At 44.6% G+C, this 70,503-nt stretch overlaps 4 protein-coding genes across 4 annotated transcripts in view; 3 read left to right on the forward strand and 1 right to left on the reverse strand.

Moving 5' to 3' along the window:
• Nucleotides 1-20,940: 20,940 nt before the first annotated feature.
• Nucleotides 20,941-25,794, forward strand: tmpob (thymopoietin b). The gene is made up of 6 exons (XM_084334587.1): nucleotides 20,941-21,540; nucleotides 21,656-21,773; nucleotides 21,872-22,042; nucleotides 22,865-22,974; nucleotides 23,252-23,355; nucleotides 23,891-25,794. The coding sequence occupies exons 1-6, from the start codon at nucleotides 21,304-21,306 to the stop codon at nucleotides 24,318-24,320; spliced, it is 1,170 nt and encodes a 389-aa protein (XP_084190713.1). The 5' UTR covers nucleotides 20,941-21,303; the 3' UTR covers nucleotides 24,321-25,794.
• A 6,714-nt stretch (nucleotides 25,795-32,508) lies between these two features.
• On the forward strand, nucleotides 32,509-47,538 carry slc25a3b (solute carrier family 25 member 3b). Its single transcript, XM_084335626.1, has 8 exons — nucleotides 32,509-32,613; nucleotides 32,954-33,133; nucleotides 41,696-41,823; nucleotides 41,943-42,122; nucleotides 43,098-43,279; nucleotides 44,710-44,882; nucleotides 45,692-45,802; nucleotides 46,941-47,538. Exons 2-8 carry the CDS (start codon nucleotides 32,989-32,991, stop codon nucleotides 47,099-47,101), a joined length of 1,080 nt encoding a protein of 359 aa, XP_084191752.1. The 5' UTR covers nucleotides 32,509-32,613; nucleotides 32,954-32,988; the 3' UTR covers nucleotides 47,102-47,538.
• A 1,508-nt stretch (nucleotides 47,539-49,046) lies between these two features.
• On the forward strand, nucleotides 49,047-58,194 carry LOC311244637 (L-lactate dehydrogenase B-A chain). Its single transcript, XM_084334258.1, has 8 exons — nucleotides 49,047-49,120; nucleotides 50,864-50,994; nucleotides 51,350-51,467; nucleotides 51,920-52,093; nucleotides 52,307-52,480; nucleotides 54,453-54,570; nucleotides 55,091-55,214; nucleotides 57,740-58,194. Exons 2-8 carry the CDS (start codon nucleotides 50,866-50,868, stop codon nucleotides 57,905-57,907), a joined length of 1,005 nt encoding a protein of 334 aa, XP_084190384.1. The 5' UTR covers nucleotides 49,047-49,120; nucleotides 50,864-50,865; the 3' UTR covers nucleotides 57,908-58,194.
• A 10,488-nt stretch (nucleotides 58,195-68,682) lies between these two features.
• golt1bb (golgi transport 1Bb) overlaps nucleotides 68,683-70,503 on the reverse strand; it is an 8,456-nt gene continuing 6,635 nt past the window's right edge. Inside the window, exon 5 of the mRNA XM_084335633.1 lies at nucleotides 68,683-69,333. Within this exon, the coding sequence (XP_084191759.1) occupies nucleotides 69,295-69,333 (39 nt within the window). The 3' untranslated portion in view covers nucleotides 68,683-69,294. The remainder of the gene's footprint in view (nucleotides 69,334-70,503) is intronic.

The raw sequence follows: 70,503 nt of genomic DNA on the forward strand, positions 1-70,503 counted from the left end.
AAGACTTAATCATCTTTTGATTACTATTGGTTTGAATTTTTTTTATCATTATGGATGTTTAACATACAATATATACAGGAAAATATTTGTTCAAGAAAGGACCAGGTTTTGATGATGTCAGAAGAATGCATTTTTTTGATCTCATAACTCTGTACCACGATAACAGCCCCACCCCCATAAAGTATAAACTCCTAATGTTTAACGCCATTGCCTATACTCTAGGAGTCTAGGGGCTCTGTTAGCCATATTGTATGAACTCTGAACTCTGTTGCCTATACTCAATTTATGCCCATCTACTGCCCTCACTGTCTACAACTGCCTACACTGTAATCATCAATCAACTACCTACCTCAAACTATAGTCTACCCATATAACTGTATGATAGCCATGTACAATAATACTGTATATACCATATATATATTTATTGTATATATGTTTATCCACACCTGTCTGAATATACCTGCATATAATGTTCTGTTTACATACCTGTGTGTTTGTGTGTATATATATATATAATCTGTATGTATCCCTTACCTAATTACCAGCCAATGGTTTGGACACACCTTCTGCATTGAACTGAATGAGAAGGTGTGTCCACACTTTTGACTGGTACTGGTATTTTCAAGTTTAATCATTGAATCAAGAATCAAGAGGTTTATTTAAGATATGCATGGTAAAAAAAAAAATACATGCTATGTTCCTGAGAAACTGATCCTATATACACTACTATACAATATACAATTTTAACTCTTAATGTATCTAAACTATACTATACAGTACCTCCTTCCTTTAAAGTGACTTTCTATTTTTGAAAGTGACATTTTGTTTAAAGTGATTTTTTTAGCGGTTGTGTGTGTGTGTGTGTGTGTGTGTGTGTGTGTGTGTGTGTGTGTGTGTGTGTGTGCGTGCGTCTTGAGTGTGCTCATGTGTACTTGTGAGTGGAGAGTTCAGTGTTCAGTGTTCTGATGGCCTGGGGGAAGAAGCTGAGCCGGAGTCTCTCTGTTCTTGCAGCGTGTGACCGTAGGCGCTTGCCTGACCGCAGCAGCTTGAACAGGCTGTTGTTGGGGTGGTGGGGGTCTTTCATAATTCTGCTAATTGTTATTGCACTTTACTGTTACCTTTGCACTCTGGTTAGATGCCAACTTATTTTTGTTGTGCTGTATGATGACAATAAATAAATGTGAACCTAATCTAATAACTCAAAACCAATAACCCATACATTAGAATTATGTTGGGGGGGTGTAAATGGCCTACTTTTGCACAATAACTACCTCTCCTTTTACAGAATAACTACCTAAAATTAATCAATCAATTTCAAGGGAATTCTACTTTTTTGTTTTATGTTGAGGCTCCAGAACGGCGGATTGCTTGTGTGTGTGGGGGGGGGGGGCTGTGAGCTCAGAACACAGGCATCCAGGAGCGGGAGGAAACAGTGGAGGGGGCATGGCAGTGTCACAGGAGGCTTTTGAGAAGTATTTGGCTCTTCCCGTACCGGTCCGGTACCAGTGTTCAGCCATGCGAACAGAAAAACGGAGCGGAGGCAGGTCTGCTGAGGGCTTCGGCCAAGTTAAGCACGGAAATATTTCTTTCCTGTTAACTCAAGAGTCTGGCAGTCACCTGTGTGAGGTTACCCTCTCCGTTCATCCAGAGCCATTGGCCATTCGGTTTCAGCCCTGTGAGGCACTTACAGCAAGCTTGCTTTGTGATCGGGTTTAATCAGATAAGCCATGTATGAAATGCAGGCTGTTATCACAAATTATGTGATGTCCAACATCCTCTTCAAAATTATTTTAAAACGTCTGCGCCGTCTGTAAAATAAGGAGACTTTCACTTTGCCGGGTGGTTTTGTTAGCCAAATGGAATTCCCTTAATTGTTGAAGTATAGAGTTGCAGGGGGTTTCTGAAGGCCCTAAGGCTGGGGAGCCAGGGCTGTGCTAAGGGACAGTGGATAGATTTCTATTTGGTAAGGGCTTTTGATTGTGTTTGGCGCACAGTAGCTCGCTGGCACATCCTCTGCTTCGCTATGCACACATGGTCCCATGATTTCTTGAAATACAGACTGGTTAAAGGATCTACAGCGTAGAAGCTCCTTCACTCGCAGTATGCCCATACTAAAGGCACCTTCTGACTGTCCGACCGAAACATCGCGTCTTGATCCTTTATACTAATTAGATATGGCTGAATTACACGTTGAGTAGATGGGAGAGTCAACATGAAGTTTTCCTCCCAAATTATCCAACACTGCTTCCCGGGAAGGATCTCAGCTGAGGTTTTTACAAACCTTTTAATTTTTTTTCATTCACAACGTGAAAGTTCACATACAGTAACATTTGTTAAAGTTCAGCAAGGACATGGGCTGTTTTCTGTCTTCAACGGCCAAACAAAACGGCAAAAGCTCAAATCATAATAATGCAAATATATGGAGGAGTACTTAGCTCTTACGGCACCAGCAGATGAACGGCGTGCCAAATGGGCATCGGCAGGAGCCAGGGAGGGAGTCTCACTTTTCCTTTTGAGAGAAATGTCCACAACTAAGTGTGTGTCCTTAAAGTACAGTTTGGATTGTCAACAGAGGAAAATATACTGTGTGCGCACTACTAGATGGCTGTTCCTAGGCCAGGACACACAAATTTCAGCTCCTGTGAAACATGCTGCGCCCGCATCCTAGTACCTTCCCCCTGACACAGAAAGCTACTGAGGGCCTGACCCTAATCCAGTTTTGCAGTATGAATGAATGAATGAAAACTTTATTTAACAGATTGCAGAATGGGTACAATACAGTACGGCTCAATACACACAATTGTTAAGGGGATGCAGACCAGAGAAAGCCGTTTGTCTTGTTTACATCAGGGTCCCCCATTTTCAATTCATAGTGACATTTATGACATACACAACATACATGACATCATGACATTTATGGCATAGGGACATATATGACATACAGGTATATAGTACTGTTACATTTGTGACATATACGATATGCAAATATACAGTACTGTTATCCGTAGATATGATGTGGAGGAGACTGTACATTAGGAGGGGGTGGGTGGGTGGGAGAGAAATATACATATGGTGGGGAGAGAATATATACATACGTGGGGAGAGAATATATACATATGGTGGGGAGGAGACTGTCTATTAGGAGGGGGTGGGGGGGTTTGGCCATTTACGGTGGCCAGTTTCGAATTGCAGCCTCCCGTAGGTGCTCTTTAAGAGCGGTTTTGAATGTGGGTAGGGATTCACATTCCTTTACAGCTTTAGGGCGTTCCACATTGATGTGGCATAATTGCTAAACGTGTTTAGTCCCTTGTTTGAGCCGAATCTGGGTTTAACATGATTTGTTGAGCTCCCTCTGGTGTTGTGGTCGTGGTATTCACTGACCTTTGGGAAGTATTTTGACATGTACCTTAGTCGTATAGTGTATCTTGTAGACCAGGCCCATTGCAAGTTGCTGTACTCTGTCGTCTACTCTAAGCCATCCTAGGTAGTCAAAGTGGGCAGGGGTGAGGTGGGTTCTAGGAGTAAGGTCAAGTAGTAGTCTGACCAGTTTGTTTTGTGATGTTTGTAATCTTGTTTTTAGCGCCTTTGAGGTGCTTTAGTACCATGAGCTGCAAGCATAGTCGTAGTACCCTTGAATGAGTGCTCCTGCCAGAGTCTTCAGGGTATTCTTGTTTACCAGAAAGGAGATCCGGTACAAGAATCTAGTTCGTTGGTTGACTTTTTTTATTACATTGGATGCCATTTTGTCACACGAAAGATTTGCCTCTAGGATGGAACCTAGGTATGTAATTTAATCTTTCCTTGTGACAATATTGTCACCCACTGTAACTGAGAAGCCGTCGGTCTTGCTGAGTTTGTTATTTGATCCGAAAAGAATGGACTCTGTTTTACCCAGGTGTAATGATAGTTTGTTATCAGCGAACCAGGTGCAGTCTGCCGAGTTCTGAGCTGAGCGTTTTTTCAACCTGTAACTTGTTCTTGTCAGAGACCAGCAGGGCTGAGTCGTCCGCGAACAAGAACAAGTTGCAGTCACAAGCTGACGACATGTAATTTGCATAAATTAGGAACAGTAGCGGTCCTAGTATGCTTCCTTGTGGAACATCACAGCTCACTGTGAGGGGGGGGGGGTAGAGTACCGTTTACCTCCACCATCTGTTCTCTCCCCTCAAGGTAGGATTGCATCCAGCTCACTGATAAACTATCAAAACCAATTGCTTTTAGCTTGTCAATCAGAATGGAGTTATTGACAGTGTCGAAGGCCTTTTGTAGGTCCAGCATGACCATGCCGCAGTATTTGCCCGCATCCACCTCTTGTTTGATGTGGTCGTTCAAATAGAAAAGGCATGTGTCAGTGGAGTGGGATGTTCTTTTTTTTTTATCTACTTTTTCTCCCATTTTTCTATTTTTCTCCCATCCCAATTTTCGTATCATCCAATTCTACCCTCCCCTGTCTCGAACGCTGTTAGGCCATGCCTCCCACAAGCCGGCTGCAATGTGGACTAAGCCTTACATCACGTGTCCCCTCCGGTACTCGAGGAAGCAGCAGTCGCATCTTTTCACCTGCACAGCGCGATCTCTCAGTGTCGGGGGTCTGCGTTTGGAGGGGACGCCGCCCCCGTCGCTTCCTGATTCAGACCTGTAGGAGTCGCTGTCCACAACGTCCGATCCCCACCCATCAGCTTCCCACCCCCTAATACTGCCAATTGTATTAGTATGAACGACCAGCCAAGCTGATAGCAATGCGGAGAGCTGGGCTCGAACCCAGCGTCTCCTGCATTGGTGGTGAGCGCCTTGCCCACTGCACCACATAGCCGCCCTCCGCTAGGTACTTTTCTAACGGATTACATCGTCAAAAAGATTAGCGATTGTTGTCATACATAGATTACAGGAAGATTGCAAGTGTCCCATCCCTTGTTTCACATTTGTATGGTGATGGTGGCAACACACCAACCGTGCAATGGGTTCATTTACATTTACATTTTGTCATTTAGCTGACGCCTTTATCCAAAGTGACTTACAAGTTCTGTACGACAAGTCAGCAGGAAGGGTACAACTCTTTCAGCTGAGTAACAATGTTTGATTGATTGATTGAAAACTTTATTAATAGATTGCAGAATGGGTACAATACAGTACGGCTCAATACACACAATTGTGCAGACCAGAGAAAGACTTTCGTCTTGTTTACATCAGGGTCCCCCATTTCATCAAACAGTGTTGAAACTTGTGTGCTGCAGTGTTGAATGCATAGCAGTAGAGACATATTAGTATTGTAGGTAGTAGGGCTGACCCCTATTAGTCGATTAGTCGACTAATCGGTCTAAAGGAGCCGTAGTCGACTAGCCAACCTCTTAGTCGAATACAAAAAATAATTAATTATATATATATATTCTTTTTATCATTCTTTCCAAAAGAAAATAGGCCTAGAAGCGTGGCTAACGCTAATGGCACGCATACCATAAGCTAACTGCCTACGAAAACAGTAATCTAATGAACACACTAGACTAGACAAATATCAAGATGTATCCATCAGTGGACCAATTGCATGCTTTTGCAGAGGACAAGAAGCCTTCAGTCGACTCCTTCAGACATTAAGCACCCCCCACAGCCCAAATGGAATGATAAAAAAAATAGTCGACTAACGACAAATTTTGGCCAATCATAGTCGACCATCCAAATCCTTAGTCGGGACAGCCCTAGGTAGTACTGTAGGAAAGGAAGATTATTTAGTGGGAGAGTGCATGCTAATAGAAGACAGTAAGAATCCAGCATTCAATATCACATGTTGGAACCCATCCATAATAATAATAATAATAATATCTTAAATGTATATAGCGCCTTTGAGGAGACCCAAGGCGCTTAACAGGAGGGGGCAGCTAAGGGAGGGAAACAGGGAACAACGTAACAACAAAATAATAATCAAAAGGAAAGAAAAAAAGGGAAATCAGGCAGAGTAATTTACAAAGTGCAGGGATGTAGCACTACAGATGTTTGGAGGGAGTGAGTTTCAGAGGGTGGGTGCAGCCACAGAGAAGGCTCTGGGACCAAGAAATAAGACAGCATTTCATTAGCGGTAAGGTAAACATTCTATGTTTCTCTGAAACTAAACTGGATTCATCAATAACAGACCCGGAAATAGAATTGGAGGGCTATTCAATAGTCCGTAATGACAGGAATAGGCATGGAGGTGGTGTCTGTATGTACATTCATAAAGACACCAAATTCATTAACCGTACAGACCTAGATCATGAGGCTATTGAAACTGTTTTTGTAGAAATCTATTGAAAGGGCTAAATCTGTTCTAGTCGGCACAATTTACAGACCGCCAGACCAAAATGGCTTCTATGATGTGTTGGATGCGTGCTTAGCTGGAGCTGAGGATGCAGAAAAGATTCTTATTGGGGATTGGAACACGGATATGCAACAAAAAGATGCACCCGTCTTCAAATCCTTCAATAGGTTTTGTGATCTGCACGGCCTCAGCCAGCTAATCACCCAACCCACACGTGTATGCGAGTCAACTCAGACTACCATTGACCTCATCCTGACCTCTGACGAGTCCAAGATCTCCAATAAAGGGGTTATAGCATGCGGGTTAAGTGATCATTATATGATATTCTGTACCCGCAAAAAGCTAAAACAAAAGGCTGGCTGTCACAAAACAGTCACATCTAGAGACCTCAAAACCTACTCTAGCGAGGCCTTTAACCTTGAACTGGAGAGTCTGGACTGGTCAGATGAGCTCAATGGTACACTGGTTGAAGAAACATGGATTGGTTTCAAAACCAAATTTTCAACAATACTAAACAACATGGCCCCCCTAAGAACCACCAGGGTAAAAAATCGCGCTGAGCCATGGATGCACACTGAAATACTGACCGCTATGAAAACCAGAGACAAAAAATGCTCTGAGTTTCGTAAAAGTCAGTCAAAGTTCAAGTTTCTTTAATAGTTGTCATACAGAAGTACAGAATACTTTTATACAAAATGCTTCTTACTGTTACGCTCCAGAGACTGTGCTAGACAAGATAAGTATGAAATAAAATAGTATAGCATGTAAAATAGAAGTAAAAATAGGTCACAGTGTTCAGTATAGACATATGTACAATGTTCGATGCAGAATAGAAGTAACTGAGTGTAGCACCCTGAAAATATGGCTATTATTCAGAAGTGCTGACTTGCCTTTTTATCTCCCCTGGTGCACCAAGACATTCTAATTAGTTTCCATTAGTATTCCCTCGAACAATGACGCAGGCTCCTCCTTGTTCTACCCGCTGGAATATGGATTATGAACAGTATCACTGGACCATATTCACTCACCCAGTTTCCCTGTGTGGCTAGTTGGCGACCAGCAGGGGGCGGTGGCAGGCAGAGAGCGTACCAGAGAGCCGGGGAAGCAAGTAAATGGAGGCGGAAGAGGGAAGACGAGCCTCTTCGAGTTTGGACTTTGTTGTGAACAGACGTGTCTCGGAGAGTCCCCGTGGTAGAGCACACGGGCGGACGAACTGAACTTGAGTATGTGACGGGTTATTTTAGAGAAGTAATCGTAGTGGAGCATTGCATGTTTTCCCCACTGAATAACCCTAGTGATATACAACGAGTTATCCTAGAAGAAAGGCGGTATAGCCAAGTGTGGCTTAAGTTAAAGATATTCCCTCTAGTGAGGTGCCCCGCCAGCGTGGCGTGAAGAGGACCGGTGTTTAGAGACACCCTGCGTTATTATATATCACGGCTAGCAGGAGGGCTGTTTGGGACCCAGAGTGTAGCTTCAGTGTCAGTGAGGGCAAGTTTATGGATGCGCGTCGACCCAGCACCGGCTGTCTACAACCAGTCTTCACCGGCGTCAACGTCGGCTCTGCACCGGCTGTCCTCAGTCAACACGGGAGTTCGTCCCTACCAGCAGAGGTCGCCATCACCCAGCACGCGCTCTCAGCCCATTACTGCCCCTCTGCTCCAGCCCCGCTTGCTAGCGCCCGTGCCGAGAGCGCTCAACGCCATCTTGCTATCCGGACGGTGGTGGCGCGGCGAGGCCGCCATCTTGGTTGAGTACATTAGGGCTTCGGTGCCCAGGATCTTATTGCACAGTACACAGTGTGATGCGGCCTGCGGGCGAAGCTAACGTTGCTAACTACAGTTCATAGGGGTACCCCATCAACAATATATGCCGGCATTAGTATAGGACTTTTGTTTGGTATTGTGGGCCCACATTTTTTATTTCCTTTGAGTGTGATAACGTGTGATTCTTGTATAATAATTTCCCATTCAATTAATCCTTTCCCTTTGGGGGGGGTTCTAGACCTGTGACTCCATAAGTATGCATTAGAGAGGTAATGTACATGGAACTGACCCAGACGTGGGTGATGAGTCCAACACATTTGAACCACATTATTCCTGATAGGAACCCAGAGGTGGGTGTACAATATGGGTGGTTATAAGGTGTTGAGTTACAGTCGGAGTAATAGTAGGGATTTATTCTAATTGACTATCCTGACTAAATCGTTGTACCTGCACCGTATTAATTAATATAAAACATTGACTGGGGTTCTGTGTGCGTGTCTCTTCTTGTGCCCAGTCTTAACCATTTTGGTGTGGGTAATGTTACTACAATTAACCCCTTCCTATTCAACCTTTCCTTTCCTACTGTAAGGTTTCTAGTGTCAACGAGGGAGGGTACTGTTTGCGGGGGGAACCAAGTTATTTATTTACAATTCAGTCACTAGGTGTGGGAGGGTTAGAGGAGTAATTGGGGAAAGTGAGAGCGTGTTGGGGAGTACTGCTGACCGCCCAGGAAGGGAGAGTAAGACCAGAGTACCGGACCAGGTTGGTAAATCCCGGGCCCCATCCACTCCCGCTGCCAGCCTCCAGTGGACGCTCCAGACCCAAAGACGGAGGTGCAGCTAGCCAGAGATCTACTGTGTCTCGCTACCCAGTGACTGTGCACACCCTTCCCACGAAGCAGGGATAATCCACCCTGCTACATGAGTTACCATACAATATACAATATACTATGCAATGTACTAATATACAATACTATATAGTGCAAAGCAGAAATGGGATGAGGTACAATTTAGGTACAATTTACAGTAAGGTGTACGAGTTGTAGTGCAAATCCTTTACCAATAAATATAAAGTGTGTTTAGGTGATCTAAAGTGTGGAGAGTGGGTGCTGCAGTGTGTTGTTTGTTTAAAGTGAGTGTGTGCATGTGGATGTGTGTGCTGTGTGCATTTGATGGTTGTTGCATAGTGTTTATTGTTCGTTGAGCAGCCTGATGGCCTGGGGATAGAAGCTTCTTCTAAGTCTTTCTGTGCTCGACTTGAGACTCCGGTATCGCTTGCCTGACCGCAGCAGTTCAAAGAGGCAGTTGTTTGGGTGGCTGGAGTCCTTGATGATTCTCTTAGCCTTACCCCTGCACCGCTTGTTGTAAATGTTCTGGAGGGTGGGAAGCCCCCCTCCAATTGTGCGTTCGGCTGAACGTGTCACTCTCTGTAGTCTGCTTCGGTCTTGTGCAGTGCTATTCCCAAACCAGGAGGTGATGTTGCCAGTCAGGATGCTCTCTATTGTACATGAGTAGAAGTTCTTAAGGATCTTCTGACTGACTTGGAACTTCCTTAGGCGCCTGAGGAAGTAGAGGCGTTGTCATGCCTTCTTCACAACACTGTCAATGTGTGTGGTCCATGTCAAGTCCTCGGATATTTGGGCTCTGAGGTACTTAAAACTGTTCACTCTCTCAACCGGTGCCCCGTCGATGCTGAGGGGGCTGTAGTCCCTGACCCCCGAGCTCCTAAAGTCCACAATCATCTCCTTTGTTTTGCTGACGTTCAGGGAGAGGCTGTTCTCCTGGCACCATCCCGCCAGGACCTTGACCTCTTCCAGGTAGACCCTCTCGTCGTTTGCAGAGATCAGGCCCACCACTACTGTGTCGTCAGCAAATTTGATGATTGTGTTGTTACTCTGCTGAGCCACACAGTCATGTGTGTACAGGGAGTAGAGGAGGGGACTCAGAACACAGCCCTGGGGGGCCCCTATGTTGAGGGTGATGGATGAGGAGGTGCAGTTGCCTGCTCTCACCACCTGGGGTCAATAGCATGGAGTCAGCCTGTTCAAACTGAAGTTCAATTTTATCCCTGTAGCGCCGTTTTGCCTCTATTACTGTCCTCCTTACGTTGTATCGCGCCACCTTGTGGTCATTCATGTTGCCTGCCACCAGGCCGGCGTTGTATGCTGTGGTGCGCGCTTTCAGAGCTTCACGGACGGATTTGTCTACCCAGGGCTTTTGATTTGGGTAAACTTTAATTATGGTAGTGGGGATTGTTTCTTCCACCAAAGTACGAACAAAGTCCAGCACTGTCTCCGTGTAGTCATTTATGTTATCTGTGTTGTCACGGAATACACTCCAGTCTGTGCACTCAAGCGCAGCTTGGAGCGTCTCCTCTGACTCCACATCCCATTTCTGCACCTCTCGCGAGACTACCGGAGTGCTCTTGATTCTTTGTTTATCTTTTGGTGAAAGAAAGATGGCCGCATGATCAGATTTTCCGAAGCCACTAGCAGAATGAGCCTTGTACCCACCCTTGAATTGCGAGTAACAGTGGTCTAAAATGTTACCGCCTCTGGTGTTACAAGTCACATGCTGATAGAAGTCCGGCAATACCTTTCTCAGATTGGCGCTATTGAAATCACCCACAACCACAATAGCAGCGTCAAGGTTCGCTGACTGGAGTTTGTTTACCTTGTCGTGGAGCCTGGAGAGCGCGTCACCAGTGTTTGCTTGCGGTGGAATATACACTCCGATCAGGATGATCGACGTTAGCTCCCTCGGGAGGAAGAAAGGTCGCCAAAAGCTTACCAAAAGCACGAGCAGTGAACTCCAAGCCCACGTGACTGAACTCAAACTGGAAAGAAACAGACTAAGAAATGACCTAAACTCCATGATCAAAACAGCAAAAAAAATATTCATCAATGACAAAACCGAGGAAAACAAAAACAAACCATGTGAACTTTGGAAATTACTCAATAACCAACTAGGCTGCAGTAAAAAACTTAAAACCAGATTCTCAAACATAAACATAAAGAGGGACAACACGCTCATCACAGACAAGCTGGATGTAGCCAATTACTTAAACAGTTTCTTCACAAACATAGCCACAACACTGGTAAACAAACTACCCTCCCACTCAGGGCAGTATGGGGTAGAACACATAGTAGCATACTACAAGAACCTAGGAGTCCACAAAGACGACTTCAAACTGGAAATGGTAACAACAGATGAGGTACTCAAAAAACTGAGTGCAGTCCAACCTAACAAGGCCACTGGCCATGACAACATCCCCTCCAAATTCCTCAGAGACTCAGCAGCGCCATCACCCCAGTCATCACACACATAATAAACCTCTCCATAAAACAGGGACACGTCCCCAAGGACTTCAAAATTGCGAGAGTAACACCCCTGCACAAAAAAGGCAGTAAATTAGACCCTGGCCACTACCGCCCTGTTTCTATCCTTACCTCCATCTCGAAAGTCATGGAAAAAATTGTATACGAACAGGTCGAAAAATACCTAGCGGAAAAAAATCTAATCTACAAATTCCAATCTGGCTTCAGAACATCCCACTCCACTGACACATCCAAGAGTTGCGCAACGCGGAGGGAGTAGCAGGCCATGCCGCGTGTTCATGGGGGGCGGCTGTTGTTTGGAGAGGAAGACAGAAGTGCGGTTTGTTCATGTGGGAGGGTGGATTTTGAGAAGTGCGCCGAGTGGCGGCGTCTGCGTCCGTCGGAACTATGCAGCGAAGACATGTGTGGGGGTAGTAGTCGGTGGTGGGAGGCGGAGGATGTGGCACTGGCTGTGAGAGATCAGAAACAGCGGAAACCTATCGATTGGAGGCCCCGGCCTGTGAGGGGCTATCCAGGGTATTGGGAGGATCGTGATGGAAGTAAATGGTGTGAGAAGGGCAAGGATAGCAGTAGGGATGAGAATGGCCATGACGACGGGAAGGGGACGGGTGGGGCCAGTATGGAGTGTAGTGGGGAAGAGAGTGGGGGAGAAGAGTGGAAAGAGGTGGGGAAGAAGAGTAGGGAAAGTGAGGGGAAGGGGAGTAAGAGGAAGAAAGAGAGGGGAGATAGCTTGAGTGGGTCAGAGGATGAGGGTAGAGGAAAGGGTTTTGTAGGGTTGAATGTAGTGGTGCGATTTGAGGGAGAAGGCGGAGTTAGGGATATAGAGCCGAAACAGCTGTCGAAGCTCATTAAAGCGCAGTTAGGTGAGGTAAGGTACGGGAAGGTGTTGGGGGATGGGAACTTGTTTATAGGGTGTGTAAGTGTAGTGCAGGTAGAAAGGGCAAGGGAAATGAAGAGCATTGGAAAAGTGAAGGTCTGTGGAGTAGGGATAGTAGGGGAGAAAAGGGATGGTGGGTGCAAGGGGGTGATTGGTGGAATTCCAATTAAGGTTAGTATGGATCAGCTGTTAGGAGATTTGAGGAGTGACGAACGTAATGGGAAAGTTAAGAGTGTAGAGAGGATGAAGAGAGGGGCAGAGAAGGAGGAGACAGGGACGATAGTCATTCAGTTTGAGGGTGAGGTTAGTCCGAGAGTGGTATTTTTAGGGTATTTGGCATATAGGGTTAGGGAGTTTGTGCCGAATCCGTTGAGGTGTTACAGGTGCCAGGAGTTTGGACATGTAGCTAAGTGGTGTAGGAAGGGACAGAGATGTGGTAGATGTAGTGGGGAGCATAAGTATGGGGAGTGTGAACAGGGAGTGGAGCAGAGGTGTTGTAGTTGTGGTGGGAAGCATAGTGTAGCGTATTGGGGTTGTGAGGCGATGAAACTAGAGGTAATGGTCCAGCAGGTGCGAAGGGAAGGTAGAATTTCATATGCGGAGGCAGCTAGGAAGGTAGGACAGGGACAGCAAGACAAGGGACAGGGGTTTAGGGAAGGGCAGTTGGCAGTAAGGATAGTGCAGGAAGATCTGGGAAAGCAAGATAGGGGGCAGGGTTTTAGGATAGGGCATCGGTCGGTGGAGGAAGTTCAGGCGGAGAAAGAGAGGGTGTTTAGGGAGAAGTTGGATATGGTGGCCTTTGTGGCAGGAGTAGTGAATACGACAGCGACGGTTAGCAGTAGGACAGAGAGGACTAGGTTGATAGTTCTAGCAGCAGTGGGACACTTGGGTATGAAGGGGTTGACAGTGGGGGATGTTATGAGGGAGTTACTGAGGGTGGCTGATCAAGTAGCGTTAGAGAAGGGGGGTGTGAGTGAGCGAGTAGGTCAGAGTCAGGCCACGGGGGGCAAAGCATGTATCACAGAGGGGGAATCAGTCAGGAGGAAGCAGTGTTAGCTGCACGCCATTGGACAATGTGGGGGAGGAAGGATTCCAGTAGATGGCGGTAGAGTAGAAGGAGAAGAGAATTTGTGAGGAGTTCGAACAGTTAGGCAGCAATACGCCGAAAGGTGTCCAGTCTGCCGGAAATCACACGAAGAAGAAGAAGAAGAAGAAGAAGAAGAAGAAGAGGTGGACGCGGGCAAATACTGCGGCATGGTCATGCTGGACCTACAAAAGGCCTTCGACACTGTCAATCACACCATTCTGATTGACAAGCTAAAAGCAATTGGTTTTGATAGTCTATCAGTGAGCTGGATGCAATCCTACCTGGAGGGGAGAGAGCAGATGGTGGAGGTAAACGGTACCCTATCCCCCCCCCCTCACAGTGAGCTGTGGTGTTCCACAAGGAAGCATACTAGGTCCGCTACTGTTCCTAATTTATGCAAATGACATGTCGTCAGCTTGTGACTGCAACTTGTTCCTGTTTGCGGACGACTCAGCCCTGCTGGTCTCTGACAAGAACAAGTTACAGGTTGAAAAAACCCTCAGCTCAGAACTAGGCAAAATCTGCATATGACTCGCTGATAACAAACTATCATTACACATGGTCAAAACAGAGTCCATTCTCTTCGGTTCAAATAACAAACTCAGCAAGACCGACGGCTTCTCAGTTACAGTGGGTGACAATATTGTCACAAGGAAAGAAGATATTACCTACCTGGGTTCCATCCTAGAGGCAAATCTTTCCTGTGACAAAATGGCATCCAATGTAATAAAAAAAGTCAACCAACGAACACGATTCTTGTACCGGATCTCCTCACTGGTAAACAAGAATACCCTGAAGACTCTGGCAGGAGCACTCATTCAAGGGTACTACGACTATGTTTGCACCTCATGGTACCAAAGCACCTCAAAGGCGCTAAAAACAAAATTACAAACATCTCAAAACAAACTGGTCAGACTACTGCTTGACCTTACTCCTAGAACCCACCTCACCCCTGCCCACTTTGACAACCTAGGATGGCTTAGAGTAGACGACAGAGTACAGCAACTTGCAATGGGCCTGGTCTACAAGATACACTACACGACCAAGGTACCCATGTACATGTCAAAATACTTCCCAAAGGTCAGTGAATACCACGATCACAACACCAGAGGGAGCTCCACAAATCATGTTAAACCCAGATTCGGCTCAAACAAGGGACTAAACACGTTTAGCAATTATGCCACATCAATGTGGAACGCCCTACCCACAGCCGTAAAATAATGTGAATCCCTACCCACCTTCAAAACCGCTCTCAAAGTGGAAAAGAGGCAAAAGAGCACCTACGGGAGGCTGCAATTTGAAACTAGCCCCTGTAAATATCCAACTCTTAAACAGTACTGTATATTTGTATGTCTTGTATGTCATAAATGTCTGGATGTAACAGTACTGTTTATCTGTATGTCATAAATGTTACGATTAATTGAAAATGGGGGACCCTGATGTAAACAAGACTAAAGTCTTTCAGCTTGTGACTGCAACTTGTTCCTGTTTGCGGACGACTCAGCCCTGCTGGTCTCTGACAAGAACAAGTTACAGGTTGAAAAAACCCTCAGCTCGGAACTAGGCAGAATCTGCATATGGCTTGCTGATAACAAACTATCATTACACATGGGCAAAACAGAGTCCATTCTCTTCGGTTCAAATAACAAACTCAGCAAGACCGACGGCTTCTCAGTTACAGTGGGTGACAATATTGTCACAAGGAAAGATGAAATTACCTACCTGGGTTCCATCCTAGAGGCTAATCTCTCCTGTGACAAAATGGCATCCAATGTAATAAAAAAAAGTCAACCAACGAACTCGATTCTTGTACCGGATCTCCTCTCTGGTAAACAAGAATACCCTGAAGACTCTGGCAGGAGCACTCATTCAGGGGTACTACGACTATGCTTGCACCTCATGGTACCAAAGCACCTCAAAGGCGCTAAAAACAAAATTACAAACATCTCAAAACAAACTGGTCAGACTACTGCTTGACCTTACTCCTAGAACCCACCTCACCCCTGCCCACTTTGACAACCTAGGATGGCTTAGAGTAGACGACAGAGTACAGCAACTTGCAATGGGCCTGGTCTACAAGATACACTACACGACCAAGGTACCCATGTACATGTCAAAATACTTCCCAAAGGTCAGTGAATACCACGATCACAACACCAGAGGGAGCTCCACAAATCATGTTAAACCCAGATTCGGCTCAAATAAGGGACTAAACACGTTTCGCAATTATGCCACATCAATGTGGAACGCCCTACCCAAAGCTGTAAAGGAATGTGGATCACTACCCACTTTCAAAACCTCTCTCAAGGGACACCTACGGGAGACTGCAATTCAACACTGGCCCCTGTAAATATCCTAACCCAACCCCCTCCAATGTACAGTCATTTACCTAGTATGGTTTTGTCAATAGTCCAATGTACAATTTTGTTTGTTTGTACAGTGTCTCCTCCCCCCCCCCCTCAATGTACAGTTTTACTTGTTTATAGTGTGCCCCCCCCCCCCCAACCACCTCCAATGTAAATTACCCAGTATGGTTGTCAATATCCCAATGTACCCAACCCCCCCCCACCCAACCTCCTCCAATGTACAGTTTCTACGTCAAATGTATATACTCCCTTTTCTTGACTCCTTCTGTAACACAAACAGTACTGTTTTTGCAAATCTGGTATGTCATAAATGTATAGATGTAGCAGTACTGACTATCTGTATGTCATGTATGTCATATATGTTATGATGAATTGAAAATGGGGGACCCTGATGTAAACAAGACGAAAGTCTTTCTCTGGTCTGCATCCCCTTAACAATTGTGTGTATTGAGCTGTACTGTATTGTACCCATTCTGCAATCTGTTAATAAAGTTTTCAATCAATCAATCAATCTCTGGTCTGCCACTCCTTAACTCATTCTGCGCCAAACACAAGATTTCTCGTGTTTCAAATCCAACCGTTGATATATCGTTCAGAAGTAGTGTTGCTGCCGTAAGTGGGATTGTTAGGTTACATATGTTTGAAAGTTTAGTCGTTATGGATTTCCAAAAACTACTGGTGGGCAATCCCAAAACATGTCCATATAAGTGCCAGTGGCCCTCAGAGAGCACAAAGTGCACCGAGAGTCGGTTTGACTGTGCAGTAGTCAGTTTGTGCTGTTTATTTTTTACAAGCAGTGAGGACTCGACAGCATTTGCATTTCTGTGTTCCGTGTTGCAGGTTAGGGTTAGGGTTAAGGTATTATAGCTGTCAAAATACTTCCCAAAGGTCAGTGAATACCACGATCACAACACCAGAGGGAGCTCCACAAATCATGTTAAACCCAGATTCGGCTCAAACAAGGGACTAAACACGTTTAGCAATTATGCCACATCAATGTGGAACGCCCTACCCAAAGCTGTAAAGGAATGTGAATCACTACCCACTTTCAAAAACACTCTCAAAGAACACCTACGGGAGACTGCAATTCGAAACTGGCCCCTGTAAATGTCCTAACACAACCCCCCCCCCCCCCCCCCCCCCCCCCAATGTACAGTAAATGACCAAGTATGGTCTTGTCAATATTCCAATGTACAGTTTTGCTTGTTCAGTTGTACAGTGTCCCCCACCCACCCCGCCTACCCAACCTCCCCCCCTCCCCCCCCACCCACCCAACCACCTCCAATGTACAACCCCCCCCCCACCTACCCAACCTCCTCCAATGTACAGTTTCTACGTCAAATGTATATACTCTCTTTTCTGGACTCTTTTCGTATCACAAACAGTACTGTATTTGCAAATCTGGTATGTCATAAATGTATAGATGTAGCAGTACTATCTATCTGTATGTCATGTATGTCATATATGTTATGATGAATTGAAAATGGGGGACCCTGATGTAAACAAGACGAAAGTCTTTCTCTGGTCTGCATCCCCTTAACAATTGTATGTATTGAGCTGTACTGTACTGTACCCATTCTGCAATCTGTTAATAAAGTTTTCAATCAATCAATCAATCAACAGTCCGCATGTTGGTGGTGGGGATGGAGAGGAGACCGGAGTCAGAGGATCCATGATCAAAAGAGGCCTGATTTAATGCTCAACTTGTAAACTGAGCACAAACCTTTCTAATGAATACATCCAAGTTTGTCTGTCTGATTGTGATACAAATCTGGACCAACTGGTATAGGGCCCACTTGGCAACAGGCTCACCTGTGATCATACAGTGCATTGAAATTTCATAACTTTGATTCATTTCACAACTATTTATTTAGTTGTGTCAGTGGAATTGGACCAGACTGTAACGTTCTGGGGTTTTCTCTCCTCAGGGAGCAAAGCCCTAGCGTTACCTGGTGGCAGTGGTGTGTTGGTCATGGGACGAGGTTGTAAGCCGTTCAACCAGGTCTGTGAGCAGGAGCACGTGTTGTTGCTTTATCGTTTGTATAACGTTATTGTGCTGCTTACGTAGCACCGTCGCCCGACGCGTTTCTTTTATGATGTGTTTTGGAGACAGCGTTTTCTCCCCTTTGCTTTCCCCATTTGGAGACAAAGGATTCGCCCCTTTTGTTTGTACGCCGCTGTCGGCGTGTACATCTTGCACATTTAACAATAAAGAAGGAACCTTTGTTTGAGAATCAACACGTGCCTCTCGTCTATCCGTTCTGCACTGCACCTGGGTCCAACACACCTACCAAACCCTAACACCAGACATTCTCTGAGTGGTAAAGGTTGACTTTTCCTAAGCTGTTCCTGTGGTTGGCTCAGTTGGGATTCAGAAATGCTTAAAATCCAAGATAAACTGAACCAAGGAGTCTGTACTCGACACTTTTCAAAATTATCAAAAATATTGTATTTATTATCATTATTTGGATCTTTGAGTTGGAGGACATCCAAGAACTCTTTGCCCTCTATTCCACCATCGCATTACAACATTGTGTTGTCTCCGTTACTTGTAACTGTATTGCATCTGCACTGGAACCATTCATACAAAGGCACTAATGTCTTTAATTATTATCTGCTTATTACTGTCAATTGTTTGAAAAAATATTTTTGTCCTCGATCTCACAAACATTGGTCTATAGATCCATAGCAGGCCACGTCTGATACCGCATGTTAGGCCTACTGTGTGTCAAGCATAGAAATTCCATTTGTAAATTAACTCATTCTGAAAATGTGAATGTTGACGATTAAAGAGTGAGCTTTGATCATTTTTCAGAGGGCACGACTGTTATGCTTAAAGAGGCACTTTCTATGATTCTTGGCCCATGCCTTATTTTCTGTATAAATTACATACAAAGAAAGCTTAAGAGGTGTTTCTCAAGGGCTCAAAATTTTTACGCTTACACTCCATTGGCAAGGCCACTATGGAAAACCTGAACTATGCTTCAAGTGCTGTATTTAGTGTGGTTTGGAGCTGAGGTGGGGATCAATTGCTTGGTTTCTACAGCAGCATTGCAGAAAGCCCCAGAGAGGCGAGTCTGAAGGACAGATGGGGGGCCACGCTGCCACCTCAAACCACTGTCCCAACATAGGGCCCTCACCACAGAGCTGAAGCCTGGTATGCCCAAAGACCAAAGCCAAGCACAGTGGCCAGGACCTGCCATCTCGCACTCTGCTGTTCTATGGGCCATCTACAACCCAGCTGCCTATTCATAATTAAAGCATGACAAACGGGTGGCAAGTGATTATTCCAAATAATTTGTACAAGCTTTCCCCCCATATTCCTGTTTCTTACCAGCTGTCAGAAGATATGAGAGTCTACCTCTAATGAGCCTGCCTGTGGTTTCTAGACCGGCTTCTTTATAGTGGTTGATGCTGCCCTCGTCTGCTACCATGCAGAACTTCACCTACCAATGTATCTCAGCCTACTGTCATTTTAAATAGCTTCCCATGTAACTTACTATTGCCATTAGACTACTTAGTTATTACAGATTTTTGGACACACTTGAAGATTGGTCATGCAGCTTCAACTACATTGAATTACAATCCACTGTTAGTCCTGTTTTGCGGACGACTCAGCCCTGCTGGTCTCTGACAAGAACAAGTTACAGGTTGAAAAAACCCTCAGCTCGGAACTAGGCAGAATCTGCATATGGCTCGCTGATAACAAACTATCATTACACATGGGCAAAACAGAGTCCATTCTCTTCGGTTCAAATAACAAACTCAGCAAGACCGACGGCTTCTCAGTTACAGTGGGTGACAATATTGTCACAAGGAAAGATGAAATTACCTACCTGGGGTCCATCCTAGAGGCTAATCTCTCCTGTGACAAAATGGCATCCAATGTAATAAAAAAAGTCAACCAACGAACTCGATTCTTGTACCGGATCTCCTCTCTGGTAAACAAGAACACCCTGAAGACTCTGGCAGGAGCACTCATTCAGGGGTACTACGACTATGCTTGCACCTCATGGTACCAAAGCACCTCAAAGGCGCTAAAAACAAAATTACAAACATCTCAAAACAAACTGGTCAGACTACTGCTTGACCTTACTCCTAGAACCCACCTCACCCCTGCCCACTTCGACAACCTAGGATGGCTTAGAGTAGACGACAGAGTACAACAACTTGCAATGGGCCTGGTCTACAAGATACACTACACGACCAAGGTACCCATGTACATGTCAAAATACTTCCCAAAGGTCAGTGAATACCACGATCACAACACCAGAGGGAGCTCCACAAATCATGTCAAACCCAGATTCGGCTCAAATAAGGGACTAAACACGTTTCGCAATTATGCCACATCAATGTGGAACGCCCTACCCAAAGCTGTAAAGGAATGTGGATCACTACCCACTTTCAAAACCTCTCTCAAGGGACACCTACGGGAGACTGCAATTCAACACTGGCCCCTGTAAATATCCTAACCCAATCATTCCAACCCCCTCCAATGTACAGTCATTTACCTAGTATGGTTTTGTCAATAGTTCAATGTACAATTGTGTTTGTTTGGACAGTGTCTCCTCCCCCCCCCCCCTCAATGTACAGTGTTACTTGTTTATACAGTATGCCCCCCGCCCCCCCCCCCCCCAACCACCTCCAATGTAAATTACCCAGTATGGTTGTCAATATCCCAATGTACCCAACCCCCCCCACCCAACCTCCAATGTACAGTTTCTACGTCAAATGTATATACTCCCTTTTCTTGACTCCTTCTGTATCACAAACAGTACTGTATTTGCAAATCTGGTATGTCATAAATGTATAGATGTAGCAGTACTGACTATCTGTATGTCATGTATGTCATATATGTCTATATGAATTGAAAATGGGGGACCCTGATGGAAACAAGACAAACGTCTTTCTCAGGTCTGCATCCCCTTAACAATTGTATGTATTGAGCCGTACTGTATTGTACCCATTCTGCAATCTGTTAAATAAAGTTTTCATTCATTCATTCAGTCATAATTCTGACTCATGTTTTTAATTCACTTTAAAAAAAATCATCTTGGTGCTCAATATCACGCTGTGCACATCAACGCGTCTGTGGTTTCTTTGTGGCGGGTGCTAAACGACTGTTCCATTCATAGCAGACCAATCAGGGTTGGTCTTATTGGAGTGGTTGGTCCAATAGGCCGCGTGGTTATTGTTTGGCCCTAAAACCTAACGCGACCGCGGACAGACGGTAGCAAGTGGACCTGGTTTTTAGGCTAAGCTAATTCAATACTTTTTATTTCGTTTTTTTAATCGGGCATTTTTTTCATTTGCAACAGACACGTGCCTCTTGTTTTAATAAGAACGCGCCTGGAATACATTCAACCGCGAGGCTAATGAACTAGACAGGGCGTTCATTTGCTATTAAACATTAGCCGTACTGTTAGCTCACATTGCTAGCGAAAAGGCGCTCGTCTCGTTTGACAACTGCGCTGCGCGGCGGCCACGTTCACTCGGGTGTTTTTGTTTGTAGCTGGTAAACTGGTAAGTTGCTATTTTGTCAGCTGCAAATAATAAATAATTAGCCAACAGCAAAGCAGGCATGGCAGAATTTCTCGAAGACCCCTCGGTTCTCACGAAAGATAAGCTCAAAAGTGAGCTCACGGCAAACAACGTGCCACTTCCATTTGGGGAAAACAAAAAGGAAGTGTACATTCAGCTGTATCTGAATAACTTGACCGTGTTGAACAACAAGACAGGCGCTGCGCCCACCGACACGTTCTCCAGCGATGACGAGTTACCCACTCCCGTGGTCTCCAACAGAAGTCGCTCTGGGAGAGTAAGTTTGGTGTTTTTTGCTTTCAAAGTATTTCTATGGATTGATAAACGTAAGATCTGTGCTGTCTGATGTCTTGATACTGAGTAGATTACCGCTGTGTAATCCTTTCCATCAGAAAGCCATCAGAAAGACGGACAAGCCTCGCACAGAAGAAGTGGAGGTGGTGGAACTCACTGATGCAGTTTTAAAAGAGCAGCTGTCAAAACATGGTGTGGATGCGGGACCTATTGTGGGTATGTTTCTTCGCGCCGTGTGTGAAATTAGGTTGTTGGCTGTCTAGAATTACTAGAGATAATTCCTCCCACTCTAATCCCTTGTTTTTCTCTTTTAGACTCCACCCGTAAATTGTATGAGAAGAAGTTGCAGAAGGTTTTGGAGCAACAAGCTCCAGCTGAAACCCTAAGTGCACCTGGAACTGCCACCGCCCTCTCTGCTCCGCCAAAGGCTGACAGCAACCACAATGGTGATACACATTCTGACCAGTACAGTGACAAAGAGGATGGTGAGTTTTTACCACAGATCGTATTGAGCCGTACTGTATTGTAATCATTATGCAATCTGTTAATAAATTGTCAATCAATCAAGCACAAACCAAGTAACTAGGGGAGGGGGGATTATTCATTATTTATTAAAGAGGCTGATAGCTGATATTCAATGAACAGTTTAGTGTTATTTTCCTACTATCACAGAGCTGCCTTTAAATTTAGCATATGATTAATAATATAGTAACTTGCAAAATATGAAACATTTGCAAATGTGCAGCACTACACTTTGACAAACAATGGACATGTAATTAAATAAATAACTATATATATATATATAATGGAATAAGTCCATAACTCATTTGAAATTGACTAACAATGTTCTCTTGATGATCAGATCTTAGTGATTTTTCTGGGGGTTGGGTTAAATTAGCCTAAATAAACATAGTTAGCATGTAACCTCCCAAAATAATATCAGTATTTGTACCCCATAGCCCTATATCCAGCACAGCTAGAAGAAAAAGCTTCCTTAATTGGCTGCATGGAAATTAAAAACCAAGCAGGAATATGTTGCCTGTATAGAAATGGCAAATTAAATTAAATCAGGGGTGTTGACGGTCATAAATTGACAGAAGATGTAGGAGTTTGCTTTGGGAAACTTAAAAGGATTCAAATGTATATTTGGTGAACCATCTTTATGTTGCTGTAACCCACCTTTGGATCCTGGCCCCAACCTTTGACAATACTACCATGAATTCATAAAATGTTTAATTCCTCGGTGGTAGAAAAACGAGTTATATTATTTCATGCTGCTCTATATTTGCAACATTTCTGTTTGTCAGAGGAGACTCCCGCCCCTGAACCAGAGCCTGTTCCAATTGTAGAGAGACTTATGCGAAGCAGAGGGAAAATTCCAGTCACTGTCAGGACCAGCAGCAGACGGCAAACCAAGGTGAGATATGTATAGACTTGAGACGTTTCGGCTGTGAAATCTACCGTCTTCATCAGAAGCGTGGTGATGTGTGCCGTCCGGCTAGTCATATTATAGTTCTCTTGCCGGAAGAGTTTTCTTAGGACGGCACTCCAATCTTCAAATTCACTCAAGAAATTAAGATCTGGAAACCATGGGATTTTGATATGGAAAATGTGTATGAGCCCTGTTTGCCGTACCTGTCCACATGAACACGTATGTTGGAAGGTACAGTATCTAATTTGTGACATATTGACAGCTGGTGGAGGAGACGCTTGCTGGTGGTGACCAGACCCCGAAGAAGACTGGAGAGAATATTGAAGATATCCTTGCTAATGAAATCGGCACACCAACAGGCATCAGGTAAGACTTCAACATGGATCGAATTTTCTTTGTCTTTTCTTTTTAATTTGATTATTTATTTTTAAAGCACATGTCGGAACCAATAACACTTATGTGCTGAATACAAGGAATGTGCAGGAATTTGTCTTGGATTAAAACCGTGCAAAGACATTCAGCAACTTACCAGTTTCACCAAATGTGAAATTTACCACTACGTACATCAGTTTCACAGTGGGCCCCATGGCCGTTCTACTAAACGGAAGGACCATGAGGTAGTTGTGTGCATTAAGGGTTAATAGCTATTCCTGAGCTGAAAGTGAAAGTGACATAGGGTAATGCAAGAAGATGTCAACATTAATAAAATAAAATAATACTAATGGCAACATACTGTAATAGTGCAGATAGACGGTGCCTTTATGAGCAACATGGTAATAGGCTGGAGATTGTCAGAGTAGACTGCTGCCGACCTCATACTCATGCATTGATATCATTGCCACTATGGAACAGTGTTTATATAAAGGTTAGATGATTTTTCTTGTCACTCTTGTTTCAACAGTGCCTCCTGCAGGCGGCCGATCCGAGGGGCAGCAGGTCGACCGGTGAAACCCAGTGAGTACTGGCTGGACGAGTCCCTCCTGCAGCGCAGCGTGCACACAGAGAGCCACTCCTACTCCGAGAGTCTGTCCCGAATCGGCGGCGGTGGTTCTCTCGGCAAGGCCTCGGCCCGGCAAGGCGTCCTGTCTATGCTCCTCAGGCTGCTGCTTTTGGTGGTGGTGGCCGGGTCTCTCTACTACGCCTACCAGAACCTGGGTAGTGAGCAGATTGATGTCCTCAACGGCCTCCTGGACAGCGTGGTCATCCCCCTCCAGGGCCTGGCGAACAACGCGGCGGTCCATCTCCAGGGCATGGTGGATGGCACCACCGCCTACCTGGGCATTGGTAGCAGCAGTGCAGCAGAGGGCACCGGTGCCGCCACCGCCCAGTAAAGACACCCCGCGCCACACCCTGCCATCTGCCACGTTGCACCACAACCCTAGCGGCAACCTCTGGTCACCTCATCCTTTTTATAAATGATCTAATACAGGACTTGTTTTCAATTGGGAATTATAGACTCTCTCCCCCCCTCCCCCCCGGCTTCAGCTTTCCTCCCATGGCAAGAGGGAGGTCTATTCTAGCAGCAACCTCTTTGGGGGGGGGGGGGGGCTGTTTTGTGGCCGTCTTACAGAGACTCAATGTTGTTTTTAATCTGTGTGAATTGTTTCTGTTTTTGTGTGCTTTTTACACTTGTATATGTATAACTCAATGTGAAATGGAGAGGACCGATATCATGCATGGTTGTAGTGGTTTTCTTCTGAAGGAATTTAGTTTCTAATGGACTGTGCCAGGCCTTTTCTGATGGTGAAGTGCCTGGACACTGTTAGCACTTAGTGACCTCCCATTTCAAAGCACAAGGTAAAAGCTACTACTAACTGAAAGTCTCCCATGTATTTCTGTATGCATTTTATTTTTATTTTTTAAATCTACACTGACTTATAGTTCTAGAACTAGGTAGAAGATTGTCTCATCATTTTCTTTATGGTGCTCCGGTCTGATTCTGTTCCAAATTAATGTGATCTGGGCTGGGAGGAGATGGCTAAATGGTGTTTTTTGGGTTGCATCACTGTATGAGGAAAACCGGCCCCTAAACTGAACTAGAAATGTTTTTGTTTTTATTTTCAGTAGTCAATGCAGTGCTCGGTAAGATGGCTACTGAGATGAGCAGTGTTATTTCAGTTGACTTGGATCAAATCATGAATTGAATCCCAAGTGTATCCTGTGTGAGTTGACATGCTTTTTGGTTTTTAGTGCTTTGTTGTGCTTTTAAGATTTCAGATCCTTCAGTCTTGTATAAAAGACTGGCTGTTTGAAGTGCACCCACATAGTCTACCTTATTGACTGCATGCGTTACGCCACTGATCTGGAAGCTAGACTCGTAGAGTAAGAAAATGTGTTAAAACGACTCCATCGATCTTCCTTCCTTTCTAAGTCTTGACTACTGCCTGTGTCGATTACTGTGATTTTAAGAATTTGTACGGTGCTATGAATGGAGGTGAATTCCCCTTAACAAATGAAAAGAAAAAAAAATCTCTTTTGAGAGGGGCGGTGCATCGACTGAGCATCCTAAGGAGGCATTTTGGCAATGTTGTGAAATAGGATCTATGGCATTTCTTTAATTTTTTCTATTTTGATATTTTTCTAATGTGACGTTAAAACCTTTTTATAGAAGATTTGAAGCAATATGTAAAACATGCAAGTGCTGTGCTGTATATTGCCAAACTTTGTTTACTTAACAATAAACTGATTTGGTCTTTCGTCCGGCAGCTCCAAGGATGGACAAGTTGGTAGGGATTATGTGGGTAAGGATTTTGAATCTGTTTTTATTTATGATAATGTAGATGGTATATCAAATAAATTTGGTATCTGTCCAATGTGTTGCCGCTTTAGATTTATTTCATTCTCTAACTCGACTATTAGTATCCTAAAGGGATAAAGATGAGACAGCTAGGGCTGCATGCACCTACCACTCTAACCAGCACCTACCACTCTCAAACCCAGTATCAGCCAGTTCCTATCCATTACTTTTACAAGAGTATACTGTAGACAGACTTTGGTGTCATCGGACGAGAGTTATTTAAGTTTTTCTCTATTAGAGGGATAACTACATTTTCCGCATACTTGGAACATCCAAGCAATGCTTATATATTCCAAGTATGCTGGAAATGTCGCTTTGCTGTGATTTCTGACATGTGACTTGCTGTTGAAATGTAATATTGGTGATGAGAGACTGAGTGCAAAACAGCCCGTCTTGATATTGCGCTTTGTTTCCATTTTTTGTTTTGGTCTGATGGGTGGGTTGGACAGAAAATAAGTTTGGCATCCGATCCAACCAGAGTGCAAATTTAACACTAAAGTGCAATAATAATATATAATGTATAGGTGATTAAACTGGGTATAAATATATACAAAGAGTACTACAGAGTAGTGCTAATTAGATGTATGTACAGAGTTGTATTATTTATATGTACAGTGATACAGGTATAAAGACACTATGGTAGTAGTCATACTGGCCAGCAGTGTAACTAACTAGTAAGAGTAGGTACTAGGTTTTGATTGATTGAAAACTTTATTAACAGATTGCAGAATGGGTACAATACAGTACAGCTCAATACACACAATTGTTATGGGGATGCAGACCAGAGAAAGACTTTCGTCTTGTTTACATCAGGGTCCCCCATTTTCAATTCATCATATATAACATAGGGATATGTAGTCAAATAATATAGTATCTACAGATACTGTATGTAAAAGGATTATGTGCAGGTAAGTACAAACAGGTGGAACCCACCTCCAATGTACAGTAAATGTCCTAACCCAATAATACACAAGACCCTCTTCTTGCAGTACTGTATCTGTATGTCATATATGTTATGATGAATTGAAAATGAGGTCCCTGATGTAAATGTCCTAACACAACCCCCCCCCCCCCCCCCCCCCCAATGTACAATAAAATGACCAAGTATGGTCTTGTCAATATTCCAATGTACAGTTTTGCTTGTTCAGTTGTACAGTGTCCCCCACCCACTCCTACCCAACCTTCTCCAATGTACAGTTTCTATGTCAAATGTATATACTCTCTTTTCTGGACTCTTTTCGTATCACAAACAGTACTGTATTTGCAAATCTGGTATGTCATAGATGTAGCAGTACTGTGAATGAATGAAAACTTTATTTAACAGATTGCAGATGTATGTCATATATGTTATGATTAATTGAAAATGGGGGACCCTGATGTAAACAAGACGAAAGTCTTTCTCTGGTCTGCATCCCCTTAACAATTGTTTGTATTGAGCTGTACTGTACTGTACTCATTCTGCAATCTGTTAATAAAATGTTCAATCAATCAAACAAGACGAAAGTCTTTCTCTGGTCTGCATCCCCTTAACAATTGTGTGTATTGAGCCATACTGTATTGTACCCATTCTGCAATCTGTTAATACAATTTTCAATCAATCAATCAATGGATATATAAACTCAAAAGTTTGGAAACGTTATTTCGGTCGATTATTCCTCTCCTTTAATAATACCAATTGGTATTGTATTTTATATCTTTGGAAAGGCTGATTAGTCACCTTTACAATGAAAGAATGAAAACTTTATTTAACAGATTGCAGAATGGGTACAATACAGTACGGCTCAATACATACAATTGTTAAGGGGATGCAGACCTGAGAAAGATGTTTGTCTCGTTTCCATCAGGGTCCCCCATTTTCATTTCATATAGACATTTATGACATACACAACATACATGACATTTATGGCATAGGGACATATAGGTATTTAGTACTGATACATTTGTGACATAAACGGTATTCAAATATACAGTACTGTTACCCCTAGATCCTGACAGAGTATATACATATGATGGGGAGGGGACTGTACATTAGGAGGGGGTGGGTGGGTGGGAGAGAAATATACATACGGCGGGGAGGGAATATATACATGCGGTGGGGAGGAGACTGTCTATTAGGAGGTGGTGGGGGTTTTGGGCATTTACGGTGGCCAGTTTCGAATTGCAGCCTCCCGTAGGTGCTCTTTAAGAGCGGTTTTGAGGGGAGCTCCAGTAGCTCACCACGTACCGCGAGCGCTATTTCAGCGCCGTGGACAACCGTGCTCGTCACGGATCTGGGGCTTAGCGAGTTCGAATCCCGACTGCAGCCGTGCCTTTCCCAGAGTGTCTTCCCCCCCATCTGAACCCTTTCAGCCTGTTTCTGTCGGTCATCCTTGACCAGTATAAATGTGATAAACACATAAAAGAGCCAGGGGAATGGCCAAAGTAAAAAAAAAAAAAAAAAGAGCGGTTTTGAATGTGGGCAGGGATTCACATTCCTTTACAGCTTTGGGTAGGGCATTCCACATTGTTGTGGCATAATTGCGAAACGTGTTTAGTCCCTTGTTTGAGCCGAATCTGGGTTTAACATGATTTGTTGAGCTTCCTCTGGTGTAGTGGTTGTGGTATTCACTGACCTTTGTGAAGTATTTTGACATGTACATGGGCACCCCGGTCGTATAGTGTATCTTGTAGACCAGGCCCATTGCAAGTTGCTGTACTCTGTCGTCTACTCTAAGCCATCCTAGGTTGTCAAAGTGGGCAGGGGTGAGGTGGGTTCTGGGGTTCAGGTCAAGTAGTAGTCTGACCAGTTTGTTTTGTGATGTTTGTAATTTTGTTTTAAGCGCCTTTGAGGTGCTTTGGTACCATGAGGTGCACGCATAGTCATAGTACCCTTGAATGAGTGCTCCTGCCAGAGTCTTCAGGGTATTCTTGTTTACCAGAGAGGAGATCCGGTACAAGAATCTAGTTCGTTGGTTGACTTTTTTTATTACATTGGATGCCATTTTGTCACAGGAAAGATTTGCCTCTAGGATGGAACCCAGGTAGGTAATTTCGTCTTTCCTTGTGACAATATTGTCACCCACTGTAACTGAGAAGCCGTCGGTCTTGCTGAGTTTGTTATTTGAACCGAAGAGAATGGACTCTGTTTTGCCCATGTGTAATGATAGTTTGTTATCAGCGAGCCATATGCAGATTTTGCCTAGTTCCGAGCTGAGGGTTTTTTCAACCTGCAACTTGTTCTTGTCAGAGACCAGCAGGGCTGAGTCGTCCGCAAACAGGAACAAGTTGCAGTCACAGGCTGACGACATGTCATTTGCATAAATTAGGAAGAGTAGCGGTCCTAGTATGCTTCCTTGTGGAACACCACAGCTCACTGTGAGGGGGGGGGGGGGGTAGAGTACCGTTTACCTCTACCATCTGTTCTCTCCCCTCCAGGTAGGATTGCATCCAGCTCACTGATGAGCTATCAAAACCAATTGCTTTTAGCTTGTCCATCAGAATGGAGTGATTGACAGTGTCGAAGGCCTTTTGTAGGTCCAGCATGACCATGCCGCAGTATTTGCCCGCGTCCACCTCTTGTTTGATGTGGTCATTCAAATAGAGGAGGCATGTGTCAGTGGAGTGGGACGTTCTGAAGCCAGATTGGAATTCGTAGATTAGATTTTTTTCCGCCAGGTACTTTTCGACCAGTTCGTAGACCATTTTCTCCATGACTTTCGAGATGGAGGTAAGAATAGAAACAGGGCGGTAGTTGCCTGGGTCTAATTTGCTGCCCTTTTTGTGCAGAGGGGTCACTCTCGCAATTTTGAAGTCCTTGGGGACGTGCCCCTGTTTTATAGAGAGGTTTATTATGTGTGTGATGACTGGGGTGATGGCGGCTGCTGCGTCTCTGAGGAATTTGGAGGGGATGTTGTCATGGCCAGTGGCCTTGTTAGGTTGGAGGGCGCTCAATTTTTTGAGTACCTCATCGGTTGTTACCATTTCAAGTTTGAAGTCGTCTTTGTGGACCCCTAGGTTTTTGTAGTATGCTACTATGTGTTCTACCCCATAATGCCCTGAGTGGGAGGGTAGTTTGTTTACCAGTGTTGTGGCTATGTTTGTGAAGAAGATGTTTAAGTAATTGGCTACATCCAGCTTGTCTGTGATGAGCGTGTTGTCCGTCTTTATGTTTATGTTTGAGAATCTGGTTTTAAGTTTTTTACTGCAGCCTAGTTGATTATTGAGTAATTTCCAAAGTTCGCGGGGTTTGTTTTTGTTTTCCTCAGTTTTGTCGTTGATGAAATTTCTTTTTGCGGTTCTGATCATGGTGTTTACGTCATTTCTTAGTCTGTTTCTTTGAGTTTTTAGTTCAACCACGTGGGCTTGGAGTTCACTGTTTGAGCTTTTGGAAAGCTTTGTCTGACTTTTATGAAGTTCAGAGCATTTTTTGTCTCTGGTTTTCATAGCGGCCAGTATTTCAGTGTGCATCCATGGCTCAGCGCGATTTTTAACCCTGGTGGTTCTTATGGGTGCCATGTTGTTGAGTATTGCTGTGAATTTGGTTTTGAATCCAAGCCATGTTTCTTCAACCTGTGTACCACTGAGTTCATCTGACCAGTCCAAGCTCCCCAGTTCTAGGTTAAAGGCCTCTCTAGAGTAAGTTTTGAGGTCTCTAGATGTGACTGTTTTGTGACAGCCGGCCTTCTGTTTTAGCTTTTTGCGGGGTACAACGAGGTACAACTTTTAAGGATTGTGCATTCGTGGAATGAGCAACACAGCATAATACACTCAAGGTTGCGCTGTGAATGAATGAAAACTTTATTTAACAGATTGCAGAATGGGTACAATACAGTACGGCTCAATACATACAATTGTTAAGGGGATGCAGACCTGAGAAAGACGTTTGTCTTGTTTCCATCAGGGTCCCCCATTTACAATTCATATAGACATTTATGACATACACAACATACATGACATTTATGGCATAGGGACATATAGGTATTTAGTACTGATACATTTGTGACATAAACGGTATTCAAATATACAGTACTGTTACCCCTAGATCCTGACAGAGTATATACATATGATGGGGAGGGGACTGTACATTAGGAGGGGGTGGGTGGGTGGGAGAGAAATATACATATGGCGGGGAGGGAATATATACATGCGGTGGGAAGGAGACTGTCTATTAGGAGGTGGTGGGGGTTTTGGGCATTTACGGTGGCCAGTTTCAAATTGCAGCCTCCCGTAGGTGCTCTTTAAGAGCGGTTTTGAATGTGGGCAGGGATTCACATTCCTTTACAGCTTTGGGTAGGGCGTTCCACATTGTTGTGGCATAATTGCGAAACGTGTTTAGTCCCTTGTTTGATCCGAATCTGGGTTTAACATGATTTGTTGAGCTTCCTCTGGTGTAGTGGTTGTGGTATTCCCACCCTTTTAACCCTTCTCTCTTTGTTTGCTCTTCGTCAGGTCTTCATAATAACGTTCGGAGATAACGTGGGCGGTTCCGGTTTCTGGACCCCATTAAGCTTCATATAATTCCCTCTATCTATCTTGCCACTCGGCGAATGTATCCTAGTATTACTCTTTGTGTTCTTTACTATTAAACTGAACCTACTTTTTTCTTTTTTTTTTATCCACTTTTTCTCCCATTTTTCTATATTTTCTCCCATCCCAATTTCGTATCATCCAATTCAACCCTCCCCTGTCACGAACGCTGTTTCTTGCCTTCCACAAGCCGGCTGCAATGTGGACTAAGTCATACATAGCACAAGTCCCCTCCGGTACTTGAGGTAACAGCAGTTGCATCTTTTCACCTGCGCAGCTCGATCTCTCAGTGGCGAGGAGTAACGCGTGGGAGGCTCACGCTGCCCCCGACACTTCCTGATTCTACTGCGCAGGCGCACCAACCGACCTGTAGGAGTCGCTGTCCACAACGCCCGATCCCCACCCATCAGTTTCCCACCCCCTAATACGGCCAATGTGTATTAGTATGAACGACCAGCTAAACTGAAAGCAATGTGGAGCGCTGGGCTCGAACAGGCGAGCCCAGCTCGAACAGGCGAGCCCAGCGTCTCCGCATTCGTGGCGAGCGCCTTGCCCACTACGCCACGTAGCCGCCCAAACTGAACCTACTTAAGAGTACACCTTCTCCGTCTCCTTGATTGCATACCACAACTGGAACTCACCTACCTCCATCCTGACAACTTTACATTAAACAAATGACAATAATATAGTATAAAGTAGGGTATTATTTGGACTAAAGAATGGTGTTGTCTCACCCTACTCGCATGTTGAGGGAGAGCACCATACATTATACACTGAGAAACCACGACCGAGAGTGAGCTCTCCGGGAACAACCCCACCTTGCCGGTATCGCTTCTTGTAGGTAGGTAGTTGCTATGGCTCTGGGTAGTTGTAGAATGTAATACATTTCGCGCTAAACCACTCCTTTATCTGGTCGCTGTTCTTCTTCTTCGGGTCGCAACCATCGGGTCTGACTTCCTGTAAAAATTAAATTAAAACGGGAAAAATACGGGAAAATATTTTAACGGGAAGATGGCGGGAAGGAAGGTTGAAATACAGTACAATCCCGGCAAAAACGGGATGGTTGACAGGTAGGATTAAAAATAAACAGCACAAACTGACTACTTCCGGGTTTTACAGGAAACAAGGCAAGGTACAAACCCCGACGCCCCGCCCACGCACAGTCAAACCGAGTACAAGCCACGAAGCCACGCCCAGACGCTGGGCTTGCGGCTCTGCAGATATACCCTACTCGGGTGAGGGCCCTTCCCCCCCCTGCAGTCTCTCTTTCCGCCGGTGGAAGCCCGGAGTGGCGCAGACAGAATTACAACTGTCGTCTGGAAGTAAGCAAAACTACCTGTAACATCATAGCTATATTTCTGAATATTAGCCTTGATGTTGGATTGTTTGTTTGAGGGAAGCTTTCCCTGGCCAGCTATTATGAGACAGCAGAATAATGATAGCTAAGTCGTGCTGCCTATAACTTGGCTAACATTAGCATGCTAGCGTTAGCTAACCAGCCAACGTGCTCATTATTAGCAAGACGGCGAGTCAGAACGAAGAGAAGACACTAGTTGGATAAAGCAGACATTTCAAAAGGCCGCCTATCGAACGTTCATTTATAAATAATCGATTCTATCTTTTTGTCATTATTGTGTCTGTTTTCCCCTACGTCTTCCCCAGTCTACACAGCTAAGAGCCACAGCCAACTATAAAACATGTACCCGAACACGTTGACGCAGCTGGCCCGGACGAACCCCTTCAGTGCCCCACTGTTCACACTGCAGACGGTTGAAGAACCAACACAGCCTCTCTCTCATCATGGGGGTCTCAGGCGCAGGCTGGCAGCTGCTGCAGTGCCTGGTAAGTTTAACGGTCGAGTTATTGTCAAGGGGATGCAGACCAGAGAAAGACTTTCGTCTTGTTTACACCAGGGTCCCCCATTTTCAATTCATCATAACATATGACATACAGATAGACAGTACTGCTACATCTATACATTTATGACATACCAGATGTGCAAATACAGTATTGTTTGTGGTACAAAAATAGTCCTGTCCAGAAAAGAGAGTATATACAGTTGACGTAGAAACTGTACATTCTCTTCCCTTTAATTACAAGTCAGCGTTGCCAGATGGGAAATGTCTTAAACGACACTAATAAACATCTACATGGGAATTAAATTAATAACATGCTTACCTTATCAGCTCAAGGTCCACATAGTCTACCATTGTCACAGTCTACCATTGTGCTAGCCCCTTCCGTGACTGCGATGTGCAAGCCAGGGGCTTTTGAATCCGCAGTCACTCGCAGCTCTATAGCTTGCAGGCTTATTTGGACCACCAAGCACTGCTTATAAGCTCGGGGTGGGTCAAAAATATAATTTCAAAGGTACCCAGCGTACAATTAGGGTTTCACACACAGCTGTGCTGGGGTCTGAAAGCTCGGAGTTGCTAATAAACATTTTAAATCATTTTTATAAAACGAGTGGTACTCAGAGCGAGCCGTGTATTTCTGTATTTGGCTGCCTGGTTTGATTGATTGATTGAACAGTTTATTAACAGATTGCAGAATGGGTACAGTACAGTACAGCTCAATACATACAATTGTTAAGGGGATGCAGACCAGAGAAAGACTTTCGTCTTGTTTACATCAGGGTCCCCCATTTTCAATTCATAACATATATGACATACACAACATACAGATAGTACTGCTACATCTATACATTTATGACATACCAGATTTGCAAATACAGTACTGTTTGTGATACAAAAGTGTCAAGAAAAAGAGTGTATATACATTTGACGTAGAAACTGTACATTGGAGGAGGTTGGGTAGGTGGAGTTGGGTGGGTGGGTGGGTGCCTGGGTGGGACCTGCGCTGATCAAATAAGTCCAAATAAGCCTGCGAGCTATAGAGCTGCGAGTGACTGCAGATTCAAAAGCCCCTGGCTTGCACATCGCAGTCACGGAAGGGGCTACCATTGTGCAATCTTCAAACGGGCTGTCTGTAACCTTGATTTCTGTTACCCAAACGTGTCCCAGTTAAACAATGACCTGATGGGGTGTCCCGATACCATTTCAGACCAAGTACAAGTACTTACATTTGGGTACTTGCCGATACCAAATACTGATATATTTCTACTTAATACCATTAAATTAATTCAGAAAAGGTTAAATAGTAAAACGTTTTATGTTGGTTATAATGACGAAGTCTTGTTTTCACATGCTCTGCACACACCCACTTAACCTTGGATTGAGTACAGTTGCAGTGGGGGGGGGGGGGGGGGGGGTTCTGCGTCAGTGAAGCATCTCTTGGCGGCTGCAACTAAAGTTCCCTTCATTGTTTTGATGCCATGGTCCTAGTCTGTTTCTTTGGTCAGTAGTCTCTGAAGCAACAGTCTCAGCAGGAATCGCACCTGATGCCAAAGCATCAGAGGAGCTCACTTTTCTGATTAACTCTAAAACAGAATCTTTACCAGAAGTGTCCACTGGTGAGCGATGAGATTGTCTGGGAACTCATATTAACGACCCAAATATTCCCAGATATTCTCTGCTCGATGAGAGATGTGCTGTTCCAGCGGGTCTGCTAAATTGTCAAGAGGTGTGAAATGTGCAGAGCATCCTGACATTGCTCCTCTTTGCCTACCTGCTCAACTGACGAGAGGTTAGTGCCTGTTGCCGTAAATCCTTCAGGGCTGTACAGTGCGACAAGGTTATCGCAAATTGCTCTTAAATATAGCCTGTGCGAATTAAAAATAATATTTGGGGGCACGCTTGCGACGAGTACTGATTCAATCCTTTCATTCGCACTTCACTCCTAAATTAAGCGCAAAATGCTTTCCTCTCCCTCTTGCAGAAAAAAAGTGTCACACACACACTCGTCCAAATTACATCATCTACACGCACATACACGCACGCAAGTGCACACACCTAGCCAGAGACAGAGGGGTGGCTCGGTGTGGCGAAAACGAAAGCGACGACTCCGTAGAATTAATTCCAAAAAAGGGTTCTACATCAGTGATATGGACTTGGTTCGGCTACACGTGAACAGACGTTAGTCAAAGCACCATTCTGTTCAAACTTTGTAAAGTTAAAGTTAGGGAGGAAAGGAAACACCCAAAAGAATATGCCTAAAGCATTAAGTTAAGCCCTACTACCTCGAGTGTTTTAAAACCAAAACAGACGACGCTAACTACATTTGCATTGCCCGCCGTGTGCGGCTCACTTTATGACAAGAGCAAGCGATCACAGATGCGGTAACGTTCCTCATAGCCATAGGAAAGGACATGGTTCAATTGACAACCGTGGAAAAGACAGCGCAGTCAACGTTCCCTAGACTGTGGTGTGTTTTGCTTTAATAAACCACAGGAAAAGCCACAAGAGCGTTGTTTGAGTGTTTTTTTGATAATCCATTCCAGTTATTGCCATCAACAGCAGAGCAGCAGATACGGACTACATGAACACTGTTATCAATGAAAGAAGAAATATTTGTAGTTGTGGTAATACTTCAGTTGGTTCATTATAAAAGATACAAACCTGAAAACAAAAGCACTTAAATGTTAAATAAAAGGACCACAGTAATGAGGCAGGAGGAACATATTTTTTTGCACTATAATGGTAAAATTGTTATTTAAAAAAGTGCCCCTAAAAATATTCTGTGCCCCTAAATTTTTCATTTAGGGTCACCTGTGCCCCTAGTGAAAAAGCTTAGCGTACAGCCCTGTCGTTGCATTGCTGTAAAGTGGTATCGGGTGTAGTGTTACGAGTACATGAGCACAGCACAGTATCGAACCCAATTCCAACATCGGTATCGGAACACCCATAACGGATGGGAACTAAAGTTACTTTGTCTTTAGGCAAAAGGGATGTGAATAAGTAGACTGATTACAACTACTAATACCAAGTGTCACAAAATGGTCAAATTATCATACATTATTACATGGCGTTTTCACATTCGCCGAAATGCTTGCTTGTGATTGGTCAATAGCCCCCCGACAGCGGTCATTATTTTTCAATAATGACCGCTGTGGGACAATAATGACCGATGTGCGCAGCTGTTGGCAATCAAGCCCACATCAGTGCAGCAAATCAGACACACTGCCGCGGCTGCACTGACAGCGGGATTACAGCGGAGCCAGAACAGAGGCTGCCCGCGATAATAATAATCACTTTATTTGGGCTGACAGAGCCACAGAACAACTGCGATTTGTCAAATGAATTAGGTATTAGGCCGAAGCGGCTCGGTATTTTAAACTACGTGTCGGTCAATTATTTTGCGACAATGACAGAGTAAAGCTATACATTATCCCTTACTTATGGGACTTTTGGCATTTTTGATGTGATGCAATACGATAATTAATTATCATGCATCTGCCAATGCTGTTACAAGTGGAAGAAGTCTATGTTTCATAACCATATCACGTGATGCTTCAGGTAAACTTTTCTCTGATTTAGAATAATGATGTTCAGCATATCTCAGAGGGAGACAGTTGTGACTTTTGCTCCCAGAAGTATTTCATCCTCTGTGGTTTTGGTGGAGTTCTGAGCTGTGTCACCACACACCGCCAGGGTGCCTCTTGACTTGGTCACATGCAGGTCTGTGCCCCTCACCTGGAGTCCTATGGCATGGATTTGTTTTTGCCTGCACTTAGGTCTAAATCTACTGACTCCTAAGCCTGGTTACCGATATCTTGTGCATTCCTAATTCTTCTCCCATGTTCCAGCTCTGGTGAACCCACGTGAACGAGACACGCTCCTTAGATCCACCTCTGGGGGGCCCTCCTGTGCTGCTCCTGCTCTCTCTATCTTGAGAGCTGCAGCTGCAGCTCAGAGGCCCCCAGCAGCTTTCTGGCTGTACAGTTGGAGGTGCTTGAGTCATTGGCGTGTGAGAACAGTCTACCTGCTCCTCAGTCTACATACTGCACTGGCCCTTCACTGGACCTCAACCAGTGCAGCAAGGCTGGGGAGCGGACATTCATTCATTATATCCCAGACAATATTGTGTTAACCCGATAACTCATTTGAATATTTAAAAATGTCTGGTGCACATTTATGACCCCTAGAGGATGAACCCTATTGATTTCTGTGACCCTGTGACCTATTCTATAGTTCCACCATTAGTAAAAATGTTCTATTTTCAAATGTAATTTTGACTGTGAATACTGAAATCCAGAATTCGGAAAATATCCAAAATATCTGTGCAGCGTTGCCATTTCAAGTTGGCCCATAGGCTCTACTGAATTTATATATTTTAATTTTATTTTATTTTTATCTACTTTTTCTCCCATTTTCTATTTTTTTCCCATCCCAATTTTGTATCGTCCAATTCTACCCTCCCCTGTCTCGAACGCTGTTTGGCCATGCCTCCCACAAGCCGGCTGTAATGTGGACGAAGCCATACATTGCACGAGTCCCCTCCGGTACTCGAGGTAGCAGCCGTCGCATCTTTTCACCTGCACAGCGTGATCTTTCAGCGTCCGGGGTCTGCGCTTTGGAGGGACGCCGCCCCCGTCGCTTCCTGATTCTACTGCGCAGGTGCACCAACCGACCTGTATGAGTCGCTGTCCACAACGTCCGATCCTCACCCATCAGCTTCCCATCCCCTAATACTGCCAAATGTATTAGTATGAACGACCAGCAAAGCTGAATGCAATGCGGAGAGCTGGGCTCTAACCCAGCGTCTCCTGCATTGGTGGTGAGCGCCTTGCCCACCTAGCCGCCCTTCTACTGAATTTATCTTGTTGTTTTTGCAGTGCTGCCTTCCTTAACTCATTCAGCGCCATTATCACGGGAAAAAGTCGGGTTAAAGGAAAAGTCCAACATTTTGGGAAATTAGCTTATTTAACATCTTCCCTGGAGTTAGACAAGAAGATACATACCTTTGTCTCTCTGCATGCATTAGGCTTAGGGAACGCCCGCACCGTTAGCGTAGCTTAGCTTCATCACTGGAAGTGGGTCAGACCTTTACCCTGAAGTTCCTTACAGTCACGAAATACACTCCAAATACAACTCCAAAACGTTCCTATAAACATGTTGTGATCTGTGTATTTACCACGTGGAGAAATAAAAAAAATAATTGAATTCGACATTTACGTTTTCTAAGCAAATATACTCTGAACTATTTTTTGCCGAACCACTCCTCTCTGGGCTCAGTGATTTCACGTCACCAGTGCTACTTTCTAATGTCGAGGGAGGCGGCCATCACATGGCCTAACAGCGTTCGAGACAGGGGAGGGTAGAATTGGACAATACGAAATTGGGATGGGAGAAAAATAGAAAAAGTAGATAAAAAAAATAAAAATCCAACGCTCATCGAAAGCTGTCTGTGTCCTCTTCAAAATGGCCGTAAAAAAACTACAATTCCCGACGTTCAAATGTTTCAAAACCACCAAAACGAAAATCTATAATAACACTTTAACCTATTGGTAAACTAACGTATTGATGATAATATACATTATAGCTGCTGTTGTGACATGGTTATGATGTTTATACTTTAATATGTTTGAAAAATAAAACAATACTTTTGTCAAACAGTCTGGAGAGATGTGATGTAATTTGCGGTCCGCCGATGGACCGCACGGGTGGAAGAGGTTAACATACTGAGTGTATTAACCATTTGGTTGTTGTTTTTATTTTGACAGTGCCAATTTTAGGCGACCAAATGTAATTGGATACATTTACATAAACCTAAATATATGACCAAATGTCATTCTTGCTTGTTTCAGGGGGGGAGGGGGGTCTCTTCAGTCTGGTCTTCAGCTAATTAAAAGTATGCTCAATTAGATTGAGGTCAGGTGATTGACATGGCCAGTTACATTACGTTTTTTTGGCCCTAAAAAGTCTTTGTCTGTATGTCTGGGGTCATTGTCCTGCTGCATGGTGAAGTGGTGTCCAATGAGTTTTGATTAATTCACTTGAATCTGAGCAGATGAGATGTTTCTGTATACTTCAGCATTCCTCCTGCTGCAACAGTGACATCAATGAACTTGAGCCAGACCAATATAATGGTCAGCAGATATTGTTTTCACTGATGTATGGTATCTGTGCGTATGTTGGATATCCTGCCGATAACTTGCACAGGGCTTTCCCTAAACAATGGTATAGGGACGCAGCGCCGGCACTATGACAATGCACCAGCGTCACCGTGGTTAAAAAAAATCTAAATAAAAACGTTGAAACTGAAAGCTTGCGCCTATCTTAAAAACGGATGCATCATTATCTAATAATTGATTTTCTGTTCCACTGTGTGTTTTCCCAGGGCTTTTTTGCCCCCCTTAATTGATTTCCGGGGGCTTTTTTGTATCTCGGGGGCACCGAATTTTTATGATGAAAATTAACATAAGAAGAATTATAAAACATTGTCGACACTTACCAGTATGCCATTTTGTGGCTACGGCTGTCTTGGTGGCGTAAAGCGCTGTATTTTATTTTACAGTCTTCGTCCCTATGTTTGATAACGTAATGTTAATGTCTCCATATATAGGGCTCTTCTACGCTAACCTTTTTCCCAAGGAGCACATGTGCTCCTAAATAAAATTTAAATAAATAAAAATCTGGAGCGGCTGGGTAGCGCAGCGGACTAAGCGCTCGCCTACCACCGCAGAGACACTGGGATCGAATCCAGCTGTCAGCGGTACCTCCGGCTTGGTCAGTCGTCCCTACTAACACAATTGGCAGTGTTAGCGGGTGGGAAGCCGGTGGGGTATGTATCCTGGTCATTGTAAACAGCGACTCCTACTGGTCGGTTGGGGCGCCTGCTCAGAAGGGAAGGGATCTGGGGGAGGTAGTGTGATCCTCTCACGCGTTACACTCCCCTAGTGAGAGTCCTCGCTGTCAGGTGAAAAGAAGCGGCTGGCTGACTCCATGTATCGGAGGAGGCATGTGATAGTCTTCAACCCTCCCTAGGCAGACAAGTGGGGGGGGATATGCGCGCAACGACCAGGAAGGGAATTGGCATAACGACTAAATTGTGATGGGAGAAAAAATATATATATACGGAAAAAAGGGGGAGAAAAAATGTATTAAAAAAATCTTAAAGATTTAGGAGCACACAAAGAAATTTAGGAGCACAGTGAAAATTGTTCAAGTAACACAGAGTTTATTAACAAACTATTTATTACATGCATATTATACTGTGCATGTGCATACTAAGGGCCAAACATCTGTGCAAAGAAATAGCACATACCACCAAAATCACACATTGGCCCATGCCTACTAGACGCAAAGGATATCTGTTGTCAAGCTGCTTTTGTATGTTGTAGTGTTGTCACGATACCAACATTTTGACTTTGATACAGATAGGAAAGGTAATGGAATATATTATTAGATGACAGAACATGGAAAATTATTTATACAATTATTCAATTAATTATAATTGAAATGCTATTGAATAATAGTTAATTAATTAATAGTTAATGCAATTATTCTGTTACAGCTACTGAGCTATAATTTATACTATAGCTACTGTGCATCAATATCTTCCTTTTGAATGAAATAGGTTCAGGAGAGAGCGAGACACACACAGATAGACAGATATTCTCAGCCCCCCTTCCCTCACTATGCCTCTGTTCCCAGTGATGGCTTACTGTGTGCGTGTGCAAACGGGAACGGGACACACATCTGTGCAATAGCACACACCACCAAAGTCAGTGTGTGTGCTAACTTTGCTAGCGTTATCAGCCGCCAATATAACGTTATCCACCTCAGTAACATTAGCTGCCTCGCCGGATTCCTCTTTCGCTCAAAATAAAAATGAATGGGCTTCATGGCTGGCTGAATTTTTAGCGTTGTCTGAATGTATAACTTGCCTATGCCGGTACCGTGACTTTCTTTTCCAGCGCGTACTGTGTTATCGTGTCCTTTTCTTTCGTATGAAACCAGTCGCGTCACCATAGGAAACTACTGTGATTGGAACTTTTATGCGGCTTGTGGAATGTGGGACTTGTAGTTTCTGAACGATTAGCAGCGGAGCGAAAAAAGCACGACTGAGTTTGTAATCTTCACTCGCACACTATGCGAGTAAATAATTTTTCCGGTTTGCACACACATTTTTAGGGGCAAATGCGAGTGAAATGCTCGCACTGTAGAGCATATATATAATTAGTAAACATTTTTTGCCCCCCCCTGATTTTCGAGGGCATTTTGCCCCAAGCCCCCGTTAATTTCGAACCCTGAGTCCCATGACCCCTCACCTCAAGATATCGAATGAAAATGTGCTCATTGGAACCATCCTCTTTACAGCTATGCCTAATTTATGTAAGTTCCATTTAGCTGAAATGTTCAGACCTTTCGGGTAATTCTCCTCTAGTGCACATTGTTTCAGTTATAACGTGCTTGCAGTTGCTAGCATTTTGCGATACATTCCAGCATGACTAGATGTTTGCTAATGGAGTGGTGTATTTGTGTGTTGTATTGTCTACTGCAGATGCTGAAGCAAGCTGTGACTTTGGTTCTCTGAAATACTATGCCTTTTGCGGCTTTGGGGGAATCCTCAGCTGTGGAATCACACACACAGCAGTCGTGCCTCTCGATCTGGTCAAGTGCCGTTTGCAGGTCTGTAGCTCAGCTCTACTGTGTTTTGTAGTTTCTAAATGAGTATTTTCTCTCGTCGCATAATTTTCACTCCTTATCATGAGCGGTCACTAACAACCTTTCCTGTCTTCACACTTTAGGTGGACCCGGATAAATACAAGAGCATCTTCAAGGGTTTCTCCATCACGGTGAAAGAAGATGGCGTCCGTGGGCTTGCTAAAGGCTGGGCTCCCACCTTCATCGGCTATTCGATGCAGGGCCTCTGCAAGTTCGGCCTCTATGAAGTGTTCAAGATTCTGTATAGTGACATGCTGGGAGAGGTAAGCATTACTCAACTTCCTCTTCCTCTTTGACTTGAAAGGAAGGCAACAGCACTAAACAGCATGCATCTCAGTAGAGCCTGACTGTGTGTTACTACACACTGCAGAATTTACCATATTCACACGGTGGCCATTTTCCTCTTATGTTCAAAACATCATGTTCAAAAGAGCAAAATGGCCACCGTGTGAATAAGGTCAATGGGTCTCTTTTTGGCTCCCCATCAAACTTGTTTGAATTTTTTTTAAACAAATCATTATCATCAGCCGATATGTTTGCCAATATATCTGCCCAGTTTTGTTTATCGGACCGATACGATATATGGAAAAAAAAAATACTGATGTGGTTACCGATATATTGTGCATCCCTAATTCTTCCATGTTCCAGCTCCGTGGTGAACCCACGTGAACGAGACACGCTCCTTAGATCCACCTCTGGGGGGCCCTCCTGTGCTGCTCCTGCTCTCTCTATCTTGAGAGCTGCAACTGCAGCTCAGAGGCCCCCAGCAGCTTTCTGGCTGTACAGTTGGAGGTGCTTGAGTCATTGGCGTGTGAGAACAGTCTACCTGCTCCTCAGTCTACATACTGCACTGGCCCTTCACTGGACCTCAACCAGTGCAGCAAGGCTGGGGAGCGGACATCCATTCATTATATCCCAGACAATATTGTGTTAACGCGATAACTCATTTAAATATGTTCACAGTTGCGGTGCACATTTATGACTCCTAGAGGATGAACCCTATTGATTTCTGTGGCCTATTCTATAGTTCCACCATCAGTCTAAATGTTCTATTTTCAAATGTCATTTTGACTCTGAATACTGAAATCCAGAATTTGGAAACCCAAAATATCTGTGCAGCGTTGCTATTTCCAGTTGGCCCATAGGCTCTACTGAATTTATCTTGTTGTTTTTGCTGTGCCGCTTCCTTTAACACCTCGTTCTGATTGCCTCCTCTCCTCCCTGACTGGAACACGCAGGAGAACACCTATCTTTGGAGGACATCTCTCTATCTGGCTTCCTCGGCCAGTGCGGAGTTCTTTGCTGACCTAGCGCTGGCCCCCATGGAGGCGTGTAAAGTGCGCATTCAAACCAAGCCTGGCTACGCCAACACCCTGCGAGAGTGTGCTCCCAAGATGTACGCCGAGGAGGGACTCTGGGCGTGAGTATTTGACCAGCACCATGACATGGTCTTTAATCTTCCCACGGGACACGCTCCTTAGATCCACCTCTGGGGGGCCCTCCTGTGCTGCTCCTGCTCTCTCTATCTTGAGAGCTGCGGCTGCAGCTCGGAGGCCCCCAGCAGCTTTCTGGCTGTACAGTTGGAGGTGCTTGAGTCATTGGCGTGTGAGAACAGTCTACCTGCTCCTCAGTCTACATACTGCACTGGCCCTTCACTGGACCTCAACCAGTGCAGCAAGGCTGGGGAGCGGACATTCATTTGTTACTGTAACTTGTCAGAATTATACATTTTTCACTGCTTCCCTGCTACAAATTATACTGCAATGTGACATCTTTTGACGTCTTCTTTTGTAAATAAATTGTATTTCATTCAAAATAGTCTATTGTTTATGAGACTTGAAAGTTGCTAGGCATTCCGAAAACAATTATTTAAATGTTTGCTACACTCTACAAGCGCAGCACGGCAAACTTCTGCATTCAGTTGGGTGCGCTTGTTATTAACTCCCGGGTACTCCCGGTTCCTGCATGAATTTGAACAGCTTGTAGTAGAGTAATGCAGTAACATTAGTGACGATAAATAGTACAGTGATTTTCACAAGGGTAAACAACCTATGCCTAGTTTCTAAAGTTTCATGGAGCATATTTTCAACCCTTTTCAACATCAATGGCAGTGTGAAAGGTAGGCTGAGATCTACCAAAACATACACTTTATACACCTATGAACACTAAATGAGTTACAGACGGGGATGGTACTGGTAAAGTTAAAGGAACACGCCAACATTTTGGGAAATTAGCTTACCGTCTTCTTGTCTCTGGAGAAGATGATAAGCAAATTTCCCCAAATCCTTTTTTTTAAATCTTTTTCTCCCCATCCCAATTTAGTCGTTGTGCCAATTCCCCCCCTCCCCTACCTGGTTGTTGTGTGCATGTTCCTCCTACTGGTCTGTACAAGGGAACCCTGAAGTCCACCACATGCTTCCTCCGACACATGTGGAGACAGCCAGTGGCTCTTTTTTCACCTGGCAGCGAGAACTCTCATTGGTGAAGCGTAACGCGTGGGAGGTCACGCTTCCTTCACCATTTCCTGCCTTTTGCTGAGCAGGCGCCCAGACCTTACCTGTAGGTGTCGCTGTCCACAACGCCAGATTACCACCCACGACTTCCCTCCCCCTAACTCAGCCAAACGAGTTAGTATGACGATCGGCCCAAGCCGCAGGGCAATGCTGACTCCGGGAGTCGAGACCGCAGCCTCTTGCATTGGTGACGAGCGCAATCTCCGCTACGCCACCCGACTGCTAATTTTCCAAAATCTTGGCGTGTTCTTTTAAATCAGACTGGTATGGTCCTTTTTAATACAGTTCATTCACTCTTCCAGTTCACTGTTGAGATATCTCTTGTGTCTTTCTGTAGTTTCTACAAGGGGGTGGTTCCCCTGTGGATGAGGCAGATCCCTTACACCATGATGAAGTTCGCCTGCTTTGAGAGAACTGTGGAGCTGCTGTACAAATATGCTGTGCCCAAACCCCGCAGCGAGTGCAGCAAGTCGGAGCAGCTGGTGGTGACGTTTGTGGCCGGCTATATCGGTGAGTCAGAGCGCGGCACGGAGAAGTGACCCGGTAACGCTGGAAAACATGGACATGTCTGTGATACTTTGCATACTTCGATAGTCTCATATCTTGAACCTCAAAATGTGTCTGTATTTGTTATTACGATGCAGGGTAGGAAATGTACTTTTACCTTTACGTTTAGTCTTTAGCTGACTCTTTTATCCAAATCGACTTAAAAGTTCTATACAAGTCAGCAGGAAGGGTACAACTCTGGCAGCTAAGTAACAGTGTTTGTCAAACATTGTTGAACTTGGGTGCTACAGTCTTAAGTGCATAGTAGTAAAAACATATTGGCATAGTAGGTAGTAATATAGGCAAGGAAGATTACTTTGTAGCAAAGTGCAAGACAGGACGGAGGTGTGTGTGTGTATATATATATATATATAGATATATATATTAAACTAGATAAGACTCGTGCACCTGAGGAAGCGACAGCGAACCGCGTTGTGCAAACAATAAATAAGCAAAAACGAGTCCTGTGGAGTGTGCGGTCCCTTCTTTCCCTTGAAGGTTTTTCTCCTTTTAGTTTATAGAGATATATATATATATATATATATATCTTTTATTTGAGATACTGATTGAAGAAATGTGTTTTGGGGCTTTTGTGTGCACTTGTATACATCAGTTAAACCATCTTGTTTTTAAAGTATATAATAAAGAAACAATTGGGACACTGCAATACAATAGATTTAGATTGTTAGACTGTTTTATAATGTCGTACTTTTGTTAAAAGGGCAACTTTCTTCCTTTTGCTGAGAAAGCATCTGACTTGTGGTCTCTTCCAGCTGGTGTCTTCTGTGCCATTGTATCGCACCCCGCTGACTCAGTGGTCTCCGTGCTCAACAAGGAGAGCGGCAGCACAGCCATGGGCGTGCTCAAGAAGCTTGGGCCCAAGGGTGAGTCGAGTTCTTCTTAGGAAATGCACCGATACCATAACCCATATTAGCATTTCTGTTATGGCCGATAAGATGTCGATGGAATTAGTTAATAAAGAAAACAAATGTTTACAATAATCAAATGTTGTACATACTATTTTTATACATACTGAAACAATGTTAGCCCACAATCCTGTGCTGAGTCATTGTTGCATGAAAGTAACGTTACCCAAACGATGCAATCAATACAAATAAATCACTATCATCAGCTGGTATGTTTGCCGATATATATCTGCCCAGTTTTGTTCTTTGGACCAATATGATTAATGATAAAATAGCAGATATTGATACGGTTACCGATATATTGTGCATCCCTAATTCTTCCATGTTCCAGCTTCCGTGGTGAACCCACGTGAACGAGACACGCTCCTTAGATCCACCTCTGGGGGGCCCTCCTGTGCTGCTCCTGCTCTCTCTATCTTGAGAGCTGCAGCTGCAGCTCAGAGGCCCCCAGCAGCTTTCTGGCTGTACAGTTGGAGGTGCTTGAGTCATTGGCGTGTGAGAACAGTCTACCTGCTCCTCAGTCTACATACTGCACTGGCCCTTCACTGGACCTCAACCAGTGCAGCAAGGCTGGGGAGCGGACATTCATTCATTATATCCCAGACAATATTGTGTTAACGTGATAAGATAACTCATTTGAATATTTTCACATTTGCGGTGCACATTTATGACCCCTAGAGGATGAACCCTCTTGATTTTGGTGACCCCATGACCTTTGTCATTTGGCCTCAAGGTAGCGCTATTCTCATAAAACTAAAAACATCTACTCAAACAGCTTGAATTAGGGGCATGATCACAAAAGGTGGATTGAGAATTTGGGCCATTCGGGGATAGACCACTGACACAGACGGCACACATAGTTTGTACATTAATTTGTAACATGGTTAAGTACATTATGATTTATTTTTTACCCTACTACAGGGACTGTTGTTCAATGACTGAGTCATCTTATAGCGTTGTGAAAATCTCCTGCAATTGCCTTTACATGGAAGTGTGGGCCAAGGGTTCAGGGTTAGGGTTAGATATATGCACCTGTGTTAATAAATCCATGACTACCCATCCTGAATGTAAACCCCTGTCCTCTCCCCCCATCCAGGTGTGTGGAAGGGTCTGGTGGCTCGTATCATCATGATCGGTACCCTGACCGCCCTGCAGTGGTTCATCTATGACTCTGTGAAAGTCTACTTCCGTCTGCCCCGCCCCCCACCACCGGAGATGCCCGAGTCCCTGAAGAAGAAGCTGGGACTGACTGAATGAGACGAGAGCCCCCCCCCCCCCCCCCCCCAACCAGTGGTGCAGTGCTGGGCAACCGCGGTCAAACGGCGTTTGGGCTTCGAAGTGCGCGCATCCTATTATTATGCAAAGTCTAGGTGATACGTGCCTAGACTTTGCATAATAATAGGATACCGTTTGGCCTCCGCCCATATTACGACTGCACTCCTGTCCCCAACACACACACAGCCTTAACATCCATCCACACAGCACATGGCTTTGTCTGTTACAGCCACTGCCGTCCTAGTGCCCACCTGACCACGGCTACTGGTCAGTGTGGTCAAACTGAGGTATAAGAGACAATGTTACCCCTCCCTGCCCTCCCTGCGGGGATACAGTGAGAGGAGGAACTGAATGCTATATATAGTTTTAAAAAATGGACATGAATAGGGTTGCTGTTCCAATAAACAACATGGTAAAAATGTGTGACTTGAGTGGTTCTTTCTTTCTTTCTTTCTTCTCAAAAGGGAAACCGTGTTATAAATGAATACAGTACCAGCTTGGGGTGATCATAGACTATAAAGTGTAAAGTGTGTCCAGGTGGGGGAGGGAAAGGCTTTAGTCAGTTGCATCCAGTAGAATGCAGCAACCACAGCAAGCAAGGAGAAGGAGCACAGTGATGACACACCAAGGGTACGACTCACTGTTACGTGTTGAGACATGTTGCACCAGTAACAAGACCAGACAATGCAGTGGTAGATTTGCATAGAATATCACTGATTGATTCATTTCTGAGTTTAGTTAAGTGTATATTTGACTCTAAAGAGTACTATTAATACCAGCTTGGTGTGTATTTGTGTCAAGTTTAAAATGAACTCAATGGAGTCCGGTGATTTTTGTAGGAACCTTCCGTCAAGAGGTTTAGCCGAGTTGCACCATGGTGTTTTAGGCTATATTACAGTTAATGTTGGCCACCCTGTTATCAAGCTGCTCATTGGTTTAGCATCAGCTTTTATCATTTCGTACATAATGTTAATTATGAACACAACTTGATTTTACTGTTGAGTACATTGAGTTGAGAAAGTAGGAAATAATATAACTAGCCTACATAAGAGTTAGAATTTCACATTTGGAGCAAGACAAGCGCAGTGTCCCAATAGTCTCCCTGGTATGCGAGATGCAACTATAGATAGATAGGCCACTCTTTCTGCATGAAGTCGACATCGATACAACTTCCGCTTTAAGTCCTGCTCCCTGCCTCCCGCGCGGCTGTCACGCGCCTCCCTGCCTCCCGCGGGGCTGTCACGCGCGCGCACCGTGCTGATTGAAGTCACCTGCGTCTTCTCACCGAGCCACTAGAAAGGACAAATCGCACTTTTTTTATCAGGAAAAAAGAAATGTATGTACTGAAGATGAATAGTATAGATAAAAATGTCTAGTTCTGTTGTCCAATTTATGTCTGTATAACGTTCTATCTCATCACGCCTGGCTTGATAAGAAAGGAACGTATACTCTACGTTAAATAATATTGTAATATTGTTCCCGATTTGATGAAATAGCCGATATTTAATCTGTGCAGCTGTTTTGACTTCATGGATTAATAATAGCCTGCAATCTTCACTTCATAGAAGCATGCACCGGTTGATGATGGAATGTCTGACGTTCTAAATTGGTTTGTTTTCAAGTTCAAGATTGTCATCTTCCTCACTGTCTCCGTCTCTTCCCTTTGTCTCCTACAAAACAACTGCGCGCTGCTTCACATCGGGCGCATCTCAAGTCGCGTGTCTATGTCGCTGACTGTGCCATGCAGTCTTTGAATTCCTTAGTTAGCAACGTGTGTTCGATGATGTTTTAAGAGTCGGGGAGACAACTATTCACTAGTAGTGCCTCTTGTGACCTTGCTGCCGGATAATGCTGCCACGGCATTAACCGCTCGTGTTTGGAGCGGTGCTTTCTCTCGTAATCCAACTTCTCTCTCTCCCCATGGACAGTTTCACCTGTACAAGAAAAGTACCTTCAGTTTCTCCTGCATCTCAGTGATAAAGCATTTGACTGAGACGTCAGGTTTGTTTTTAGAAGTAATATTGATATCTTAAAACATGCTTTATTAAAGCATTCATTCATGTTTTCAATACATTCATGTTTGATATTATGTCCAGGTTTATGCATCAATAACTCCATACAGACAACAGCCCCAGACATTTTAATTATACGAATAATGCACTATACAACAAACAAAAGGTTTATACAAATATAATTCCGTAATCTGTTTATTTGATTTATGTAATATTGCTAGTAGTTTATAGAAATGTAGAAATAATGCATTGCACATCAACTGACCATAATGTAGTCCATCTAGTGATCTAGTAGTCTATATGGATTTAGTTGCACATGTTCTCAAAAATGACTACTTTATTGTTCATCTGATTGAAGATTATTAGACATCTGACTGAAGACTATGGTTACTGGTCATTTTACTGATGACTAGGTTGCTGGTCATCAAATTGAAGACTAGGTTATTGGTAATCAGATTGAAGACTAGATTACTCGTCATCTGACTGAAGACTACAGTAGGTTAGTGGTCATCAGATTGAAGCCTAGGTTAGTGGTCATCAGATTGAAGCCTAGGTTAGTGGTCATCAGATTGAAGCCTAGGTTAGTGGTCATCAGATTGAAGACTAGGTTAGTGGTCATCAGATTGAAGCCTAGGTTAGTGGTCATCAGATTGAAGACTAGGTTAGTGGTCATCAGATTGAAGCCTAGGTTAGTGGTCATCAGATTGAAGACTAGGTTAGTGGTCATCAGATTGAAGACTAGGTTAGTGGTCATCAGATTGAAGCCTAGGTTAGTGGTCATCAGATTGAAGACTAGGTTAGTGGTCATCAGATTGAAGACTAGGTTAGTGGTCATCAGATTGAAGCCTAGGTTAGTGGTCATCAGATTGAAGACTAGGTTAGTGGTCATCAGATTGAAGACCAGATGAGTGGTCATCTGACTGAAGACTATAGGTTATTGGTCTTCTGACTGAAGACTAGGTTACTGGTCAGGTGCGATGCTGTCTGCAGCAGATGGAAGCTGTGTTAACAGGGATTACAATAACTCCCCTGTAGGCAGTCAGTCAAGTTAGGCATCCGATTAGGAGCATCGCTCCGTTTGGCAGGAGGGTATAGAGGTGGAGGAGCAGAGCAGCCTGGGCCCTGAGTCATAGTGCTGTGTGCGCCTGCTGCAGCGGACCGGATTGCCTCCTCGGCGGATTGAATTGCACTGCAGCGAGTCTGGGAGTTATTGTGGATGCAGGGGGGTCACTGAGCACACCATAGATCTCTGTTTAGTTTGCCATGCTGATTACATGGTGGTATTTCTACCTTGCAGCTCAAAGCATCGTCAAACACAGCAAGTATTTTGTGGTTGTTGTTGTTTTATTGTGTGAGGTAATTGTCTTTTTAGTGTGAACTCTGCATGAGGATAATGTCTGCGACTGTGCCAATTCAGTGATTTGTCCTTTTGTAAAGAATGCAGCAAGGTGTCAGAGCGATGTCACAATTCACAAATCAAACGTCAGCCTTAATCTGTAATCCCTTTACTCCTCTGTTACCTAGAAAGCTATGGTAACGAGCACAGTATCTATTTATACATTTGTCAATGACTATATGCACCCTTTCTGGTTGGGTGCGGCAGCATTTGTCGAATCTGTCTGTGGGTTGTTTACTGCTTCTGAGAACATGTCTACCACCAACATTTTGTCAGGCCAGGTATGTTTTCACTCACTCACTCACTCACTCCCTCCCTCTCTCTCTCTCTCTCCAGCAATGGCCTCAATCCTGCAGAAGCTCATCACCCCGCTGTTCAGCGGTCCCGCTGAACCCCCCAGGAACAAGGTGACAGTGGTTGGGGTGGGCCAGGTGGGCATGGCCTGTGCTGTCAGCATCCTGCTCAGGGTAAGAGCCCTACTATTTACCCCCACCCTCCGTGCTTAGATTACCCTCCTCCTGGTGTCACAGGAGAGGTAATGCCACCGGATGACACCAGATTACCGTCTGTCACTGTGTGTCTGTCTGGTGATTACCATCTGTCTGGATACCCCCCCCCCCCCCCCCCCCCCCACACACACACCTTTTTATAGTATTGTTACAACCAATGTCTGGAAAAGGTTAACATGCAGCGATTGATAGACAACCACTCTCAGCCCGTTCAGTGTAATTTGTTTTGTCCACTCTGAAATGTATCTCTGTGAAGATTGCGGTTCAGCATTAAGTATTTAGAGTAAATCCCCTCTGGTTGGTGTGTTGGCAGGAGCTGGCTGATGAACTGGCTCTGGTGGACGTGATGGAGGACAAGCTGAAAGGAGAGATGATGGATCTGCAGCACGGCAGCCTCTTCCTCAAAACGGCCAAAATAGTCGCAGACAAAGGCATGTGTGTGATTTTAAAGCACCAGGGAAACAGACCCAAAATGGAGTCCCCGTGGAACTCGGCTGAATGGTTTATTCTTTGACATTAATTCTCTGAATATTAGCTAATTATCCTGGTTATGGACTCATTCAGGATAATTACCAATACCCCCGTATACACGCGAAAAAAGAACATTACCATGGAAACAGAACTTACACAGACCACAAAACCCACCAATAAACTGGGTAGATTTTTTTACATGCCTCAGTGTCCCGGCTGATATTGGCATCTCCCGGCAGCTACCATATACAGGTTTTTCATAGTTGGGCTATGAGCTCATCCTGATCAAATACAAGAAACTAGGACATCTCTAACAATATCAGAATACAAATACACATATAAATACAGAATGTCAGCATAACCTGCTTAACCTCACAGACCGCCCCTCTCGTCACCGCCCGCCTCCCCCCAGACTACTCCGTTACAGCCAACTCTCGTATCGTGGTTGTGACCGCCGGAGTCCGTCAACAGGAGGGTGAGAGCAGGCTGAACCTGGTCCAGAGGAATGTCAACATCTTCAAACACATCATCCCACAGATCGTCAGATACAGTCCCAGCTGCATCATCATCGTGGTGTCCAACCCAGGTACACACACACACACACCTACCATATACATCCATTCACATACATATACAAACACTTTATCTCTCTCTGTCTGTCTCTCCTACCCTCTGTGTTGCTAGTACACACACGCACACACGTACACCTTGAGGGTGTGACTTGAGATACATCCTTCCCGAATTTCCCCAAGGGGATCAATAAAGGATCATCTTATCTTATCTTATCTCTCGTCCACAGTTGACGTGCTGACCTATGTGACCTGGAAGTTAAGCGGCCTGCCCAAGCACCGCATCATCGGCAGTGGCACCAACCTGGACTCCGCCCGCTTCCGCTTCCTGATGGCCGACAAGCTAGGAATCCACTCCAGCAGCTTCAACGGCTGGATCCTGGGAGAGCATGGAGACACCAGCGGTGAGTAGACGGTGGAGTGGGAAGCACCAGGGACCTCGCCGTTCCATTTGATTATGATTAATAGTAGTGCTGCGATTCGATAGTGAAACGATTCTCAATGGATCACATTAGATACCATTCAATACATTGTGTGTACATTGACTTCACTGCATTATATACCTCCTGAGAATAGTTACAAAATAATTTGTAAATTGTATGTACTTCCAGCTACATTCCCTTTTATTGTATAAAAGGTTATAAATTGAGACAATATGAATCAAGGCTACATCTAACTGTTACAAGGGTGTGAACTGGCGCATGATGCTAGGGGGAAATATTACACATTTCAAACCCAGAAAACTGGACTTAAAACCAATTATGTCAGGAATCACTTACTTCATTAGTTTAACCATTTATTATAGTGCATAATAAATGCCAATAGCAATGCGTTTAGTCTTGGTGGTGTGGTTCTACTCTCAGGGGTGCTGCCGGCTGCAAGACAGGTTGAAGCATAACAACATACACAGAGGATAAAGTAGAGAGTGTGTGTGTGAAATGGGATGTCTATAAATAGACAGCCAAATCAGTGTAGATGGGAGGATGGAGCATCAGCTAAGCTCTCACAGCCCCACGCATGACTTGGAGTGTCCAGCCAGAACCAGCTTCGCCCATTTCCTTTTGCGCATCGATGCAGAATCAGTTCAGGAGCAAATATGCCACCTTTGAAATGATGATGCTGTGTGTGGGCTGTATAAAAGCTTTGACCTTGACAGCAATAATATTGCTGTATAGTTTGTTTATAAGTAAGTATTATTTAGACTAGGTCCTCAAAGTGAATGGAGGAGCCTGACACCTGGGATGAATGGTGATGTTGCCAGCGGATGACAGGGACAGCAGTGGTCGCTAGCTTACGGCTTTATCCCTTTAAGGAGGCAACAGGTGAGGGTATTAACGGTGTTGAAGGAATATCTTGCTCTTCAGCCCCTCCACTATCAGAGGTGGTGCTCTCAGAATAGAACAATATAGTAGAAACAGTTATATGGGTCACTTCTCAACGACTGAACCTAAAGAAGATACTGGAGCGCACATTTCAATGAAATATTGTATTTGACGCACACTGCGTCTTCCTCAGAGTTAAACAGTATTGGCACAGATTGGAAAAGTTAAATACCCTTTTCCATCCAGAGAGCAGTTTCTCACTGGTTAATAGGGATGAGAGGGCACCAATCAATAAACCACTACCATGACCAGAGCTATTTATTATCAGAGTCTGGACAGCAAGGTTTCAAAAAGAGTTCTAGAGTGTCTGTGGCTTATGACTCACTAGGATATGGTGGCGTCCATACTATCCAACCCAGAGCCATTTATTACCAGAGTTTGGCCAGGTTTGATAGTATGGATGCCAAACTCTGGTAATGAGCTCTGATCCAACCTGGCCAAACTCTGGTAATGAGCTCTGATCCAACCTGGCCACACTCTGGTAATGAGCTCTGATCCAACCTGGCCAAACTCTGGTAATGAGCTCTGATCCAACCTGGCCACACTCTGGTAATGAGCTCTGATCCAACCTGGCCACACTCTGGTAATGAGCTCTGATCCAACCTGGCCAAACTCTGGTAATGAGCTCTGATCCAACCTGACCAAACTCTGGTAATGAGCGCTGATCCAGCCTGACCAAACTCTGTTAATAAATAGCTCTGATCCAAACTGGCCAAACTCTGGTAATAAACGGCTCTGATCCAACCTGGCCAAACTCTGGTAATAAACGGCTCTGATCCAACCTGGCCAAACTCTGGTAATAAATAGTTCTGATCCAACCTGGCCAAACTCTGGTAATAAAGCTCTGATCCAACCTGGCCAAACTCTGGTAATAAACAGCTCTGACCTTGACAGCACTCATTCAAGAAGGGAGGTTCTATGGAAAAGCAATAATCACAATATTACAGAAAATAAATTCGATCAAGAATGAAAATGTAATATTTGTGTGTTTCAGTGCCTGTGTGGAGTGGAACCAACGTAGCTGGAGTCAACCTGCAAACACTGAATCCAGACATTGGCACCGATAACGACAGTGAGAACTGGAAGGACACCCACAAGATGGTGGTGAACAGGTAGACAGCCTGCTCTAAATGCACCCGAGCTGCTTACAGGCTCCTTCTTCAAGAGCCTTATTGTAGTAGACGTTGATAGTGACATTGAATAAGTGACTGTAAATAAAGGGGAAGGTGCTGGGATGCAGTGAGTACAATATAATATATTATATTTTGGTGAGTTATTTTCCAAGGTTAGGGAAGGTTAGGTTCTAAATGTATTACCTGCCAAAAATCATAATCGGGAAGGTAATCCATCAGATAACACTAGACCGGTAATGTAACCTGATTACTTTAATTTATTACCGTGGCTCGAAAATACACGGAATATAAAGGTAAACAGCCAGTTTATTCCAATTTAATTAGATTCTTGTTGACTGCATTTTCAATGAAGTTGTATCATCATCTGCCACCATAACTAACCATTATTTAAAATTACAGCATTTGATATTTGTGTCCATAATCTCACAAAGAAAAGGCCTTTTGATATTCAAACATGGTTCTTAGTAATGGATTTAAAGTGTGCACCTGTGTGCTTCAGTGCCTATGAGGTGATCAAGCTGAAGGGCTATACTAACTGGGCCATTGGACTGAGTGTAGCCGACCTGACGGAGAGCCTCATCAAGAACCTGAACAGGATCCATCCTGTCTCCACCATGGTCAAGGTGAGTCACACACATACTGTACACTCAAATAATATTAAAGGTAGAACCAAGGTCAAACAGTGACCCCTAGAGGCAAAAGAGCCCCGCTTCGTATTGCACTTTGTTTCCTTTTTTTTTCTTGGTCTGATATGTGGGCTGGAGTTTAGTAACTACTGTGAATTTCTCCAGACCTCTCTTGGCAGAGCCTATGGTGTGGCCAGCATTGGCAACCCCCCCCCCCTATCCCCACTCAACTCCAACACACACATCAGATCAAAACAAAAGATGTAAACGAAGTGCAGTACAAATCGGGGCTCTTTTGCCTAGAGGTCACTGTCTGAATTTCAATTTTATATAGTATAATATCTACATCCTGATCTGCAATGCACACTTTTTTAGAACTGTATATAGTAATATTTATTTTAGCCATCTTATTTTATTCTATGCTAAATGTATTGTATTTTTTTTTTATTATTGGAAGCTGCTATGAGGGACCGTCACCACAATAAATAGATGTTCACTCTTCTTACTGTAAAGTACTGAAATAAATTACAATAAAGGAATCTGAATCTGACTGCATTACAGATTCTACCTTTAAGTTCCATACCCATTCTAACACGCATGGAAAGATTAACAATGTTTTTCTTATATACAATTTCTTATCTCGCATCCAGTAGGCCTGTAGCAGTTCTTCAACTACAGTGTGTCCTCTTTTCTTTTTTAGCTACTTGTTATGTTGGATTTGAGATGATTCTTGACACTACTGCCATTCTGGACAAGAATACCTAGAATACCTGCTAAATGCTTAAATGTAAATGTACTATAGGATGCACATGTCCAGGACCCCTGAACTGATACCCATTAGGCTGTGGACCCCCAGTTTATGAGATTTTGTCTCTGAGACCCCCATCTAAGAAGATTTTAGTTGTGCGATATGATTAAGCCCAGAATAGAGGCTTTGCATGGAATGTGTGTGTAGTTCTCCTTCTTCCAGTATGGCTGCCTGTAACCAGTGGTAACCTATTTAAAATGCCTAATCTCTGTGCAGTGGTTACAGTAGGTAAAACCTTGAAAAAACATTATATTCCCATTCTACTGTGACTTGTTAACAAGATCCAGTAATAAGACACCAACTTATTATGTTTCTGTTGATGTATTTCTCAGATATCAACACATAGCAACCGTTTCCATTGTCATGTACAAAACAATAGTTGCTATGTTAACACTTTCAGTGCCACGAGGTGGCGCCAGAGTTAGCGCTTCAATGCCACCATCGGCGCCAATGTTACGCTTAATATCGCCTAATCTATGTTTTAAATTATGGCTATGTGTCTAATCTGCCCGTCGCTTATCAAAGAATCCTTTTCCAGTCAGTGCTGTCAAGGCAGATTGGTTTTTTATCGCTTCATTTCCGTTTGAGAGCATTTTGAAAAGCACCCGTTTTGAGGTAAAAAACAGTCCATTCTGGACCATTCTATGATAATCGTCTTTTACTGGAATATTCCAGAACGTTGATATTTGTCGGCCTATTTATGAATCGTTTTCAAATAAACGCTAGATGATCAATATTATACGTGCACGCAAGCACATTCGAGCCGCACACAGATAATCGCCGTGTTCATTTCCTATTGGATTTTTACAGTGAAACCGATAGAGCCCATTTCACAAAACAGCTTATATCTTCATCAAAATGAGTCTGATTATCCTAACACTGATAACATAGATTCCTTACCTGACATCAGATGGTATCCAACTGGTATATTCCAATTCCTGATCACCATTCGAAAAAATCGATAAGTGTATAGATCCAACGTGATACAGTAGTACACATGATTCCGCGGGTCTCAGAGGCTCCAGAATGAACTGTGATAACCCCGGCTGCATCAGTGGACTGGAAAATGTGGAGTACAGGATTTTTTCCCCCATCCATTTTCATTGAGTCCATTCCAAAATCCCTTATGTCATCTGGGAGACGATAGGGGACGCTTTTTTCCACATCTGATCGCCGGCGGCGCTCGGGTAGACTAGGGTAGGCTCGCGTGATGCAATATGATTTCAGATCGCTAAAAAAATAAATTAAAAAAAATCCGAGAAATCTCGTGAGTCGCTTTCAACGAGATATTAATAATTCCGAGAAAACTTGTGAGTGGCATAGAAAGTGTTAACAAGCAGTCATGCTGGAAGAAAGAACACCACAAACATTCCATGCAAGCCTCTATTCCTCTATTGCCTCTATTCCATAGCTGTCTACACTGTAGTCGAGCAGATAACAGTGGAGAAAGTGAAACCGATCACAGAAGTCACCCACATTGAGAACCACTGACCTAAAGCACCTCACAGTGCCATCAGTTCATATGCACTATTCATTGGAATCAACCCCTAACCTTGGCAGTGTCATTGCCATGCTCTCTCGCAGGGCAGCAAAAGAGTGTGCAATCTAATACGGACAATGCTGTTGTTGTTGTTGTTGTTGTTGTTGATTCACAGGGCATGTACTGATGTTGTTGATTCACAGGGCATGTACTGATGTTGTTGTTGATTCACAGGGCATGTACGGGATTAATGACGAGGTGTATCTGAGTCTACCCTGCGTGCTGAACAGTGGGGGTGTGGCCAGCGTGGTCAACATGACCCTGAATGATGGCGAAGTGGCCCAACTGCAGGGCAGTGCAGAAACACTGTGGGCCATCCAGAAGGACCTAAGGGACATATAACTAACCAGCAGAGGGCGACATACCCAGCCTTCTCTCTTACTTATTACCTATTACTCAGAAGTCACTAAATGTCCCCCGTCCCCCCCCTTCCCTCACTACCCCCCTGTAGATTCTCAGGCAAAATGGGGGTTCGGTCCCATAATGAGTCTTAGCTGTCAGGGTTTGCACATGGCTGCTTGTTGGACAAATTGTGAGATAATTTGAAATCAAATGCTTCAAGTAATTTTTCATTGTCCTTGTTGAAGTGAGGAACAAGGTGTCAATCGTGTTGCTTTGATGTGTAATAAAGCTCGGTTGTTGGTGCCCGGTTGTTGCTGTGTTCAGTTGTTTAATGCTATTTAATAAATAGAATGAAATCCTCTTAATGTAGCATGATCAGAATGTACATGTGTTGAATTTATAATTCTCGGAGGCAAACGTCTTAACTGTGTCCGGTCATCCTGTGACCTTAGTTTGACACACAGACTGGCAGTCAAGGCTGCTATTCTTAATCAGAGAAATGGGGACACCTTTCTCTGTGGCCGTGTTGTAAAGGGTTTGGATGACGTAGGTGTGGATAGTGTTGTGATGAGAGCGCCTGTTTCAAGCCTCATTAAGAGTTAGTTCACACATGTTTTACCATAGCCCTATTTTGTCTTTTACTTCTCAATGATGTTGTCGGTTGGTAGCAGTCCCAGCACCGTCCATGCTACTCTTTAATGGTACGCAGCTCCAGAAAGTTATCCACAAACTTGTGCAAAGTCAATGGGGTCACACTCCTGTCCATACAGCATTGTTTTCATATGGCTATGGTTAAACTTTCCCTTAATCAGTTAAATTCGATTAAAAAAAAAGTGAGACAATCTGATATAAACTCCATACAAATAAAGAGTATGATTGTATGGATTGCGTATGACCTCTTCTTTCTCACAGCATAGGGAATGAGAAACTGGACCTACAGTACATCAATACTAAATATGAAGTCTCACGATCCTCTCTGCCAGTGCGCACTAAATTTGAACGATGCCCCCTGTAGCATAAGAACAAATCTGAGTTTCAAATTTGGTATTACAGTGAGCGAAGATCTACGATATTGATATATTGCATTATAAACTAGATAAATGTGCTCTGTTGGGTTGGATTTGAGAGCTAGTACCAAACTAACAAAGCGATCACATTTGCTTCGCGCGTAATATAGAATAATAATTCGTACGTGCGCCTTTTAGATATAACATTGCTTGGGGAGTCCAGTTTTTCCGCTGAAGGGGTAGATGATGTTATTCTCTGTGTTCATTTCAAAATGGTTCAAATAAAATAAATAAGCTTTTTCTCAACATTAGCCTACCTGTGGCACACTCCACGAATGGGAAACCAATGTCACCAAAAGCAACATGACAGGTAGCGTCATTGTAACTGAGGGGTACAATTCCCTGACTGTATTAATCAAGTATGGTATCATTAAACCACTACCGTCTTATGTACATTATACTGGCCATACCGTACACTAGTATATGATGAGAACACTTCCCCACAATGAATCGGTTCTACACAAAGTTGTCTTTAAGTATTTATTAGCAGCAAGAATACATGATATACTTTAATCGAATGCACTTGTAAGGCAAAGGAATGTGCGTAGGCAAATCAATAATGAATGTCCATTCTCATATTACGCATGAGATAATAATACAACTTGAATATTAGGAATTATATCTAGGGGATACTGGTAGGGGGGTTCCACCGGTTGTAAGCCAGCAGGGGGAGGCAATGCTCTAATGCAAAGTCTGGGTCAGCGGGGACTCAATAGGCTCCTGGAGGCGGTATATTACTCCCTGCTCGGCAGACAAAAGGCAGCTGTAATCCCAGTGTGCGCGCCGCACAGGTGGAAGCCGGTCAGCCTCTCCAATAGAGACGGGCTCGAATGATGGTCCTCACGGGCAGGTCCCACAGCAGTGGGTGTAGACGATTCTTCTCCGCTCCAACAGCATGGTTAAAAGCAATAAGAATAATAATCCAGCCGGAGAGGGGGTCTGCATTCCCCGGTGTAGATCCTCCGGTGCGCGGTACTCCACACCAACCAAGTTGAACTTGACGTTACTCAACCAAGCTCTGATACTCCACTATCCTATTCGCACGCGGCTATAAGTGCTCTATTTAGACGCACAATTGCTCACTTCACTTGGTCTTTGACTCGTAATGAAGGCTTACTAGTAGGCCTGCCACGATAACAAATTTTGCTGGGCGATTAATTGCCCCCGAAAATATCGCGATAAGCGATATTATTGCGACCGGTTAAAAAAAAATTGAGAAATTTATTTCCCAAAACTTTTATTTTGAAGCCCACCGCTCCGTCTTTTCCGGTTTAAGACTTTTATTTTGAAGCCCACCGACCGGACCGGAAGTATTGTTGCGATTATCCTAGCCGACAACTTGTCTCGTCTGGTTGTGTTTTTTAGTTTTAACGTTAGCTACTAACGTTAGATGCAGCTACTACAGGCAATCAACGATGAGGAGGACGCGTCAAAGCCGTATATAATAGAATAGCTGTGGTGCGTAGGCACTGCAGCACGACTCGAAAACGACCCGTTATAATAAATTAATTCATGTTTAACTTGTCCCCGTCTCCAGTGCTTTGACTAGCCCCACCCGTTCATTGTAAACAATGATGCATGTAATTGTATTAACGTTATTCTGTGTTATTCTAACGTTACACTACAAATAACGCTACTTGGTTAAAAGGAGCAACACTATTGAGAAATGTAGGTAAGCTAAATATGTGGCGTTGCTACTGCCCCACGGAGCTCTTTCAATGATGAATTGAAAATGGGGGACCCTGATGTAAACAAGACGAAAGTCTTTCTCTGGTCTGCATCCCCTTAACAATTGTATGTATTGAGCTGTACTGTACTGTACCCATTCTGCAATCTGTTAATAAACTTTTCAATCAATCAATCAATCCCGTGCTGTGCTCTGTAGTAACGCCAGCGGCCAACCCACACGGAGAGTGACTGACAAGGGGCACTGGTTCCGCCTCATTAAAACAAACGCGCAAATAGCAATTAATCGCGCCCGTCAAAATCATTGCATTCATTTTAATTATCGCGGCAATTAATCGATTTATTGCTTATCGCGGCAGGCCTAAATAAGCTAAATATGTGGCGTTGCTACTGCCCCACGGAGCTCTTTCAATGATGAATTGAAAATGGGGGACCCTGATGTAAACAAGACGAAAGTCTTTCTCTGGTCTGCATCCCCTTAACAATTGTATGTATTGAGCTGTACTGTACTGTACCCATTCTGCAATCTGTTAATAAACTTTTCAATCAATCAATCAATCCCGTGCTGTGCTCTGTAGTAACGCCAGCGGCCAACCCACACGGAGAGTGACTGACAAGGGGCACTGGTTCCGCCTCATTAAAACAAACGCGCAAATAGCAATTAATCGCGCCCGTCAAAATCATTGCATTCATTTTAATTATCGCGGCAATTAATCGATTTATTGCTTATCGCGGCAGGCCTACTTACTAGTAAGGAGCGAACGATACGTTGAACAAACGTATTAGGATAAACAAGACTATCTTGGGGCAATACGAGCCCTACTTCACCGCACGTTGCATAGTGGGTGAGGCTTCAACTTGTTACTAAGACTGAACTGAACAGACTGCGGACTGAACTACTTCTGTATTCACCTGCGCCATATTTATATGTTGGGCGAATAAACTAGTACCAGCCTTATTCCTGTCTCGTAGTCCTGGGCAGAACCGGGCATGTTGAGACAAGCCTTGACGGTAGCTTTGAACTCGACTCTGGGGGTAAGACACTGGCGCTGGTGGCACGCCATCCAATAAGAGAACGAAATATTATGGTCTGTAGTAGGTTAAAGGGATATTCCGTGTATATGTACAAAGAATACACAAGGGATATCAAACGATATACAAATATTATGCAATATATATCAATCAATAAATACATATATTCGGTTTAATCTGACCCTTTGTAACAGCCGCCTCCTAATTAGTCCCACCTAATTAGCTAAGCAGAGACAGATTAACCGCACTGTCCACTACTCAATGTCTGTTGTGAGGGGTCGGGCAGTTCACAAAGTCATGGGGTCATGGTCGTCATTAAGCGAGTCGGGGAGCCTTGGCGACTCTATCAGCCTCGCCACGGGTCGGTTGTATGTCCGCCCTTGGCCGAGCACTTCTGCCACTCTGACCTTTCCGTCGGCACCAGTGGTCACTTTGCTTACGCGGCCGGCCGGCCACGCAGCTCGGGGTAGTGACTGGTCTATGGTCATGACGACTGGACGGGATGAAGGGGGGCTTAGGAGGAAGCGGGCCTGAGACTGCTTTGATCTGTGCTTGGCTGTGCCTCCTCCTCCTCCGTCTGTTTCTCTTGTTTGCTCTGTACCCCGTCTGAGGAGGGGCCGGTCCCGGCCGCCCCGTCAAGGAGTCGCTTGGGGTGCTGGGTTCGAGGTCAGCTACGTCTGAAGCGCAGCTGAGGGGGGTGGAGTTCCGAACTCCCTCTGGTGCCCACGGTTCTCTCACGGGCCTCTCGCTTAATGTCAATAGCCTCTGCTGTACGAGGGAGTGGCCGGTGTCACTCGCCTTTGTGTGTAGGCAGCGTGTAGACGTGGGTTGACTGTCAAGTCCGTAGAGGGGGCCCTGGAGCGTCCATCCCAGTCGGGTCTGAACCGCGACTGGGCATCCTTTGGGTCCGATGTGGGCCGCCTCAATTGGGAGAATGAGGTCCGCGTGGTCGGAGCCGATGAGCAGGGTCGGTGTGGCGCCGTCGATAAGCGGTATAGGTAGTTGACGTAGGTGCACATACTTAGCCATCAGCTGTGGGATGGGGTAGGTGTACTGAGACAGGCCTATGTCGTGGCTGGTGAAGACGTTGGTAATACTATACTGCTTCTCGGGCTGGTCCACCGCTGCTATCTTGAAGGAGACCCTTTCACCTTTTATGGTCTTCTGGTCCCTTCTGATGGTGCGTATGGTCATGGTATCTTTGACACCCCGCAGGCCCAACTGGGCTGCTGCGGAAGCGAGGAGGAGAGTCTTTTCAGACCCATCGTCCAGGACGGCGTAAGTGTCCAGGACCTTGTCCTCGTAGCTCAGGAGCACTCTGACCACTTTGAGGAGCACTCGGGGGGGGGTCCCGCTCTGCTTGGGGTCTATGTTGAGCACTCCTGTCTCGGGGGGGTTGTCACCTGTCTGTGGTGACACAGAATCTATATGGTGCGAGTCGCACCGTGACTCCCAGTGTCTGCTGTAGCAGTCGGGACACCAGGGAGCGGTCTGGTGGAACTTTGGTGCTGGTGCCACCGCCTCGGCATGGTACATTACCGCGACGGGCCCACTCTGTTGTCCTGGCTGACGCCTGTTGATGTCATGCAGGACCTCCAAGTGGGTGCCACCGCACCTGCTGCACTTCTTCTTCAAGCGGCACTCAGCTGCTAGGTGGCTGCGCGCGCAGCGGAAGCAGCGGCGGTGGTCCTTGATCCACTGACTCACCTCGTCCGTGGTCAGCTTCCCGAAAGTGTCGCATTGGTACAGCCGATGTTCTCCCTCACAGTACTGGCACTCAATCTTCCACTGGTCCTCTTTCGTCGAGGGGGTGTGGTGGTTCTTGTGCTGCGGTACTGATTCGGCTTGGTGCATAACGGTCACCAACCGGCGGTTATCTGTTGATCCCCGAGGTCCGAGTCTTGGGCTTGGTCCACTCCATACGAACGTGTCGAGTCGTAGGCTACTGACCTCCCTGGCGAGGAATTCAGATAGGTCTAGGAGGGATGCCTCTGGACCGTTGGGGTCGCGGTAGTCTCTCTGCCGCCGAAAACGCTCTTGTCGGGCGGGAGGGAGCTTCTCTAGTATCCTCTCTACATTAGAGTTAGCGTACAGTTCATAGATCCCTTTTTCCTTTTGGGACCCCAGCATCCCTACCAGGGACTGTACCTTGATAGCGAGGTCATCTAATGCTCTGTTGTCTCTGGCTGGGGGGAGACGGTCAATGTCTCTTATCTCCTGTATCACATAGTCCCATATGCGTCCATAACGTTGGTCGAGGGCTACTAGAGCCGCGGTGTATGGGGTAGTAGAGCTGGAATATGCCAGCGCTATATTGTGCGCTCTGGGCACCTTCAGGTGCTTGAGTAGGATAGCATACTTGTACGGTTCATCTGGTACGTCGGACAGCATAGTCTCTAAGCACATTCGTAGCTCTGTGTACTGTGCTCTGTTCTCGTGTGTGAAGTCCGGGAACGTCGGTGTGCCGAGGTACGATGCCATGGATGACTGGCACATCGGTGAGCGTTGGGGGAGAGGCCTCCTAGGCGAGTCTCCTCTTACGTGTCGTCTTGGGCTGGTACTTGGTGGGTACCAAGGGCCGGGTACCCAGGTGCTGTTCCTCGGGGCTGGCGGTGCGTCAAACTCACCCGTGAGTTGAGTCGGGGGTTTGTAGCGCAGTGCCTCGGGGCTGACTTCTGGGCTGTACTGGGCCTCCTGGTCCAGAGTACGTTGCTGCTGGTCGGGGCTGTACTGGGCCTCCTGGTCCAGAGTACGTTGCTGCTGGTCGGCTTGACATTCCTCCTCTTCCTCTTCCTCTGCTAGGACCTGGAGTCTTCTGTTCAGTCTCTCGGCGTGGTCCGGTTCTTCCCGGTTGCTGGGTCTCGTATGGACCGGCCGGGGAGGGGGTTCGGAGACGTGGACAGGATCCTCCTGTTGGCGGGGTCCCGGGTCGCTTGGTCGGGTAGGGGAATGCGTCCTAGACCCTTGTCGTGACGATCTCCGGGAGCTCCGTGCGGAGAGAGGGGGTGTCGCCATGGCAACCAATTTGTCCATCAGCTGCGCCTGCAGCCGGTCGCGCTCTGCCTCGCGCTGGGCATGGGCTGCGTCGCGCGCTGCTTCGCGCTGCGCATTGGCGCTGGCCTGGGCGGCGTCGCGCTGTGCGTTGGCGGCGTCGCGCTGGGCATTGGCGCTGGCATGGGCGGCGTGGAGCTGTGCATTTGCGACGTCGCGCTGTGCATTGGCGGCGGCGTGCTGTGCATCGGCGCGGCTTCTTTCAATGTTCTCTTCCGTCTGAAGGCGTCTGGTCTCCAGTCTTATGCGGTCGTCTTCACTCCTTTGTTGCGCCTGGAAGCGCTCTCTTTCCATGGAAGAATGTTCGCGCTCACTAAGCGTCTGTGCTTGGAGTCGATCGCGCTCTGTTGAGGCTGCTAGGCTGGCGAGGAATGCCTGTGCCAGCATCTTGCCCGCCTCGCTGGGGGAAGACGCTGGTTGAGGTGATCCGCTCCTGGCAGTACTCGTTGGAGATCTGTTCTCCTGTGGCGAGTCCTGGAGATCCATCTCCGGGGTGCTCTCCTCTTCTTGTAGCGGGTAGAGTTCCATCCCTGGAGAGCTGTCTTTATCCTGGAGCTCTCCGGGGACTACTTCTTCGGTCTTGGCGGGGGGTAAAGTCATGTCGGGTCCCTCCTGGTCCCTACCGTGAGCTTGGTCAGTTACGTTAGAACCCACTAGGGCCTCTATTGGCGGGGTAGCCTGGTCGATAGGGTCGGACATAATTTTACTATCTACTTTTTCCGCGTTTACCGTCTGTAGAAAGCTAGGTAGTATATTGGCAACGTAATCCTCTAAGTACTGAGGTGTCTGCCGTCTATGCTGCGGGCGATCTACTTTAGGAGAACCGTTTTGTGGAGTGTTCATCATAGGCCATGTCAATATTAATACCACTATATTAATATTACACTAGTTACCCTCCGGCTCGAAGGACCAATTGTAACTGAGGGGTACAATTCCCTGACTGTATTAATCAAGTATGGTATCATTAAACCACTACCGTCTTATGTACATTATACTGGCCATACCGTACACTAGTATATGATGAGAACACTTCCCCACAATGAATCGGTTCTACACAAAGTTGTCTTTAAGTATTTATTAGCAGCAAGAATACATGATATACTTTAATCGAATGCACTTGTAAGGCAAAGGAATGTGCGTAGGCAAATCAATAATGAATGTCCATTCTCATATTACGCATGAGATAATAATACAACTTGAATATTAGGAATTATATCTAGGGGATACTGGTAGGGGGGTTCCACCGGTTGTAAGCCAGCAGGGGGAGGCAATGCTCTAATGCAAAGTCTGGGTCAGCGGGGACTCAATAGGCTCCTGGAGGCGGTATATTACTCCCTGCTCGGCAGACGAAAGGCAGCTGTAATCCCAGTGTGCGCGCCGCACAGGTGGAAGCCGGTCAGCCTCTCCAATAGAGACGGGCTCGAATGATGGTCCTCACGGGCAGGTCCCACAGCAGTGGGTGTAGACGATTCTTCTCCGCTCCAACAGCATGGTTAAAAGCAATAAGAATAATAATCCAGCCGGAGAGGGGGTCTGCATTCCCCGGTGTAGATCCTCCGGTGCGCGGTACTCCACACCAACCAAGTTGAACTTGACGTTACTCAACCAAGCTCTGATACTCCACTATCCTATTCGCACGCGGCTATAAGTGCTCTATTTAGACGCACAATTGCTCACTTCACTTGGTCTTTGACTCGTAATGAAGGCTTACTAGTAAGGAGCGAACGATACGTTGAACAAACGTATTAGGATAAACAAGACTCTATCTTGGGGCAATACGAGCCCTACTTCACCGCACGTTGCATAGTGGGTGAGGCTTCAACTTGTTACTAAGACTGAACTGAACGGACTGCGGACTGAACTACTTCTGTATTCACCTGCGCCATATTTATATGTTGGGCGAATAAACTAGTACCAGCCTTATTCCTGTCTCATAGTCCTGGGCAGAACCGGGCATGTTGAGACAAGCCTTGGCGGTAGCTTTGAACTCGACTCTGGGGGTAAGACACTGGCGCTGGTGGCACGCCATCCAATAAGAGAACGAAATATTATGGTCTGTAGTAGGTTAAAGGGATATTCCGTGTATATGTACAAAGAATACACAAGGGATATCAAACGATATACAAATATTATGCAATATATATCAATCAATAAATACATATATTCGGTTTAATCTGACCCTTTGTAACAGTCATCGTTGAGGTATTTAAACTCAGCATAATATCCGATTAAAAAAATAGATGCATTAGGAATTCTTCTAATTTAATATATAATTACTTGATTTCAACTGTAAATCTAAGAATTCCACATGCGTAAAGGAAATTTTAGGGGCAATTAGTTCACCGTTTGGCAGCACCAAAGACTTCCACTATAGCGTTTGTACACTTCAGATACTTTTTACAACTTAAACAATTGAAATAGGCTACTGCGGAGACTTGTCAAAAGATTACAATTACGCTAATTTCCCGTTGCGTCCATGCATATTTTGTTCTTTATTTGTGATCTTAGAAAGCCAGATCAGATTTTATATGGGCCCAGAAATGAACCGTCACACCTTGTGCATAAAAGCTGTCAGAATGAGAGGCCCGAGGCTATATTAACGTCATCGCGCATTAGTGAAATCCATCAAAGCATACCCAAAGATTAAAACTTGTCCAAGTTCAAACTTAAAAATCAGAAAACACAAACGTGTTTTGATTAGGGACTATTGCCTTTAAGCAAATTAGTATTCACAAATTCACCAGCTGACGACACAAGTGACCTGACAATCAATGATGATGTGATGACAGTATGTCACAGTCAGCATAGGCTGGTAAAGATATGCCTCCTAAAGTGTGTAAACGGAAGTACAGGAAACAGGCTTTCCGGTTTTGACAAAACAATTATAGAAACATGTGAAGTGCACAATATTTCCTCGTTTAAGCCACTGCAACGGCTTTGCCTGAAGAATTTACTACATGACCGGGACGTTCTAGCTTGTTTGCCGACAGGATTCGGGAAAAGTTTGGTCCGTTCAGAGGCAGCTTCCAGTACATACACCGGAAATTCTACCCCATACACTTTCGGCCGTAGTTCTTTACCAGGCTTTATCTCACGGAGATAAAACTGGGAATGGTTACCGTCAGCATGAGTGGGTGTATTCTCACCGCTGCAGGGCTCATCGGAGAGGTTATACCACTTAAGCATTCCTGAACACCATAAGATATGCGAGACAAGTCATTTATGTTGGCGAATGTGTCAAAGCTTATTTTATAAATGGACTACACTTTTATCCAAAGTGCTTTACAACTTTTGCCACACACTCACACATAAAAAAGGACACATTCACACACCGTCTGCGGAGGCAACCATGCGAGGTGCCAACCTGCTCATCGGGAGATGTTAGGGGTTAAGTGTCTTGCTCAAGGACACTTTGACACACTGCTCAGAGCCGGAATCGAACTAGGAACCTTTTGATTACCAGACGGCCGCTCTACCTCCTGAACCCATGTTTAATTATATTCCTTATAACTTCAGTGTACAAAAGGGGTAGTAGCTCCCCATGTACAGTAAATGACCAAGTATGGTTGTCAATATTCCAATGTAGTTTTGCTTGTACAGTGTCCCCCACCCACCCACCCAACCCAACAGTACTGTATTTGCAAATCTGGTATGTCATAAATGTATAGATGTAGCAGTACTGTCTGTATGTCGTGTATGTCATATATGTTATGATGAATTGAAAATGGGGGACCCTGATGTAAAGAAGACGAAAGTCTTTCTCTGGTCTGCATCCCCTTAACAATTGTATGTATTGAGCTGTACTGTACCCATTCTTCAATCTGTTAATAAAGTTTTCAATCAATCAATCAATCAATCTCCAGCAAACAGTAAATGCATGATCCCTGAAAGATAAAACATTACAAACCAAATAAAAAAAAAACACACTTTTATTTCAAGTATGTATTTACAAAAGTTACATACAGTAAAACATCTAACAAGTCTCTTAATATATTTAAATATAAAGTTACTCATGAAGCAGAGCAGCGGTGAGACCAGCATCATCTGAGCTGTAAATACATGATGGCCCGTTGCGTTGCTCCACAACAGCTCCGTTTACCGTGGTCTGGTGCAGCACAGGCGGCGGTTCTCTTTTTGTTAAAACAACATTACAAAATTCCAGTAACACTTCATTTAGGAAATAAAGAACTCTCTCAGTTACTGCACAGGCACACAACGTAGAGGTGAGGATGTCGGAACAGGCTCCCGACTCCTCTGTAGCAGTGTGCAAACAACCAGTGGTTGGTCCTGAAGTGTCTCATCAACAGAGGATAAGGAGGAGGGGCAATGACAGGAAAAGGGGAGGACTTCTTTATATATAAAAAGACCCTTAGTAACAATGTCCAGTGTCCAATGTACTTTTGTCAAAAAGTACTTTTTTTTCCCTCCTTTGCACAGAAAGAGGTTTGGATTCACAGTTTCTGACCTTTACTATGGGGTGGCATTGGCCAGTAGGGGGTAAAGTCACCAGTAGAAGCTATCATAAATAATGTGAACAGTAACAGCTCGTTGTTATACCATGTTGTTGCTCTCGCCAACCTTGTCCACCAACTGAAAAAGAACAAGAAAGAAATAAACTACACATAAACTACAACCTTCACAAATGACATGTAGAAACCATTTATCCCCTTTAAGTTGTACAACATAAAAGTATAGCACAATATTAACCCTCTGAGACCTTACTACTGACAATTACTATCTTTCAGAGGCTATCATAAGAAACTAGAGACCTTGAGGAAACTGTAAATACCAACCACTAAATGCTAGCTTAACTGAAAAGGGGGGCTAAATAATGCTCCAAAGTCAAAGGGGTCTCTTGACCTTTCACCTGTATGTATGTGACAAATAAAACTTTTGAACCTCTAGGTATTAGATAGTCTCAATGGAACCGCAAGAGTCTCACTCAGCCACACCCGATGTATGCTAGTCCCATGCATTAGGGTCAAAACCATGCCATTCTTTTCATGCAGTACACATTTATTTATTTTATTTTCGCTTATTTGAGGGGGGGGGGGGCAAACTATTTCAGCATACTATTGTTCCTAAACAGTCTTGGAAATGCCTATAAAGTTGAGACTATTGTGGATCCATTTAGCTCAATTGTCTTCATGTGTGATTTTTTTATCGACTGATGACCTACTGCAACCCCCAAAAATGGGTATACGTCTCAGAAGGTAAAGAAAATGACACAATACAATAACACAGATAAAGATCAGTCTATTGCCCACCCCTACTTTAGAGAGACAATAGCCACACAAAGTTCATTGTAGTCCTAAGAAAGAGGAGATCCAGGGCTTTCGATGGAAATTTAATTTCATAAAAACTACACTACCCAGCTCATACCAGCCCCTGTCTAAGCTGGAGGGGCTGAGGTGAAAATCATTTTTGAACGTTATTTTCGTGATTATATATCACAGGTCGAACAAACCTGAATGTTATTGCCATAAAATATGACGTATATTGTTTCTTTACCTTTCTGTGAACATCTAGAAAAAAAAATCTCAATCTGATGAAAAATGGCGGAGCTATGAAAAATATGTGTGCTCCTTTTATCAAAAAGACAAAGGTCATTGTGTGCCCAGCTCCGCTCTGGGATTTTGCCCCTGCACCTCGAGACCGGACGTTACCGGGGGTCACAGAAGAAGAGCGGATCTGTATTTACTGTGGTATCGATATTGAGAATGAGTTTCATTTTATGTTTTATTGTCCACTATTACTATG

Source organism: Notolepis coatsorum (genome assembly GCF_963971535.1).
Source record: "Notolepis coatsorum genome assembly, chromosome: 18".
Lineage (NCBI taxonomy): Eukaryota > Metazoa > Chordata > Actinopteri > Aulopiformes > Paralepididae > Notolepis > Notolepis coatsorum.

Coding starts and splice junctions, on each gene's coding strand:
- LOC311244637 (XM_084334258.1), top strand. CDS start 50,866: ATGGCCTCAATCCTGCAGAAGCTCATCACCCCGCTGTTCAGCGGTCCC. Junction 51,468..51,919: donor CAAAATAGTCGCAGACAAAG/GCATGTGTGTGA, acceptor GCCTCCCCCCAG/ACTACTCCGTTACAGCCAAC. Junction 54,571..55,090: donor CACAAGATGGTGGTGAACAG/GTAGACAGCCTG, acceptor TGTGTGCTTCAG/TGCCTATGAGGTGATCAAGC.
- tmpob (XM_084334587.1), top strand. CDS start 21,304: ATGGCAGAATTTCTCGAAGACCCCTCGGTTCTCACGAAAGATAAGCTC. Junction 22,043..22,864: donor GTACAGTGACAAAGAGGATG/GTGAGTTTTTAC, acceptor TCTGTTTGTCAG/AGGAGACTCCCGCCCCTGAA. Junction 22,975..23,251: donor GCAGCAGACGGCAAACCAAG/GTGAGATATGTA, acceptor ACATATTGACAG/CTGGTGGAGGAGACGCTTGC.
- slc25a3b (XM_084335626.1), top strand. CDS start 32,989: ATGTACCCGAACACGTTGACGCAGCTGGCCCGGACGAACCCCTTCAGT. Junction 33,134..41,695: donor GGCAGCTGCTGCAGTGCCTG/GTAAGTTTAACG, acceptor TGTCTACTGCAG/ATGCTGAAGCAAGCTGTGAC. Junction 44,883..45,691: donor GTTTGTGGCCGGCTATATCG/GTGAGTCAGAGC, acceptor GGTCTCTTCCAG/CTGGTGTCTTCTGTGCCATT.